We start from the raw sequence: 72,089 nt of genomic DNA, 5'->3' as shown, positions 1-72,089 counted from the left end.
AGAAATGGTGTCTGCGATTTGGAATCAAGCTCTCCATTCAACCACATACTTGCATGGGATCCCATGGAGATGTCTTTTAATGATTACAGCCACTGGCGAATAATTTTCGTGCCACTCTCATATCTTGCAAAAGTCACCTTTCTCGAACCTATCTGTTACAGCAAAATTCCAATGTGGCTTTAGACAGTGCCTCTGCATCTTGCAGCTGTTCCTCAACCTCTGTATCACCTGCCCTGCAGCTATGTCCATGTGATCTTACCAGTTTAAGTCGGAACTGAAGTCAGAGAGCTCTACATCTACCATCTTCTGCAACCCATGTAGAAACAGGTTGAGCTGAGTTAATGCGACAGCACCATGTTTTGACTACACAGTGAAAAATGCGATTATGTTGTTGTAACTCTGCCAACTGCATACGATGTGTAGGGACAGTGCCAAAACAGAACTTTCTCCTGCAACCGAGGTAGTATAAAAGGCAGTACAGGAACTGGAAGGAGGACAAGGGTTTTGATACTGCACTGTGATGCATTTCTAAATTACATATAGGAACTACAGTCCAAAGGAGATCTGTGTCCCTCAGGGTGCATTCACTTCTGTCATGCAAACATTTTAACATCTTTACTTTGTACCATCCAGCAGAGAAAAACTACGAACTATAAAAACTCCACTAACTCCATCTGACAGAGAACTCGATAAGATTTTACTGTGTCTCTCTCTACCAATATATCAAAAACAAATACCATCTGTGTGCTGACATCGAGAATATTTGGTGATCCTATCAAGTATACAGGTACGGATCCATTGTAGCAAGTGGCCAGTGATCGACGTCGCTTGCACAGATCAGTGTAAAGTCTCATCACCTGTAATGTAGGAGGACCATATCCGACAGACTGTCAGTTGCAAGAGTGGATTCCTGTTTTGTTGTTTGATACATTGTTTTGTCTGCTGTAGTATGTCCAAGTGGTGTATAACTACAGCTTTGTACACCATCATACATTTTGTTGTTTCCACCATGACTTCAAGGTCTGTGTCAGGTTCTAAAATGACAGCAACACGTTTTGATGCATTGGCTCTCACAGAAAACTGGACATAACATGGTGTAAATCATGTTGCTGCTGCTCCCACATTACACACACTGCACGATTGAAATAAAAGACAATAACAACATATGGAAAGTGGAAGCGTTTTGCGACATTGTGGAGCGTTTCCCCCCCCCCCCCCCCCCCCTCCCCCCGTTCTGCAAAGGTAAACTGATGACCTCTACATTTCAATTCATCTTTCAAAGTGATGGGATACCAGACGGCACAGTGTCCCGTTTAGATTGATCCCTCATATTGCAGTCATGTCCACTATCACTGTTTTCGGTGCTAGCCATCGCCCCCGAAGGTGTTGTCACTCCACCAAGACTCTTTCTCCATCTCAAACAAGTAATGTCAGTCAATCATCATGTGATAATCAACAGTGTTCCAGTGGACACATGGGATGAAAAAGACATCGTCAATGTACTGTAATAAGGACCACAGTTTAAAGTGCATCGATTTCAGCAATTTTACCAGTTTTTTCTGTAATTTCAATACCAACCAGTGACACAGCATGTTTCCCAATTTCTGTATCATTGCTAAACGGATGCTTCACTACTTTGCGAGTACTATGTACTAGATTGCGAAGGTAGCTAGATTACTGTGCAGTATGTTCATCCATGGTTAATTCTCGAACATATGCATCAAAGTATACCAGACAGCAATCTGCTTGTTTCTAGTACTTCACTCATAGGGCGTAATTTACGATTACGATTGCCCCTTTCTCCCAATATGTATGGGCGTTACAGAGAATTCTCACATTCTTATGATAAAGTTAGAGATTGAAAGATCTCCTTGCATTGTCTTTGGCCAACGATCCCTGCAACACTGTCGCCAATTTAATTTGCAGCTGACCAGAAACAGACCGCTACTCTCCGCATCTCATGAAGGAACAGAAAGAGTCGAGTCTGTAACTGCTGTTCATCTAACATTGTTCCGCACCAATGTTACTCATGGTAACCATCCACGCGCAAAAGATCTCTCCAGATGCGTGCGTGTTGAAGAGGTTAGCACCCCTTATTGGTGTGTAGTAGATATGAGAGTGTCGTGGTGATATAACAGATGGTTATGAAGAAGAAACGTGTGGTTTACGCATGATGGAGCTCCAGACGGACGTAGTTTGAAGAATTTAATGTAAATCAGCTGAGCTATCAATTCAGAAGTATTGTTCTAGTGTCTGAGGTCAGTACCAAGAAGGTATCGTTAAGAGGCCGCAGGGTTCTGCACTTAAAACATGCCATAACGCTAGAGTTGTGCGGCTTCCAACCATAGTCATGCAGAATGCAATGCTGTTAATATTCCAGTGAAAGAAATAAATTATGTCCCCGCCACATGACATACATTCTCCATGCAAGTTTCTCTACGATAAACTACGGTGACAAACTGTAAAGTGCTAAAACTAGTACCTTGTACACCAAAGACAAAATCAATTCTTTGTAACACAAACAATACATAGGTTTCCAGATGTATATGACACCTGCTGTTTACGAAGTTCATGCCTGATTACGGCTCAGAAATTAGGATATGTTCACAATGGGCCTATAAATGATTGTTGATAGCCGAAAATGCATACGAAGAAACTGTGACATATGATGAGCAAATGAGCACCATGGTCAGTAGCCAGATAGGTAACAGTCTTACCACAGTTTACCATCGCCCCTGGTCAACAGCCCTCAGAAAGTAACAATAATTTTTCACAATAAAGGATGGCAGCCAAAAACAGTTGCAGGATAGAATTTTTTTATTAAAATTCTTAACCAAGGTTTCGGTACATATAAATATACCTTCATCAGAAGTAAACTTCTAAAATTACATTATGCACTGGAGAATAATGAAACAATTATGCCAAAAGGCGTCGTCAGTAATTAAAATGTCATCTCCATTTGTACAACATGTGTAATGGGCACAGGATCAAAGCGAACAGTTTAACAATGTTACTTCGCCTATGAACTGTTGAGACACTCGTGTGAGTATGATGAACGTTAGAACCTCTCTTCACTTAGAAGTTCTGTTACGAAGTGAGATTCCTTTTTAGAGCGTTATTTTATTACAAGCTCAATACCGATACAAAACTTTTAATTATATTTTCACACCCACGCAAAGTCATATTAAATATGAACCGCCAATACAGGATTCGCCAATTTTGATTGCTCCCTATTAAAATTATAAACACTCTTTCACACTTTTACTTATCTTATTCTTTACTAACAATATTTTCAAAAAATTACATTCAGAGGAAGAGCAATTATATGATGTATCTATTTCAGACCTGAGAGAAAACTATTTGAAGAAACTGAATGAATTTTGAATGCCTTGCTTAAAAAAGTTAGCGAATACAGGAAAATCCCATAGAATGTCTATATTTCAACTTTTCCTCAAAAGTTTGGACCCACACAAATGTGCGTGTTAGGCTTAATATGTAATAATTTGTCAGAAATAAGCAACTCAGATTTCAAATATAGAAAAAGTGTATTTCATCAAAAAATCATCATAATGGTACAACGTAAATTGGAAATGAATTTTTAGAATCAAAATACATTTTCAAATTTTGGCACATCATTTTCTTTCAGGAGGGAACTCCTACTTGCTACGAAGCAAATTGTAAATTAAACAAGTGACATATGATTTGGTGTCCCCCTCCCATCTCCTCCCTTACGCACTTTCAGCCTTGTCACTTTTCGCTAGTATTTATGATATACCATGGATACAAATTCTACATTTGGACGCCTGTTGCTTCCAAAGTGGCCGCTTGTGTTGCTTGGGTTTTAAACAGATCCTGCTCCTCTGCTGTATAATTAGATAAGGGATATACAGATTGTACTTCATACTGAGGCAAATTCTGGGCCTTATAACAGGTAGTTATGGGAAATCCAGCCCGTGAATGTGTAAGGGACAGCTTGACGCTGTCAATCACACCAGAAGCGGGAGGTGCTCTATGATGCACGCCAGGTCAGCCAGACATTTCTCTTGGGACTTAGAAATGTTCGTGTTCATGTCTTCAGCTCTTGTTAAAATTTCGGCATTGAGCCACAGTTTGGACTCTAACTTTACTCGAGGGCTTCGTGGAGTTTGTTGATTTCTCGAGCAGACTTCTGAGAACTTGCAGTACTTCCAGTTTTAGATGCTGGTCAAGGGGTAACGTTTCTCACGAATTAGCAATAGTCGAGGATTGTACTTATTTGTGGCTTGATGAACAGTCACCACTTCTATTTATTCGTGGCTGGAGCTTCAGTCTCGACTTTTAATTTTTTTGTGTTAATCACAGTTTGAACTTTTGTTTATCTTGTGGTGTAACGAACAATCCAGGCTTGAATTTACTCTTCGCTTGCCAAACGTTGATTACTTTGAGCATCAGTTCCCAAAACCAATAAATTTTACAGTGTCATCTACATTGTTTCTGGGTTCATAGACATTAACATTTGTTTTAAGCACACTTGGTGCTGGACTTCGCTATTAATACCAGTACAGGCTCGCAACAGGTACCAGAAAACTACAGGGTGTCCCGCTCAAACCTCCCTGATTTCAAAGAACCAGGAAAAAAAACAACAGTAGATATGACAACGAAAAAAGCACCACATTGTAGAGCATCTCAAAGAATTTATGTTCCCGCATCATAAGCGCGAAGTATCGTCGCCGAAGTGCAGCATGGTCGCATGAAGTGAAAATGGCTATCACGAACATGTTCAATGCCAATGTGCGGATTTTGCGAACCCCAAATCAGAACATTATACCTATTAACCCTTCCTGATAGATAAAAGGTTGCCTCATCTGAGAATAAACATCTTTCCTGGAAGCTGGCATCCATATCAATACGCTGTAGCATTTGTTTTTGCTTATGCCATTGTCCCGCAGTTTTCGCAGGGATGGTGAGGTTACAATCGGATTTGCCAAGGTTAGTCTGATCGGGTGGCCGGATGCCCTTCCTGCCACCACCCAGTATCTCCCCGGTGACGGAATCAGTGTATCCCAGCTGTCTGCGTCTAGTGTAAATCATGAAATAGTGCAAAAGTGCAGACAACTGAGGCGGGACGTGAGGACCGGCCCGGTACTCATCTATTGGGATGTGGAAAACCGCCTAAATACCACATCCAAGCTGGCCAGCACACCGGTCCTCGTCGTTAATCCTCCGGGTGGATTCTATCCAGAGCCGGCGTGCCTATCTGCGTCCAGGAAACAGCGCGTTAGCGCTCTCGGCTAACCTGGCGGGTATTAATTCGCTGTAGCATATCCGCAGCAAATTGTTGTCGGCGTGGTTTGTCGTTTGGCGTCAGATGTTGCAGAATTTGCACTTTGTAAGCACACATACGAAGACGCTGGTGAACTACATGATGCAGTGTTGATCAAGGTACGTCAAGTTGCCTAGATGCTTGACGAATTGACTTACGTGGGCTTCTGAGAAACGTTTGTCTGATGTCCTCCACTGTCTCTTCTGAAACTCAGTAACGTGCACTGCCAGAATGTTTCATAACACTTCTTCTTTTGTTAGAAACTTCCTATACCATTCCTTAATTGTTTTCATATCAGGTGGATCACATTCAATCACACGACGATAATTTCTTTGCACAGTAATCAGGAATTTTGTTTCTGAAAACCACAATACTGCTTGCGCGCATTGCTGTGGAGTCACAATTTTCACTTCATGCGACCATGCTGCACTCTGGCGACGATACTAGGCACTTCTGACGGGGGAATACAAATTCTTTGAGATGCTCTACAATGTGGTGCATTTTTCATTGTCGTATATACTGTGGTTTTTCTCTCGTGAGTCCTTGAAATCAGGGAGGTTTCAGTGGGACACCCTGTATTTATATGACATTTGATTAAATAAACTTTCAGTGCTATTACAAACAATTCGCCTCAGCTATAGTGATTCATTGTAGTTTGCCACTTCACTATCATTATTTTCTATGTGCTCTTACAGGAAAATTAACTGAACTGATAGCAGCAGATTGATTTGATTGCATTCCTGTACAGCCATATCCCGTGGGACTGTATATCCATATCAACTTGAAATTAGCACATCAGTGTCACCAATCCTCTACCCTGTTACACTTCTCTGGAACGTCGTCATGTATCCCCTGGAACCAGCTCATCTAAATCTTCGTGAGTTGTCGGTGATGGTTGAATGGTCACGCATAGATATGACTTCCCATCTGTATGGAAACAAGCGGAAAGTACTAAAACACGATACAGGTTTCCATGTGCACAAATGAAATTTAATGGATCAGAGAAGAATACTATGTAGCATCAGCAAATCGATTGACAGACGCGACATGAGAAGTCAATTCAATTTTAGTATAGCTTGAACCACACGCAACATTTCACCAAAGTAAATGAAATGCGAATGCATGCACAAGGAGATACATCAACAAATCCTGTGAACCTGCATGTTGAAAGCGCACATCTCAAAACATACAAGGCAGGCGACTACTTTAAACCACTTCACAGTGGGAGCTCAAGCAAAATTTTACAAGTGTGCTACAATGTGGAGGCCTAGACCGTTTTAACTTATAAGGGCAGTAATCGTGACTAAATTGAATGTATTAATTTTGCGTATATAAATCGAACTGTTTAAATGCACTGAAGAGCCAAAGAAACTGGTACACCTACCTAATACCATGTAGGGCCCCCACGAGTACGCAGAAGTCCAGCAACACGACGTCGCATGGACTCGACTACTGTCTGAAGTAGCGCTGGAGGGAACTGACACCATGAATCTGGCAGGGTTGTCCATAAATCCGTAAGAGTATGAGAGAGTGAAGATCTCTTCTGAACAGCACGTTGCAAAGCATCCCAGATATGCTCAATAATGTTCATGTCTGGGGAGTTTTGTGGCCAGCTGACGTGTTTAAACTCAGTGTTCCTGGAGCTACTCTGTAGCTATTCTGGATATATGAGGTGTCGCATCGTCCTGCCTGGAATTACCCAAGTCCGTCGGATTGCACAATGGATATGAATGGATGCAGATGATCATACAGGATGCCTACATACGTGTCATCTGTCAGAGTCGTATCTAAACGTATCAGGGGTCCCGTATCACTCATACTGCACACGTCCCATACCATTACAGAGCCTCCACCAGCTTGAATAGTGCCCTGCTGACATGCATGGTCCATGGATTCATGAGGTTGTCTACATATCCGCACACTTCCATGCGCTCGATACAGTTTGAAACGAGACTCATCCAACCAGGCAACATGTTTCCAGTCATCAACAGTCCAATGTCAGTGTTGACGAGCCCAGGCGAGGCGTAAAGCTTTTTGTGTCATGCAGTCATCATCCGCTTGATACAGTTTGAAATGAGACTCGTCCGACCAGGCAACATATTCACAGGCCACCTCCCAATAATTTAAGAAAATTATTAGTTATATTATGCTTTGTAAAATCACAAAATTATATTGGAATTTTTTATTTTCTTTGTTAAACGATAATTACCTTTTAAAATCATTCAGTAATGAGATAAAACAAATAATTATTACGGCAGTAATCAGGTTAACTGAAAACGAGTGGTATGAATCATGATAGTGTTACGGTGCTGCGGGCACACTTAGAATTTGACACTTGGAATTTGTCTCGGTGGGCGAACCGTCGTGTAAAGTCTGGCGCCGGCGGGCCAGCGCTGCGGCCGCGGCAACATCAAAAGGGCTGGAGCAGAAGCGCCTGGAACCCTCCGCCTTGCGTCGCCTTGACGCTTCGAGACTTTACGGCGCCGCGGCTATATAAAGCCCACCTTTCTGTCGCAGTCATTCAGTGTGGATACTTTCGTTCAGTGCATGCGACAGACGTGTTTAGTATCTAGTGGATTATTTTATATGAATATATTTTATTCGTTTACTTTAGTCTCTTAGTGTATTGTGAATTAAGTTTGCAAGGATAAATTTGTTACCAAAAGGGCGCGCTTGGAAGTTGATGATACTGCAAGTCAACCTCCAACAATTATTGTGTCATCAATTACTTTGTCGTCTTCAGGCGAGAACCGTTCACAGCCGAAACCTCGACAATACGGTAAGGGAAGATCATTTCAGAAGTCTTGGTTGATCAAATACACATGGCTATAATATGAAGCATCTACCGAAAAAGATTTTTGCAAAACCTGCAAAGAGGCAGATGCTAAAAATCTATTACAATTTTCTTCAAAAAAAGAAGATGCATTTACTTCCATAGACTTCTCTAACTGGAAAAAGGCTTTGGAAAATTTCCGTCTTCATGAAAATATGTTTACACATAAAGAAGGTGTTCTGAAACTAAATTCTATCACTAACCGAAGTTTGGCCTCCCAATTGAATGAACAGTTAGATAGTGATATGAAGAAAGGCCGTTTAGCCTTTGAGACAATTTTTACTACCGTACAACTTCTATGCCGAGAATGACTAGTAATTAGAGGGCTCGAAGATGTAAACTCTATTTTTTTCAGTTGTTGGAACTCCGAAAGAATGACATACCTGAGTTTAAAGATTGGTTAGGGCGTTCGGGGTATAAGTGGATGCCCCACGATTTTCAAAACGAGATCATTGATCTACTAGGAAAGTCTGTGTTGAGAAAAGTATTGGCTTCAATCAAGAAGACAGAACATTTTTCTGTTATGGTTGACGAAACAAGTGATTCTTCGATTCACGAACATGTGTTATTTAGTATTCATACTGTCGATAATTCCTTACTCATCAGCGAAGACTTTATTGGCTTGTATGAGACCCCCAACACTAAATCACAAACTCTGTTTAGTATTTTAAAAGACGTTTTTGCTCGTCTTGATTTGTCAATGGATAACTTTAAGAGGACAGCTATGATGGTGCCTCGAATATGAGAGGTAAGTTCAAAGGACTAAAAAAGTTAGTTTGGGATATACAACCAAAAGCACGTTATGTGCACTGCACTGCTCACAGTTTATACTTGCCAGTTGTAGACAGTCTCTGCCATCTTACGCCTATGAGGGATGTTATTGCTTTAGCCAAGTGCTTAATAAACACTGTAAGGGAGTCCAACAGAAGGATGGGACTTTTCAGAAACATGCTCAGTTTGAGCGCCAACGACCAAGCTGGTCTACGACCCCTTTGCCCGACTAGATGGACCATGTGAGGTACTAGCATCTTGAGAATATTGAAAAACTTTGAAGAACTTCTAGAGTTATTTGAAACATTTTCTACAGAGGACGAAACAGAGGCAGGTTACAAATGTTACAATGCAATGTTACAGATCAAGACTTACTTCTTTTTACGTCTTTCTTGCCATGCAATGAACCCAGTAGAGAATGTCAATGAAAAAATTCAGTGCCCTCATCTAGGTGTTGCTGATCTGGAAAAACTATATGAGGACTTGACTTGTATATTGAATGGAAGGCGTGATAGTTTTGAACACTTTTGGCAATTGTGTTTAAAAGAAAAACCTTCACAAGTTGATGATCCTTCGCTTCCTCAGAACCGACGTATACCAAAGAAGTAGGAAAACAACGAAGCAGCTCACCGCACACTTTCAAAACCCCAAAGGAATACTACAAAGCGATTTACATAGAAGTTTGTGCACTCACACAGGTCATTGAACTTGAACTAGAGTGCTTGCTTTTAGTAAACAGAGATGAAACAAATTTGGAAAAACCAAATGAGTTTTTCGAAAATGACCTAGAGATTGAGAGACTGCGCTTACACTTGAATATGTTAGCCGATATCGCTAATAAAAAAGAACTGGTCTTAAAAAAGTAAGAAAGTACATTACACAAGAGCCTGCAGTTGGAGAAATGTTATGTGAAGTGTAGACGTCTGAAGTCATATCTCCAATCAACAATGGGACAGAAGCGATTGAACAACTTGGCTGTTCTTCATGCCCACCGAGATGTTGAACTGGATATCCGACCAGTAATCAACGACTTCAAATTCATTAATCCAGTCAGACGGTCGCCATTTGCACCTTTCTAAAGACGCTCTAGCCCTAATAATGGCATTTAGAGCAATATTAAAAATCTTTATAAAATATTGTTGTTGTTGTGGTCTTCAATCAGAGACTGGTTTGATGCAACTCTCCATGCTACTCTATCCTGTGCAAGCTTCTCCATCTCCCAGTTCAAAATGGCTCTGAGCACTATGGGACTTAACATCTATGGTCATCAGTCCCCTAGAACTTAGAACTACTTAAACCTAACTAACCTAAGTACATCACACAACACCCAGTCATCACGAGGCAGAGAAAATCCCTGACCCCGCCGGGAATCGAACCCGGGAACCCGGGCGCGGGAATCCATCTCCCAGTACTTACTGCAACCTACATACTTCTGAATCTGCTTAGTGTATTCATCTCTTGGTCTCCCTCTTCGATTTTTACCCTCCGCGCTGCCCTCCAATGCTAAATTGGTGATCCCTTGATGCCTCAGAACATGTCCTACCAACCGATACCTTCTTCTAGTCAAGTTGTGCCACAAATTTATCTTCTTCCCAATCCTATTCAGTACCTCCTCATTAGTTATATGATCTACCCGTCCAATCTTCAGCATTATTCTGTAGCACCACATTTCGAAAGCTTCTATTCTCTTTTTGTCCAAACTATTTATCGTCCACGTTTCACTTCTATACATGGCTGCACTCCATACAAATACTTTCAGAAACGACTTCCCGACACTTAAATCTATACTCGATGGTAACAAATTTCTCTTCTTCAGAAACGCTTTCCTTGCCATTGCCAGTCTACATTTTATATCCTCTCTACTTCGACCATCATCAGTTATTTTGCTCCCCAAATAGCAAACCTCCTTTACTACATTAAGTGTCTCATTTCCTAATCTAATTCCCTCAGCATCACCCAACTTAATTCGACTACATCCCATTATCCTCGTTTTGCTTTTGTTGATGTTCATCTTATATCCTCCTTTCAAGACACTGTCCATTCCGTTCAACTGCTCTTCCAAGTCCTTTGCTGTTTTTGATAGAATTACAATGTCATCGGCGAACTTCAAAGTTTTAATTTCTTCTACATGTATTTTAATTCCTAATCCGAATTTTTCTTTTGTTTCCTTTACTGCTTGCTCAATATACAGATTGAATAACATAGGGGGTAGGCTAAAACCCTGTCTCATTCCTTTCCCAAGCACTGCTTCCCTTTCACATTGTCAAAAGCTTTCTCTACGTCTACAAATGTTAGAAACGTAGGTTTGCATTTCCTTAATCTATTTTCTAAGATAAGTCGTAGGGTCAGTATTGCCTCACGTGTTCCAATATTTCTACGGAATCCAAACTGATCTTCCCCGAGTTCGGCTTCTACCAGTTTTTCCATTCGTCTGTAAGGAATTCGTGTTAGTATTTTGCAGCTGTGGCTTATTAAACTGATAGTTCGGTAATTTTCACATCTGTCAACACCTACTTTCTTTGGGATTGGAGTTATTATACTCTTCTTGAAGTCTGAGGGTATTTAGCCTGTCTCATACGTCTTGCTCACTAGATGGCAGAGTTTTGTTAGGCCTGGCTCTCCCAAGGCTGTCAGTAGTTCTAATGGAATGTTGTCTACTCCCGGGGCCTTGTTTCGACTTAGGTCTTTCAGTGCTCTGTCAAACTCTTCACGCAGTATCATATTTACCATTTCATCTTCATCTACATCCGTTTCCATTTCCATAATACTGTCATCAAGAACATCGCCCTTGTATATACTCCTTCCACCTTTCTGCTTTCCCTTCTTTGCTTAGAACTGGGTTTCCATCTGAGCTCATTATATTCATGCAAGTGGTTCTCTTTTCTCCAAAGGTCTCTTTAATTTTCCTGTAGGCTGTATCTATCTTACCCCTAGTTATATACGCCTCTACATCCTTACATTTGTCCTCTAGCCATCCCTGATTAGCCATTTTGCACTTCCTTTCGATCTCATTTTTGAGACGTTTGTATTCCTTTTTGCCTGCTTCATTTACTGTATTTTTGTATTTTCTCCTTTCATCAATGAAATTCAATATGTCTTCTGTTACCCAAGGATTTCTAGTAGCCCTCGTCTTTGTACCTACTTGATCCCCTGCTGCCTTCACTATTTCATCTCTCAAAACTATCCATTCTTCTTCTACTGTATTTATTTACCACATTCTTGTCAATCGTTCCATAAGGCTCTCCCTGAAACTCTCTACAACCTCTGGTTCTGTCAGTTTATCCAGGTCCCATCTCCTTAAATTCCCGCTTTTTTGCAGTTTCTTTAGTTTTAATCTACAGTTCATAACCAATAGATTGTGGTCAGAGTCCACATCTGCCCCTGGAAATGTCTTACAATTTAAAACCTGGTTCCTAAATCTCTGTCTTACCATTATATAATCTATCCGAAACCTGTCAGTATCTCCAGGCTTCTTCCATGTATACAACCTTCTTTTATGATTATTGAACCAAATGTTAGCTATGATTAAGTTATGCTCTGTGCAAAATTCTACCAGGCAGCTTCCTATTTCGTTCCTTACCCCCACTCCATATTCACCTACTACGTTTCCTTCTCTTCCTTTTCCTGCTGTCGAATTCCAGTCACCCATGACTATTAAATTTTCGTCTCCCTTCACTATCTGAATAATTTCTTTTGTCTCATCATACATTTCATCAATTTCTTTGTCATCTGCAGAGCTAGTCGACATATAAACTTCATTATTAAATCTACTCCTGCATTACCCCTATTTGATTTTGTATTTATAACCCTGTATTCACCTGACCAGAAGTCTTGTTCCTCCTGCCACCGAACTTCACTAATTCCCACTATCTCTAACTTTAACCTATCCATTTCCCTTTTTAAATTTTCTAACCCACCTGCCCGATTAAGGCATCTGACATTCCACGCTCCGACCCGTAGAATGCCAGTTTTCTTTCTCCTGATAAGTACGTCCTCCTGAGTAGTCCCCGCCCGGAGATCCGAATGGGGGACTGTTTTACCTCCGGAATATTTTACCCAAGAGGACGCCATCATCATTTAACCATACAGTAAAGGTGCATGCCCTCGGTAAAAATTATGGCTGTAGTTTCCCCTTGCTTTCAGCCGTTCGCAGTACCAGCACAGCAAGGCCGTTTTGGTTAGTGTTACAAGGCCAGATCAGTCAATCATCCAGACTGTTGCCCCTGCAACTACTGAAAAGGCTGCTGCCTCTCTTCAGGAACCAAACGTTTGTCTGGCCTCTCAACAGATACCCCTCCGTTGTGGTTGCACCTACAGGACAGCTGTCTGTATCGTTGAAGCACGCAAGCCTCCCCACCAACGGCAAGGTCGATGGTTCATTGGGGCGGGGGCTTTAGAAAATAGAGAATTAAATACATAATGTAAAATTTTCAGTTTCGAAATATTAGTACTATTTAGTATGACTATGGTACCATAGTACTGTATTAGTTATTTTCAAATACTTAAATATTTTTAGGGTGTAAGACCCAATTAAAACTCGCTATTTACATACTTTTTGACTGAAAGTATTAGGCATACTGTAAAACTTTATTAACTGTATTAAAGCATTAACTTTTAGATGCTGTTTTTATTTAGTGAACCCTGAGCCTTATTCAAAGTAAGCTTATATTAGCTACTTCACTTATTAATCAAAGTACTATTACTGTGCGACAGCAATATTTTATGTTTTATTCTTTTAATGATAGTTTAGGATTTATTTAAATATAATTTAAGTCTTTTCAGAGCTATATATTCACTGCTCTGTAATAGTCTATAAGCATGATTATTACTGTAAATTAAATTAGCTTTTACGAAAATAGACAACGACCTTGCCGCTGTGGATACACCGGTTCCCGTGAGGTCGCCGAAGTTAAGCGCTGTCGGGCGTGGTCGGCACTTGGATAGGTGACCATCCGGGTCGCCATGCGCTGTTGTCATTTTTCGGGGTGCACTCAGCCTCGTGATGCCAATTGAGGAGCTACTCGACCGAATAGTAGCGGCTTCGGTCAAGAATACCATCATAACGACCGGGAGAGCGGTGTGCTGACCCCACGTCCCTCCTATCCGCATCCTCCGCTGAGGATGACACGGCGGTCGGATGGTCCTGGTAGACCACTCGTGGCCTGACGACGGAGTGTTCTTTTACGAAAATACCGTGCGTGTTTATGTTTATGTTTTGTTTCTATTTTCAAAGCCAAAGGCTTGTTGAGTTTCCCGGAGTGTCGAGTTATCGAGAGTCCAGTTTTCGGTGTTCTAATATTGATCATATGACTCTAAAATGCTTAAAAAACTTTAAAACTCCCTATTTTTCATCTAAAATTTAGAAAATTTTATGGGGTAAGACCGCCCTGTTTATAAGTCGGCGTCTCTGAAGATGTTTCCAGTCATCAACAGTCCAATGTCGGTGTTGACGGGCCCAGGCGAGGCGTAAAGCTTTTGTGTCGTGCAGTCATCAAGGGTACACGAGCGGGCCTTCGGCTCCGAAAGACCATATCGATGATGTTTCGTTGAATGGTTCGCACGCTGACACTTGTTGATGGCCCAGCATTGTAATCTGCAGTAATTTGCGATAGGGCTGCACTTCTGTCACGTTCAAAGATTCTCTTCAGTCGTCGTTGGTCCCGTTGTTGCAGGATCTTTTTCCGGCAGCAGGGATGTCGGAGATTTGATGTTTTACCGGATTCCTGATATTCACGATACACTAGTGAAATGGTTGTACGGGACAATCCCCTCTTCATCGCTACTCGGAGATACTGTGTCCCATCGCTCGTGCGCCGACCATAACATCATGTTCAAACTCTTTTAAATCTTGATAACCTGCAATTGAAGTAGCAGTGACCGATCTAACAACTGCGCCAGACACTTGTCGTCTCATATAGGCATCGTCGACCGCAGCGCCGTACTCTGCCTGTTTACATATCTCTGTATTTGAATACACGTGCCTATACCAGATTCTTTGGCGCTTCAGTGTACATGTTTGTTGTTGTTGTTGTTGTGGTCTTCAGTCCTGAGACTGGTTTGATGCAGCTCTCCATGCTAGCCTAACCTATGCAAGCTTCTTCATCTCCCAGTAGTTACTGCAACCCACATCCTTCTGAATCTGCTTAGTGTATTTATCTCTTGGTCTCCCTCTACGATTTTTACCATCCACGCTGCCCTCCAATACTAAATTGGTGATCCCTTGATGCCTCAGAACATGTCCTACTAACCGGTCACTTCTTTTTGTCAAGTTGTGCCACATACTCCTTTTCTCCCCAATTCTATCCAGTACTTCATCATTAGTTATGTGATCTACCCATCTAATCTTCAGCATTCTTCTGTAGCACCACATTTCGAAAGCTTCTTTTCTCTTCTTGTCTAAACTATTTATCGTCCATGTTTCACTTCCATACATGGCTACACTCCATACAAATACTTTCAGAAACGACTTCCTGACACTTAAATCTATACTCGATGTTAACAAATTTCTCTTCTTCAGAAACGCTTTCCTTCCCATTGCCAGTCTACATTTTATATCCACACTACTTCGACCATCATCAGTTATTTTACTCCCTAAATAGCAAAACTCCTTTACTACTATAAGTGTCTCATTTCCTAATCTAATCCCCTCAGCATCACCCAATTTAATTTGACTACATTCCATTATCCTCGTTTTGCTTTTGTTGATGTTCATCTGATATCCTCCTTTCAAGACACTGTCCATTCTGTTCAACTGCTCTTTCAAGTCCTTTGCTGTCTCTGACAGAATTACAATGTCGTCGGCGAACCTCGAAGTTTTTACTTCTTCTCCATGAATTTTAATACCTACTCCGAATTTTTCTTTTGTTTCCTTTACTGCCTGCTCTATATACAGATTGAATAACATAGGGGAGAGGCTACAACCCTGTCTCACTCCCTTCCCAACCACTGCTTCCCTTTCATGCCCCTCGACTCTTATAACTGCCATCTGGTTTCTGTACAAATTGTAAATAGCTTTTCGCTCCCTGTATGTTACCCCTGCCACCTTTACAATTTGAAAGAGAGTATTCCAGTCAACATCGTCAAAAGCTTTCTCTAAGTCTACAAATGATAGAAACGTAGGTTTGCCTTTCCCTAATCTTTCTTCTAAGATAAATCGTAAGGTCAGTATTGCCTCACGTGTTCCAATATTTCTTCGTAATCCAAAATGACCTTCCCCAAGGTCGGCGTCTACTAGTTTTTCCATTGGTCTGTAAAGAATTCGCGTTAGTATTTTGCAGCTGTGACTTATTAAACTGATAGTTCGGTAATTTTCACATCTGTCAACACCTGCTTTCTTTGGGATTGGAATTATTATATTCTTCTTGAAGTCTGAGGGTATTTCACCTGTCTCATACATCTTGCTCACCAGATGGTAGAGTTTTGTCAGGACTGGCTCTCCCTAGGCCATCAGTAGTTCTAATGAAATGTTGTCTACTCCCAGTGTACTTAAAAATTTTAAAATCAATCGTTTAATATTGCTAGGAATGAAAGGAAGTGAAAAAAAATATGGTAGCAGCAGGAGTCGAACTCGAGCCAACAAAATTAGCGGTTAGTGCACTTCACCACTGCATTACCGAGCCGATACAGAATCACTTGTCAAAAATCCCTCATGATTTTCAGAGTGCGCTTTAAATTTACTATTGGTCACAGGTGAAATATTCTAGGAACTTGAATCTACCTGCATCTACTCACATTGTTTGACGCAAATCGATGAGGCTGAAGTTAGATTTATATTCGAAATAGATCTACCTAACTCTTTAAATCTCACTTTCTCATTCAAAGATCGACTGGAAAATACTCTTTTTAGCAGATCATCTACTTTCATACTACATTTATTTGCTTTTTTACCACGTGAATTGCCTTTTAACTTACAAAGATTGTGATAGAAATCAAATTTAATATATCAATTTTGTGTATACAAATTGAATTGTTTAAATAAATTTACATTTTATCATTAATGGTTTAATATTGCGCGAAACAAAAAAAAATGAAAAGAAAAAATACAGATGCAGCAGCAATAGAACCTGTGTTGGCGAATTGCCAGTCAGTGTCTATGGTCACTCGGCCACAGCGACTCTCAAGACTCTGTCGTACTCTACTCTTCCGCAATATGTTACACGCATTTTCAGAGAAAAATGCAGACTTGGTGCTATGAGCAACGTAGCACTCACCGTGCTGGAAGGGGTGACATCTCATTATAGCACACGCAATCAAAAACACACAGCTGCGTCACGTCTCTGAGTTGACCGCACCGCGACTGACCATCATTTCAGCACGTAACACCGGTTTCTAATTATCACACACAGAGCGCTACAAAACGTGTTTTCTATTTTATTTGCATTCCAGTACGCATTCGAAGAGAAATGAGGTAATTTTAGAGTGATTTCCTGCTCACATTCAAAGAGAAATGGGATAATTTTAGTGCCATATTCACAATGTGCTACATCTACATCTAATGGATACTCTGAAAATCACAATTAAGTGCCTTGCAGAGGGTTCATCGAACCACCTTCACAATTCTCTATTATTCCAATCTCGTACAGCGCGCTGAAAGAATGAACACCCATATCCTTTCGTACAAGCTCTGATTTCCCTTATTTTATCGTGGTGATGGTTTCTCTCTATGTAGGTAGGTGTCAAAAAAATATTTTCGCATTCGGAGGAGAAAGTTGGTGATTTTTAACATTTTTATGCAGCGACAGCAGCTGATATTGTTTACATAAGAATATACAGCCTACAGTTTCTAATATAATTTACTAGCGCATTATAATATTAACTTGTTGCAGGTTCTGAAGAAGACGTTATTACTAACGTCGAAACCTAGGTAAACGATAAAGTTAACATGCAACTGTAGGCTGTATACAGGGTGTTACAAAAAGGTACGGCCAAACTTTCAGGAAACATTCCTCACACACAAATAAAGAAAAGATGTTATGTGGACATGTGTCCGGAAACGCTTAATTTCCATGTTAGAGCTCATTTTGGTTTCTTCCACCTACGCTCAATGGAGCACGTTATCATGATTTCATACGGGATACTCTACCTGTGCTGCTAGAACATGTGCCTTTACAAGTACGACACAACATGTGGTTCATGCACGATGGAGCTCCTACACATTTCAGTCGAAGTGTTCGTGCGCTTCTCAACAACAGATTCGGTGACCAATGGATTGGTAGAGGCGGACCAATTCCATGACCTCCACGCTCTCCTGACCTCAACCCTCTTGACTTTCATTTGTGGCGGCATTTAAAAGCTCTTGTCTACGCAACCCCGGTACCAAATGTAGAAACTCTTCGTGCTCGTATTGTGGTCGGCTGTGATACAATACGCCATTCTCCAGGGCTGCATCAGCGCATCAGGGATTCCATGCGACGGAGGGTGGATGCATGTATCCTCGCTAACGGAGGACATTTTGAACATTTCCTGTGACAAAGTGTTTGAAGTCACGTTGGTACGTTCTGTTGCTGTGTGTTTCCATTCCATGATCCATGTGATTTGAAGAGAAGTAATAAAACGAGCTCTAACATGAAAAGTAAGCGTTTCCGGACACATGTCCACATAACATATTTTCTTTCTTTGTGTGTGAGGAATGTTTCCTGAAAGTTTGGCCATACCTTTTTGTAACACCCTGTATTCTTATAGAAAGTTGGTGATTGGAATTTCGTGAGAAGATTCCGTCGCAACGAAAAACGCCTTTTTTTAAAATGATTTCCAGCCCAAATCCTGTATCATTTTGTGACACTCTCTCCCATATTCCACGATAATACAAAACGTACTGCCTTTCTTTGAACTTTTTCGATGTACTCCGTCAGTCCTACCTGGTAAGGATCCCACTCCGCGCAGCAGTATTCTAAAACAGGACGGACAAGCGTAGTGTAGGCAGTCTCCTTAGTAGGTCTGTTACATTTTCCAAGTGTCCTGCCAATAAAACGCAGTCTTTGGTTAGCCTTCCCAACAACATTTTTCATGTGTTCCTTCCAATTTAAGTTGTTCGTAATTGCAATACCTAGCTATTTCTTTGAATTTACGGCTTTTAGATTAGACTGATTTGTCGTGTAACGGAAGTTTAACGAGTTCCTTTTAGCACTCGTGTGGATGACCTCACACTTTTCGTTATTTAGGGTCAACTGCCACTTTTCGCACCATTCAGATATCTTTTCTAAATCGTTTTGCAGTTTGTTTTTATCTTCTGATGACTTTATTAGTCGATAAATGACAGCGTCATCTGGAAACAACCTAAGACGGCTGCTCAGATTGTCTCTCAGATCGTTAATATAGATAAGCAACAGCAAAGGACCTATAACACTACCTTGGGGAACGCCAGATCTCAATTATGTTTTACTCGATGACTTTCCGTTAATTACTACGAACTGTGACCTCTCTGATAGGAAATCACAAATCTAGTCACATAACTGAGACGATATTCCATAAGCACGCAATTTCACTACGAGCCGCTTGTGCGATATAGTGTCAAAAGCCTTCCGGAAATCCATAAATATGGAATCGATCTGAAATCCCTTGTCAATAGCACTGAATACTTCATGTGAATAAAGAGCTAGTTGTGTTTCACAGGAACGATGTTTTCTAAACCCATGTTGATTGTGTGTCAATAGACCGTTTTCTTCGAGGTAATTCATAATGCTCGAACACAATATGTGTTCCAAAACCCTGCTGCATATAGACGTTGATGATACTGGCCTGCAATTTAGTGGATTACGCCCACTAGCTTTCTTGAATATTGGTCTCATCTGTGCAACTTTCCAGCGTTTGGGAACGGATGTTTCGTCGCGCAAGCTATTGTATACGATTGTTAAGTATAGAGCTATTGCATCAGCATGCTCTGAAAGGAACCTAACTGGTATAGAATCTGGATCGAATGACTTGCTTTTATTAAGTTATTTAAATTGCTTCACTAGTCCGAAGATATCTACTTCTAAGTTGCTCAAGTTGGCAGCAGTTCTTGATTCGAATTCTGGAATATTTACTTCGTCTTCTTTGCTGAAGGAATTTCGGAAGGCCGCGTTTACTAACCCTGCTTTGGCAGCACTGTCGTCGATAGTATTTCCATTGCTAACGCGCAGAGAAGGCATTGGCCGTGTCTTGCCGCCACCATACTTTACACACGATAAGAATCTCTTTGGATATTATGCCAGGTTTCGAGACAAAGTTTCGTTTTGTAAACCATCGTGAGCATCTCGCCTTGAAGTCCGCTCTAAATTTCGAGCTTCTGTAAAAGATCGCCAAACTCGTTCTTCAAAATTTCAGGGTTCGCTATTTTCCTACCATAATTCTTATTATTAATACAGTGACTGAAAGAAAAGTATAAATGTGAATAAAGAATAGTCATTGTAGAATGCATAGAAATGTACACGAATTTACCCAAATTATCAAATGCCTGGTTCAGTTAGCATTAAAACACAGAGAATAAAAGTTGCTGCATACGAAATATGGAGATTGTTAACTTATAGCTACGGTGGAACATATAATAAAGATGTTTCTACTGTTTCTTATTCTATAGTTGAGACGGCGTAAGCAGGGCCCTGACAGCTTGCAGCACTGTTGCCAGCATTCAACTGCGAAGCACTAATGGATGCAGGCTAAAACAGTAGCCATCCATAGAGCTGTGGCAACAATGTGGCGTTAACATAGAGACGTTTACAAAATCGCGTTACGTTGTTGGCTAAATTAGGACCGCTATAGTACTGCGCACAGCGCACTGCAACTGCAGGAATCAACTTACCCCGACTCAACTACAGGTTTTAACAGGCGTTATTTTTTTTATTCTTGCAATAAAATAGAGCAAGCATATCAGCGCCCAACGGCTTTGCCGCAGCGGTAACACCGGTTCCCGTCAGATCACAGAATTTCGGTGTTGTCGGGCTTGGCTAACACTTGGATAGGTGATCATCCGCGTATGGCGAGTGCTGTTGGTAAGCTGGGTGCACTCAGCTCTTGTGAGGCAATTGGGGAGCTATTTGATAGAGAAGTGCCGGCTACTGTCACGAAAACTGACAACGGCCGGGAGAGCTGTGTGCTGGCCACATGCCCCTCCTTACCCGTATCCAGTGACGCCTATCGGCTGAGGATGCGGTACCGTAGGGCCTCCCGAGGACTGTTCGGACGGAGTTAAGTAAACCAACAGGAGTGTCTGGGCAGTTCAACTTCTGTAACCAGACTAAATTTTTCGCCAGTTTTATTGAACGGTAAAAGTACGATTCCAGTATAACTGCACGATGATATTAATCATCTAAGAACCACTTCTATATTACACTGTGCCCGAGAAGTCCCTGTACCCAGAGGTCAAAACAATGGATTATACTGGGAGTTCAGAAAGTCTCTCCGCAGTGCCGTATGATTGTTCACCTGCCTGGGTTAATTCCCTTCAAGTGGACTCTCCCAACATTCCACTGTTTCCTTTATCTCAGCCAGCGTCAGTAGTATCGTTGTTGTGTGTCGTTACGTGTTGACCTGAACGTTGAAGTTTAGTTCCTTTGTTTCGTTTTTGTCACTGTTAAAATACTTACCATTGAAGAACGTGTGTTTTTGGTCGAACAAGCGTTCAAAGCTGGCAGTAAATACACAGTTTCAGTTCTTCAAACATTTAATTCAGTTTTCCCGGAGACAACATTACCACATCGCGATACTGTGAGAGATCTGATTAACAAATTTCGAAGTACCGGTTCAGTGTTTGGAAACATGATTAGACGAATTGAATTGTGTATTCAACAACAGGGGGGACACTTTCAACATATAATGTGAAAATTTGTACGTAAAAATGGATATTCAATAAATTAATAACTTGTGTTTCACTGAGTTCCTTTTCGGTAGATTCACTGCAGCATACGGCACGCGCGACTAACAATCATACGGCACTGCGAAGAGACTTTTTGAACACCCCTATATTGGAATATTGGTATATAAACATATGTGTATTCGGCGGATCTGTATGCGCAGTCTGTGCCTTAGACAGAGATCTTGTGTCTCAATATTTTTCTTGTATCTTGCAGAATATCTTAGGAGTTATGGTTCGAAAGGCTCCGTCAACACTTCTGCTCAATTCTTCATTAGTCTTGTACGAAAGATGAGTAATACGGGACTTGATTATTCCCTGTACTGAATTACCTTACGTGGAATTATTTCAGTTGTGCTGAAGAAGTATTCCAAAACGGAGGACAAAAAATTGTTCATCGAGGAACTCATGCTTGTGAATAGCAAAGTGTGCTGGAGCCCTGTTCTGCTGTAGCCACACACAATTCATGATTCCCTTGTCTTCGAGTTGAGGTATAAACGTCGTTATCAGCATGTATCGATAAGAATTTCCATTCACCTCTCCTTCAAAAACGTAGGATCCCAATAGGTATCGTAATGATAGTCCGGCTCATATCATAATACGAGGTGGGTCCCTTTCCAACTTTTGCACATAATGACTATTTTCGATAGACGAGAAACCACATTTCTCCCTTGTGAACTGCTATACATAGTACTTTCAGCATAGAATGACACCTTTGTGTGGGACAACGCATGCGGAAATTGTGCCAAGAAAACACGGCAGGCTGCAACTCGGTGCTCCATATCGTTGCCAAATAATTCATTTACAAACCTCAGCGTAAATCTTGTAATGTGGCGATATACTGTTGACCACAGTACTTGGAAGTTCAGCTGCTCTTCTCCTGATGGATTTCATTCGACTAACTGAGCGACTGTGCCACACGTTTCCTCGCGCGTTTTCTTACATCCACTACGCGGCCTGTATTTGAGAGACCGTGAAAAAAGCTCGTTTCTCACACTGATGCAGGGTTGCTTTACGATATGAGGCCTTACCAAAGTCACCTCTAAACGCATTCATCATCTCTGTCATTATTTGTCCAATCTGTAGTCGTTTGTCCATTCACATCACAATTGCTCCGTAAACTGCCCACCCACATCAGCCGTGACTTGACAAATGGAACAATATAATACTGAAACAAAACAGTGCAAAACTAACAATAATGCTTTTTACCAGCATTAAAGAAGGTATATCATGAAACAACGATTTGTTGCCCTAATTGTGTGAAACCAAGAGCTTACGAGGACTTGTCGGACACCTTGTACGCAGGGCCGTTGTAATGTCCAAGCGTCGCAAGTGTCCACTTAGTGGCCAAGCTGAGAGAGGTGCCAGATGCGCCTGTGTGTAAAATTTGAATACGAGACGTATCATAATTAGTAGAGAAAACTGCCACGGCTCTAAATACTCCAGAATAGAAGCAGAAACGTTGCAGTACAAGTGGGTCGACGGTACATCTACACACACACACACACACACACACACACACACACACACTCTGCTAATGGCTCTTTCTGGACTCCTGTTTACTAGAACATTATTGCTTCTGTTAAGGAATTCTTTGACACGTGTCATGTGTCCGATTTTCGATCATTACGGAACTGTAATGGGTTGAAGACTACACACATTCATGAATGATTACAAAAACAAGTGTGAATATTATTTACCGAAATGCTGTGTAGGTGCTATGCTGAGAGAATAATGGTGGGAGAGATGTCTTATCTGTCGTACAAGAGGTGTCCAAAATGTCCCCCACCCATCTTAATGCACTTAACACGTTCGAGGGTGTGCTGTGTCTTTCATCAAATATCATCTCGGTGGGTTTTAATGTTGACAACAGTGTCGGCGATGCGAGCGACAAGTTCTTCACTTGTATCCGCAGCGTACTAATCCCCCTTCAACCAGCCCCATAAACAGAAGTCTAATGGGGCTAAGTCGGGTGATCTGGCAGGGAAGTCCATGGGTTCGCCACGGCCAATCCACCATTGAGGAAATGTGTTATTCAGATACTGGGATGCTTGTCTGGTAGAGTGAATCGGTGATCCATCATGTTGCAAGTACATCTGCTGTCGTTACTCTAATGTCACATCCACCAAAAGTGAAGGTCGATTTTCTATCAGGAAATGTGCACATGCTGTGGCTGTCATACGATATGACAGGCATATAGACCCTATCACCAGGTCATCGATACTACGCCGGTTGTTCACTGAGGATCTAACTTGAAATCTTGTTTCTCTAAGGTGGACGTGGGTTGTGTTCCAAAAATGAACAGCATAGAGACGGAAGTGATGACACTTTCTACAGGACCTGGCCATCATTTTGCAGGATAGTGCTCAAGCACGTACAGTGCAAGCTGTTACGGATTTGTTTGACTGATGGGGCTGCTAAGTGCTATATCACCTACTGCACTCCCATGACTTAAGCCCTCGTGAGTTCAACTCGATTTCTAAACTGAAGGAAACACTTCACGGCATACGCTTCAGAACTGCTACAAATTCGTCGGGCAATAGACCGCGCCGCTCGAACTGTCAACACAACTGGCACTGTTAAGACTATCCTACGACTTCCACATCGCTGGCAACGGGTTATACACAGTGCTGGTGACTACTCTGAAGGTCAGTAAAACTTTGAAACACGTATCTATTTTGTACGAGCTGTAAATAAATAGTTGCCACTATTAAAGTTCCAACCCTTGTATTTGTAGAGTGATTGTACCGGCGATCACTGAGGAGAATTGTGACGAAAAATAAGAGCACGACAGCTGGGAAAGTCACTGCAGAACTATAAGTCGCACTCCCAGTCAGCACCAAAACAACACGAACGTTTGTGAAGCAAAAGCCAGTAACAGAAGCCATAAAACCAACACTATGGAGCAATGGAAGACGTTTATTTGCTCGGATGAGGCGCTTCATTTTCTTACAACTTCGCATTTTTGTGACGACTACGGGGAACTGTTTCACTGTTACCAAATATACATTATTCAAAAATTATCATAACAACTGTGCCTTAGGAACTGTTATAAAATATTTAGTGTCAACAAATTAAAATCTCGGTTCGCGGAAGTCGTCTGTAATGCAATATTATACATTTCCTTGATTTTATTTCCTCCGATAGTCATTTGTGTGACAATCGCATTTGCAACAGTTTAACTGTCTATACGAACTGCAAATTGTTTAAAAAATTAACGATTTGAAACTTTTTCTGTGGTTTAAGTGAGTAAATAAAATTCACGTGTGTGAACTTTAGACTTTGCACTACGTCGCTCATTCGCAGATACCCGCACCAGACAGGAATACCTGCACAAACCGCTGTTGTAAGCGGTTCCTCGTGCGGAAAAAATGAGTAACTGCCAAACGGGCTGCATATGAATAATTTTTCGGGTTACTCTGATTCCTTTATGTGAAAAGCTGACCTTAATATATTTCGTACGGACATTTCTGCGGGGATTACTCCGTCTGTTCACTCATTCATACGGTCGTTGTGTTCCGTAGATAACTTCAGGAAGGAGAACCATGAGGGATGGAGAACGTGCCAAGATATGCAGTAACAAAAGACAAGGAAATCATACAAACTTAAGCTCTGTGTTCACCATTAGGTTTTGCTGCTATTGCACTGGCCGTGTTTACAGATAAAAATTTCTGGCTACAATGGCCGCCCGTTACGCAAAACAGTTATTTTATATAGGGTGTAGGCATGGCTGTAACGGATAGTGCAGCCACGTCTCGGTCCCTGAGTCAACAGATGGGGACGTTTGCAAGACAACAACCATCTGCACGAACAGTTCGACGACGTTTGCAGCAGCATGGACTATCAGCTCGGAGACCATGGCTGCGGTTACACTTGCCGCTGCATCACAGGCAGGAGCGCCTGCGATGGTGTACTCAACGACGAACCTGGGTGCACGAATGGCAAAACGTTATTTTTTCGGATGAATCCAGGTTCTGTTTACAGCATTATGATGGTCGCTTCCATGTTTGGCGACATCGCGGTGAACACACATTCGAAGCGTGTATTCGTCATCGCCATACTCGCGTATCACCCGGCGTGATGGTATGGGGTGCCATTGGTTACACGTCTCGGTCACCACTTGTTCGCATTGACGGCACTTTGAGCAGTGGAAATTACATTTCAGATGTGTTACGACCCGTAGCTCTACGCTTCATTCGATCCCTGCGAAACCCTACATTTCAGCAGGATAATGCACGACCGCATGTTGCAGGTCCTGTACGGTCCTTTCTGGATACAGAAAATGTTCGACTGCTGCCCTGGTCAGCACATTCTCCAGATCTCTCACCAATTGAAAACGTCTGGTCAATGGTGGCCGAGCAACTGGCTCGTCACAATACGGCAGTCACTACTCTTGATGAACTGTGGTATCGTGTTGAAGCTGCATGGGCAGCTGTACCTATGCACGCCATCCAAGCTCTGATTCAATGCCCAGGCGTATCAAGGCCGTTATTACGGCCAGAGGTGGTTGTTCTGGGTACCGTTTTCTCAGGATCTATGCACCCGAATTGCGTGAAAATGTAATCACATGTCAGTTCTAGTATAATTTGTTTAATGACTACCCGTTTATCATCTGAATTTCTTCTTGGTGTAGCAATTTTAATGGCTAGTAGTGTAATAGGGAAGGAAGGAAGGAAATTGTGGTAACAGTAATCGATTAAAATCTTAACAACAATTTATTCATGCTATACAATAAAGAACAAAAGTAGCTGATCTGACGCCTGTATCTACATAATGTGCCTTTATCTGCTTGTAGCCCTTGAAAACGGACAAGTTAAAACGAAAAACAGAGTTTTTTCAACTTATTCATAATGCCCAAATGATGGTACGATCACTGATTACAACATAACTTTTGAGCCGAGTTTCAAAAAATTGGGATCAGTTAGGAGAATACTGGTGACTTTTTGTAATAATCAACCACTTTTCGAGAAGAGTAGTGAACGGTGGACGGACAGAGGTTTCATTTATTTGTCTGCCTAATTCAGTATTTTGATTATACGTATCTGGAAACTGAGGGAATCAACATTTTTCAGCATTTGTACAATTTCGACGTTTGTCATGGGAAAAAGTAGGAACAAACAACCGAAAATCGGTTATTTCGGAAGCCGGTTATTTTGGGCGGTTTTAAAAATTGGTTACTCTGGCGTGGAATAGAAATGGTTAAATAAAAACCGGTCGTTTCAGTGATAACTGCCGTCCTAATCTCTTGTCAGACACCCCATGGTGCTTTGGGCGGTTCTTCACAGTCGTAGACCAGGCGGGCCCAGTCGGCGACGTAGCGAGTTCTGAGGACATATTTGGAAGCCCCCCCAAGTCACCTGATACGGCTGTGCTAGGGCCCGTGCAGCGAACGCGGGGGGCAGGCGCTGTTGTGGGGCCCCTAAAAATAGACCAGCTGCTCCGGATCTCTGCGCACCCACCTCGCACGAAGCATGGCGGCGGCGCTGAAGTTCTTTGCTCTCCGCCGCCGAAATTTACGCAAGTGTGTTGAATGTTGCCGCCAGCGGTGTGCGGAACTTGTGAGCGCATGCCTAAAGCTGCAGCCACGCTTCGCCGGTGACAGCTGCGAGGGGCATCTCCCCCAAGCCAGCGTGCTCCCGGTTCTGATGTGTTATCGATTGGCCTCAGCAGGCGCCGCTCTCAGAAGCGTCAGCCTCGGCGACGCAAGTGCATTTCGGGCAACTGCGCCGCGCGCACACTCGTCAGCTGTGTGAGGCCGGCATAAACAAATGCCGCTCGTATGCAGGTAACAGGGGCCCATCTCCCGCAGCATTAGACTCATGTGCTTTTACAACATGCGGTGTGTTTGCGCAGTGCTTCATGTGTGATTCGCAGTCAAGCAAACAGTCATGGCGATTGGGACCGAAGCAGCTGCCGGCTACGGTGCAGAGCCTTCGAGACTGAATGTTGATGGGGATGGCGTACGCGATGCTTCCTTGCCCGAGAAAGGTAAATCCCGGCGATCAATAGATGACTGTAGAAATAGTAGCTTCGTTAATCTCTTTATATGTAACTAAAATTTGTTGACAGACGTTAGGGATATTTTTGCTAGTACTCACCATATTTTATTTTTATCTGGAAGTCCAAAGCGTTTAAGAGAGCGCGTCAAGTCAGTACATTGACGTACAGACCTAGCAGTATGTACAATACAGTTATTAGTTTTACGAGCACACTGTCACAGATGGCATTAACAAATAAATGAATAAAATTTAGGTTGTAGTTCTAGTCTGAAACGCTATTCTCGTATAAATCTATAAACCGTGTCTTTCGTTTACTATTTGATGATAAACTGAAGCAGTTGTAACGCCCAAAAATATCAATGAAGTCTGTGGAGTTGCAGCTTTTTTTAAAAAGACTGAGTATTCCTTATGAATAGTAGAAATGTTGTCAGCCTATAAACGACAATCTCGAACAATTTAAAACGAAATGTCTGTTAAGGACATTGTTGGCAGAAGTAAAAAGGTTCTGTGTTTGAAATACTTGCGTACTGTGGGGAGGAAATGGCGTCCAGGCTTCGAGGGCTGTGTGTGTGTGTGTGACGCTAAGATTATTATTGTTTTTGCCGTGTTCATTTCTTTGATGCTAGTAATAATATTGGTGATTCGCAAAAAAAATCTTCCACTGAACACATGCCCTTTTCTTAACCTTATCCGACATACAGCTGTTTGAAAATCACGGGCGTCAATTGAATGTTCTTCTTCACCAGCATTCAAATGCGAATACAACCAAAGCGACATTAGGCTACGTAGTGTTGTCTTTACTGACCATTTCAATGTGCACCTCACTTCGCTCGTATTTTACGTGCATGTGCTGTAGTAAATAAAGGACCGTGCAGACGAGGTCAGATCAGCAACACAGCAGCTCTCTGTAAGAGCTGCAAAGTGCCTTACGGAGTTGATGGTGGGGACTTTTTGAACATATTTTGTGAGGAAATTTTTACAATTAAACAAAACATTAGGTTCAAATTGGTTCAAGTGGCTCTGAGCATTATGCGACTTAACTTCTGAGGTCATCAGTCGCCTAGAACTTAGAACTAATTAAACCTAACTAACCTAAGGACATCACACAAATCCATGCCCGAGGCAGGATTCGAACCTACGACCGTAGCGGTGACGCGGTTCCAGACTGAAGCGCCTAGAACCGCATGGCCACACCGGCCGGCAAAAAACATTAGGTCACATTTCATTTGCCATCGCCTGCAGCCTGCATTTGCCCTGTTCCCCACTGTTGTCATTAATTCCTCAGAACCTATTAAGAACAGGACATACGTTCATATGACTTTTTGGTTCAGAATCCTCGTGACTCGCCCTGTATAGGCCTACATGTTATGCGACAAACTTGATACCAAACGCATTTCTTCCTATAGTCACTCTTGTTTCTCATACATATCACCTAGTAACAGACTATGTTGCACCATTACCATTACAATGTTGCAGTGCAACCAACAAGTGAAATTGAATAACTCCATTTACGCTTTCCCTATGGGTAGCTGGAGTAAACAAAAACTCGACATTGATGCTGCCTTCACAAGGCGAAACGTCTTTTGTGGAACATTGTGTTTATCCCTTACACATAAACAACAAATGCTAACGAATAATCAGTAAAATAATGTGATCGCCAGGTATTATCTGCTTCTGGACGGCAGCTGTAGTGGGCCTTTGGTAACTCAAGACAGTGTTAGAAACAGAAAATTACGTCATGACAAATTCAGTAGACGTGTTACGGTAAGGTATTTTAGTTACCAAAGCCCACAGATTAATCTTCAGGAGCTTTTCTGGATGGTGAGGGACATCGACTGCGGTGTCAGTGAGACATCTGCTCCCTTCATTTTGATGTAGATTTACATATCAGACAGGTCATTTCGCTGTAGTGCAAAACACGCCGACATTACTCTACTGTTTATAAAAGCAACTGCTTACCTGCCAACTGCTTATCTGTTGCTTGTCGTATATTCAGTCTTACGGGCTTCATACGAATAATTTTTCGGGCTACTCTGATTCCTTTATGTGAAAAGCTGATCTTTATATTTCGTACGGACATTTCTGCGGGGATTACTCCGTCTGTTCACTCATACATGTGGCCATTGTGTGCAGGAAGGAGAACCATGAGGGATGAAGAACGTGCCAAGATATACCGTAACAAAAGACAAGGAAATCATATAAACTTTAGCTCTGTGTTCACCATTAGGTTTTGTTGCTATTGCACTGGCCGTGTTTACAGATAAAAATTACTGGCTACAACGGCCGCCCGTTACGCAAAACAGTTATTTTATGTAGACCCAAACATGGTTCATCATCTTTGTGCCATCCTCAATGGGTTTTCTTTATTTAAATCTGTATAATTTGAATATGTCTTATGTGATGATTAATCTACGAAAATTAAACCTAAAATAGTTTTCATTTGTTGTTGTAATTGCCTTAATTTTACGTTATAGGGTTTTGCAGTACCCTCTGCATATTAACGTTTATTGGTAGCTTCTTATCTGCAACTACATTTGTTAATGTGAATTTGATTGGCCTTATTCAAGAAATCTTTCAGGCATCAATTTGAAATAGTCGAGATACATAATGGCTAATGGACAGGGATTGGGAAACTGTATCTCCACAGTACGAGTAAATTTTGCCCGTGAGTGACTGCTTCGCGAGCCTTTGAATTGCGTCCATTGACGCCCCACTTTGCTGTTTTCCCCGTTGTTGACTACTAATTTACAAGCAAGAACTTAACGTTTACCACTTACACAGTGCTACGTCTCTTGCAGATCTGATGGAACGTGAAGCGTAATACATGAATAAAAGAATGGAGACATCGAATTAATGTAGAAATCCAACATTTCTGTAGATGAGTAAGTATGTAGCCTAGGAGTATTCTCGCTGACAGCGAAGTAGTAGTGCTCTTAATGTGATCCACGAATTCCAAGCAAGTTCTGATGCTCAAGAACGGCAAAGACGTCAGAAGACCGCGATAGAAGTGAAGTAGCAAGTTACTCGCTGTTTGTCACGATGTTACGGTTAGAGCTCTCAGAGGTTCTCAAAGAGGCTTGAGTCTTCCAAAGCCTTCGTCAAACATTCTGGGTTTATTAGCGTTCAAACTTCCTGTGACGCGTTATTTTTGGCTCCCTTCATCACGTAGCCCCGAGGAAGTGAATGTCTTCATCTCACCCCAGATGAGGTTAAAATAATAAAGAGTAGGGGAGAAATCTCCTTCCCCTATTATCGAACGCTAATTGGTTTGATTTGTTTTAGTACAAGTACTTAACTACGTATTAAGTGTCAAATATATCAGTATGTTCCCCCACATGCTTGAAACACGTTTCCATAACCCTTCATGTTCTTCTTGACATTTTTTTGAGCATGTCCCTTGTTACAGAGCGAAATGCATGCTCAACAGCATTGCGCAGTTCTTCGTTTGTAGCATAACGACGTGTAGATACATGCGATTTAATGACTCCCAATAACGAGTTGTCAGATGTGATGAGGTCAGGACTTCTGGTGGGAACAGGTGTTGCTGATGGACCATGATCTACCCACCGTCCTGGAAAGTGTTCATTTAGGAGCTCACACCCTGAAAAGAGTATAGCGAGGAGTCACTGCGTCTTCCTGCAACCATAAGCGTTCCATGAGGCCACTTTCCTGAAGCTCAGATATTAACAATGTTTGTAACATGTTAAATAATTTGCGCCATTCACAGTCCCTCCAAAAAGCATGCTCCAAGCAGATGTGATGTCATCGCTGCCCATATCATTACGTGAGGGTTCTCTTGTAATTCGACCGTGCAATTGAGAATTCTCTGTGGCCCAAACGACAATATTTCTAGCACGTGAACCATGATAAATGGCACATTTATCTGACAACATAATCTTGGCACGGTTCACTGTATTTCGAAAGTGAGTTAATAAGCTTGGCACGCAGAAAAACGCACCCATTCCGGTCTGTATCTGATAACTGCCTTTACGAACGTCGGTCGAAAATGTCTAACCTTAAAGTCCTTTTTTCATGTGATCTCGCATTATTGTTCTCGGTATACGGAGTTTTGAAGCGCGTGTAAGTGTCGCCTACACAGGAGATAGTTCAATAGAAGCAGTGACTCCGGCATACATTTTTCTCGTCTCATTCCTTACATTCCTCGGCCTGTCTTCAACACGGCTAAAAGCGAAAACGCGCCTTTATTCCACTCCAGAGATGTTGCGTTTCGCGCTGGAGCCTTATTAAGTCTTTTCTGGAACGCTTCCATAATCTCTTAGTGTGTGCCCTGTATGTTGTCGTTCGTGCATCCACACACCTGTCACTAAGCGTTCCTTAATAGTGTAACTGTGACCAATCACATCTGCCTTTCCACACAAAATTTGTTTCTAAGGTTGTTTTGAGGGTCTAAGAACGACAACGCCGGTCTTCTGTGATTAATTGGTGATTGCTACAGGCGATTTCTTTGGCTCCAGCAAGATAAAGGTGCTCAGCCAAGTCCTATGGTAGAGGCATCGTGCATCACGCATGTGCGCTTAGCAGCACTAGTGATCACCTGGATATTTTCAGAGGGGTCCAAAGTTGCCGTATGCTTAGCACCATTGCATCGTACAAGGTCGGCGTGACAAAACTAGAGAAATTTCCGCACACTTAAGTCCGTTTTACTCGAACAACTTTCTGTCAAAATCAACTGCTCGTTGTGAGTGCGTGTCACGTGCTTGCGTGTAGACCGTGCTATCACTTGGCCGGCAACCATGTCGCGTGTGGGCCAATGATGTAAATGATCAACTGACTCTGCCGAGTATGGAGTTCTAAAATGTTGAATGTGCTGCAGACTGCGCATGTGCAGGGACACAGAGGACTGTTACGTCGTCTACTAACATCAAAGGTAACCAACACTAGCCCTGCTCACTCAAACTGTAAGAAAGGATTTTGTGCTTTTGTGTCTTCTAGTCTTTATTTTATTGTTTGCTTTGTTTTTATGACACATTGAAAAGGTTGCACGAATGTTCTTCTGATGTTCCCCCACAAGAGGGACGAAATATCTGTAAGCAAAAGTTACGTACGTTCTTATAGCGCCTAGACAAGGAAAAAAGTTAGGCTATGTATAAATAAAACATAATTCAATTTTTTAATCAAAATAACTTCAGTACCGAAAAATTCGCATCTGTTTAAGGGAAAAATAATAACACTTCTTTCTATTGTTTAAGTTCTCAGGAGTATGGAGAATTTAGCATGTGACGATTCTCAACAACGCAACAATGAATTTTGCTTTGATAGGTCACATATTTTGTTACCGTAGCTCTTTCCTACATTCTGTTGTTACATTTCGCGCTTTTCACCAGAAGGCTTGCCCCTCATTTCATAGTCAGGTGGCGAGCTGCACAAGAGAAGCAAAAACCAGGGGCGCTGCATTAGACGCATTTGCCAGACAAGACTGGATCGAGGTGCACGTATGTCAGTTGCTGCTACTAATCGTGATACACACTGTACACAAATCTTGCACTTCAGCGCTCCAAGTGTTGACTTGTATCGCTTGGCCTTAAACCAGTCCTGTTGCCACAAGTTGTCACATAAGACAAGAAAGTCTCTCGTGTAAATGGGCTGTAGCCATAAAGCAACAGACACGTCCGCCAAACCGGTCTAAATAGTGCAGAACTAATATTTCCAGATACCTTTTCCTATACACGACTTAGAATCCAAAATTTTCGGGGCTGGTGCTGCCATCTGGAAAGTAGGAGTAGTATCTTCGCACCGCTAGGTGGCAAGTGTTGCATATCTGATGAATCAGTGTGCGGAGTGGCATTCAGCTGGAAGGACGAGTTGCGTGTCCACAGTGATTTCTGTAATACTCCGTGTTTAGTGTGTGGCGATTTTACAATGGAACCATGAACAGAACAGTGCGTGTGTATCAAATTGTGTGCGAATCTTTGGAAAAGTGCTACCGAGACAAGTGTTTGGGGGACAGAGAATGAGCCCTGGCATGCTCAGTTCAGGGCCGTACAGACGTCGAAGATGATGCTCACACTGGAAGGCGCGTTAGCCTCACAACGCGAGACATTGTTGCCAAACTTCAACAATTGGTTCGTGCAAATCGACGTCAAACCATTCAAGATCTTGCAGATGAAGTGAGTATTGGTTATGGGACATGTAAACGAATGTTGACTGATGAATTGGACACGCATTGTGTCGCCGCAACATTTGTGCCAAGGATCTTGACTCCAGTCAGAATGTTCACAGTGTACACGGACCTTCGTCAGACTGCACCTGATGATCCAACCTTCTTGTCAAAATGAGAGGTGGATTTACGGTTATGACCCAGAGACAAAGCAACAATCATCCCAGTGGAAGAGCCCGGCTCTCCAAGACCTAAAAAAGCGAGACAGGTGAAGAGCAAAGTGAAGAGCATGATCATCGTTTTCTTTGATACCAAGGGAATTGTACACAAAGAATTCATCCCACCCAACCAAACAGCAAATTCCGCATACTACTGTGACGTTTTGTGACAGCAACATGAAAATGTGTGGCAATGACGGCCTGAACTTTGGCGTCAAGGGAACTGGCTGCTGCATTAAGACAATGCGCCCTGTCACACGTCCTTGCTCACCAGGGCCTTTTTGACAAAAAAACAACATGGCGGTTGTACCACCACCCACCATACTCGCTGGATTTGGCACCTTGTGACATCATGTTATTCCCAAAACTGAAACTCAGGTTGCAAGGCCGTCAGTTCGACAGTCTAGAGAAGATTCAAGAAGCATTGCTGTCGGTGATAAACACACTCAAAGAACAGGACTTCCAGAAAATGTTTGACCAGTGGCAGAAACGCTGGGACCAGTATGTAGATGCAAATGGGAACTACTTCGAGGGTCATGGTGACAATTAGTCCAAAGGTAAGGTTTTCAACAGATGGCAGCACCAGTCCCGAAAATTTAGGATAGCACCTCGTATTGTATGGTCTAGGCCATGTCCAGCAAGGGCAGGACGGCATGTAACCCACTGCCCCCCTTACCAAGGAAAAAAAAAAAAAAAAAAAATATTAACTGAATTCTCATTCTGCTTCGCAAGACAGACAGAGGTATCAATTCAGTATGAGTATGAAGGAAAACACAATTTCATTTCCAACCTTAGCTATATTATGACCATTGTTGTTCATTGCTCACGATCAGCTAATTTTGGCGATTTGCCTTTCAAGTGTTTATTCATATAATCGTAATTTCAGACAGTCACGCTGTATTGGTGTATACAAAGTTGTTACGTCAGTGACAGGCATACATTGAAAATGACACATTGCCAAAATCGGCTAATAATGTGAAATAAATGGCTGTGATTGTTAGCCAAGGTTGGAAATTGAATTGTCTTTTGATAGATTTGTGGCTACGACTATGCTACCCCTCCCCCCTCCCCATTCATCAACTGGTCACACTGATGAGTCCGAAGTGAGTGATGAGAGTTCTATAATTGGCACAAGAGTAAATCTCGTACTTGGAGGAATAAGGTGCGAGTCCCTTGGTGGTATTTTTTATACATTACCTCACAGAAAGAGTGAAGTACCCAGAAGGAGATTGGGAAACAAAATGATAGTACTCATGTTGGGGGGTATGTGATGTCATTGCAGTACTTACAAAATAGTCAAATTTCCAAAGAACTTGGCATTATGAGTCCACTTACCAGTATGACCTTGCATCTCCCATGGCCATGATTCAATTTGTAAGGGGTAAAGCCATTGTATCCTGTTCTGAGGCAAGCTCGCCCTCAGTTGCTGTAACTGATTCTTGATAATGTGGGTATGGGCACTGGGATGGAGCTGATGCTCGAGTTCGTCCCACATATTCTGTCAGTGACAGACCTGGGGATCTTAATGGTCGTGGGCGTACCTCACCATCACAGAGAGAGTTTTTAGACACACGTGTCAGTTGTGGATAAACATTACTCTGTTGAAAAATGGCACCACGGTGCTGTCACATGTGAAGCAAGACGAGAGGATGCAGGAGGTCAGTGTTGTACTGTTGTGCCTTCAGAGTTGTCTCAGTCACTGTCACCCATGACCTGTATTCATATACAATGGCTCCTCATGCCATGATGCCAGGAATAGCACCACTGTGCCTCTACTAAATACTAGAAGAAAGGGACAACTCCCCATGTTGCCATCATATTTGCTGACGCAGGTCTCCTCAGTAGTGCCGAACTGTGACTCATTCTGGAACACAATATGATGCCATTCATCATAGTCCATGCTTCCTTGCCATAGCATCACTCTGAAAGCTGCTGTTTGCACTGTTACTGCCTATGGAAAGGATGGTAATTTACTAATCCAGCTGCTGTTACTCTCCGACCAGCGTGTGCGGAATGACTCAGAATGGTGCGAGGAGTCCGTTACTTGTTCTCTGATCACAGGCACAATTGTGAAGGGTTTATAATGTGCTTGGTGCACAATACAGTGATCATTTCTTGTGGTGGTCACATGCGGGTGACCAGAACCTGGACCATAAGTATGTCTACCCTTTTTCCCATACATTCCAACATTGGACCACTGTCACCAGACACCAGTTTTAAGCTGAAGTGTATGGAAGGAGGTAGCAACTGAGAATTGTGAGGGATAGGTCTGCACCTTATGTACAATATTATTCAGTCTGTACACTGAGCAAGTAGTAAAGGAAACCAAAGAGGACTTTGGAAAGAGAATTAAACTTCAGGGAGAAGAAATATAAATTTTAATGTTTGGCAGTTACAAAGACAGTAAATAACTTGGAAGATCACTTAAATGAAAATGATAGTGTCTTGAAAAGAGTTGAGAAAAGATTATTAGATGAACATAAATATAAGTAAGGTAAAGGGTATTCGAGTGTAGTCTAATTAACTGAGTTGCTGAGTGAACAAGATTAGGAAATAAGAGATGAAAAGAAGTAGATAAGTTTTGCTATATGGAGAGAAAAATAACATGATGCCAGATGTTAAGAGGATACAATATGTAGATAGATGAAACAAGAAAGCTTTTCTGCGATAGAGAAAAGTGGTAATGTCAAATCTAAGTTTATTACGTTAAGAAGTGACTGAAAGTTTTTATTTAGAATGTAGAGTTATATGAAAGTGAAACATTTATGATGAACAGCACAGAGAAGAAGAACATGGAAGCTTTTAAATGGTAAACAGTAAAGGTAAAAAGAGGAAAGTATCTTCTAAATGATGGTGTTACAGAAGAATGCTGAAAATTAGGTGGATAGATGGCAAGAACTGGGCTTGGAAACCAGTGCGTGGTATCAAAAGCACCCACAAGATAGTTTTTAGGGGGAGGTGTGGGGAGGGGGAAGACCTGGGGCCTGGAGTATGTTCAGTATCTTGGAAGATGAATAGCAACTTGCAGGTAGCCATTAAAAAGATCCGTTTTCATTGCTGTTAAATACCTGTGTAATACTGACTTTTCAATCATTTTGGTGAAAGAATAACACCCATATTTTTTCCTTTCTTTGTGAGCTAGGAGGGGGTGGGGTGTGGTCCCTCCTTACCTTGTGGGTATGGGCACCCTGGATCATAATTAGGTAGTTAATCACAAAATACATGTCAGCCTGACTTACCAGGTGATAGGCTACACACTAACATACACTGATGAGACAGAACACTATGACCACTGCCCACCGCGACACTGGATGCCACCTGGTGGCGTTGTGGGCACATTATATGGTGACAAAAATATGTAAGTGGAGCAGACACGGATGGCTAATCACCCTAGTGAAGATATGGGCTGCAAATGAGGAAATCCATCAACATAAGGTACTTTGACAAAGGGCAGATTATTATTACGCAGAGCCTGTGAACGAGTATCTCAAAATCAGTAGAGCTGGTTGAATGCTGACATGATACTGTTGTGAGCATCTATGGAAAGATGTAGGACAGTGAAACTACCGCTGGATGCTAAGTGGTTGGGTGTCAACGACTCTTCACAGAATGTGGGGTTTGGAGGCTTGTTGCCTCTATAAAGTTGGATAGATCGTGACCTGTTGCATCTCTGCCAAAAGAGTACAATTCTGGTGCACGGACAAGTGTTTCAGAGCAGGCTGTTCACAATGCATTGTTGAATGTGGAGCTCCACAGCAGACCATCCCTACATGTTCACCTGTTGATCCAGCATCATCAATTGCGATTGCAGTGGGCATGTTACCATTAGGATTCGACCATTGCTCAATGGAAACATGTCTGTTTTTTGAGTGAATCATATTTTTGCTACAGTAGGTTGACGATCATCTCCACAAGTGCCATCATCGAGATGAATGTTGGCTAGAAACATGCAGTGCGCTACGGATGCAGGCTAGTGGGAGCAGTATTTTATCATTGTGTTCATCGTTGTCTTCAAGCCAGAACAAACTTGTTGTTCAAGTGTCAGTGACAGATGAACCATTAATCCTACAACTGCTAAAGGGAGACATTCTTCTACCCTTGTATGGGAGCTGTGGTAGTAACTGAGGAGAGACTGACAGCTGCGAACCACCTGCATCCCTTCATGCTTGATGTCTTCCTTGAGGGTGATGTCACGCTGCAGCAGTATAACTGTCTGTGTCTCAGAACCAGAATTTTTTTACAATCTTTTGAGGATTATAGTGAACTCCTGTTGATGACTTGGCAACCATATTCGCCTGACATAACTCCTATGGAACCCAACTGGGTCACTGTCGGGTGCCATCAATTGGTACACAAATCAGTGGCCTGTTATTAATGGCAATTACATGACCTTTGAATAGGTATCTAATGCCACATACCTCCACGAACCTACCAACAAACTGTCGGATGCTTGATATGCAGATTCAGTGATGTCCTTTCATTTGAAGATGGACAAACAAGCTATTAAGCAGATGGTCATATTGTTTTGGCTCCTCAGTTACATAATCAATTCCAGCAAACTCTTAACTGCACCATGTGCTCCCTACATATGTAAGAAAGGCTGTGCTTGTGTGACTGCTGCGTGTTAAAGGGATGTCTAGAAAAATTAATGTGGGAAAAGGCTTAGTTTATAAGGAATGTCAAAGGATCCACACCACTGCAAATTTCCATGTTTCATTTGATACTGTCAAGTTGTAGATACACTATGTCACAGTGTCAGTTGTATGGGCTGTTGGTGTGAAGGCTGTAGTAACCTGACTGTTACTACACCTACTGCGCACAGTGGACATAATTTGGGCCAGTACAGCAAGTATAGCCTGCACTAACATTCGAATGGGCCACCAGGGCAGCTCGGTCACTGACAACCATCACCAAGTCTCCAGTGCGTGCACAGCAATACCCCAGCAACACCTGCCATAGTTAGTATCTTAATAAGGACACGCATGAGCCTCCAACTCTCAGTTGTTAAAGGTGATATAGATGTGTTCACTACTTTCTTTGTATTCTTGTCGATGCCATTCTGTGACCCAATAAATTTGAATCTCTTTTGTGGCCATGTTTTTCCTTGTGTTCGTACTTAGAACACAAGTACTGATGAGTGAGGATCAAAGTTTCCCATGTTTTGGATTCTGTGGTTTCTCTGCTGTGAAGTTCTTTCATGGACACTTTACTCCATTCACTTCTGCACCAGCAGCAGGAACATACAGCCTTCTTGGAATGGTTGTTGGCTGTGCTGAATCAGGCTCAGCTGCTTGTTGTTCACCCACTGCCGTTTGCCATCTATAATGCATCAGTGAAAGTCTGAGGCGCTTACGATATGTGGCTTCACCAACATTTCAGGGTGTTCCGAGTGGTCAACAAAGAAATTTTTAACGCACATTCCTTATCATAGATACCCCCTCATATGTGTCACTACATGTGTGAATCAGTGTCACTTTCTTTTGATGATATGTGTAGCTTATTGCTCACCTATCACCACAAGTGTGTGCATGCAATTGCTACATGTGTTGAATTCCATTGATGTTTCAAATAGCTGCAGCAATCATATCAAGCTTGGGTGGCTGAGTTTCGCAGCCTCAGTCTTAAGTGTTGCTATGTCGTGATTAAGTCTCAGGAGTCTTAGTGGATACCACGGGCAGACACATGACCATTTGTTTCACTCAAATAAGGAGGTGTGTCAACGTGCCCTTCAGTTTGAGGACCCTATGTTGGAAGAGGTTTTGAATATTGCACAGCTGATCCAGGTTTCTTATATCTTGAGCCACCAATCAAAGGCTTGGGGTGGTGTTGCCATTGTTGACAGCACACATCCTTGGTACACGAAGCCCAGCGTGGTGGGGGAAGAGGTAGCTGCAGTACAAACAAGCCAACTGGGCCAACACTAACAAACATATAAATGGCAGCAGAACAGTTGAATACCACTTCCTTCATGCACATCTTGCTTCATACAACATGAGCAGCCCAAGCAGTGGGCCTCTTGCCATAAATGTAAACAAAAAGGAAGTCACATAGCAGTGGTATGTTAACCTCTACCCCCAGGAGTCATTGCAGGACTCAACGGACATTGATACTCAGATTTTTTTCTCATTGTGTTTTTCATTGTCTGCAGGCCAGAACAAACATTTTTGTTGAAATGTAAGTGATGGATAAAACATTAATTCTACAAATTGACACAGTGACCACCATGTCCCTACTCAGCTCATAGATGTGTACCAGGAAAGACTCCCTACAGTTAGCACACATTGAGTTTCAATCAGTAAGCTATAACAAGCAGCAGATTCCTGCAGGCTACAAGTCAATGGTCCATTCTTTTATATACTTGGTGATCAACGATGCGAGTACTGAAAATTTGTTTAGGTTTGATGCTTCCATACTTTTGGTTCTGCTGTTGCAGATGCGGTGCATCTGTTGTCAGACCAAGTGCCTTATCAGGAACTGGATTCCTCGTGTTCTGAGTCTACAGATCCGTTTGCTCCAGGTTTAGGTTGTGCAAACAGTTTAACTCCGGCCACCCCCACTTTTTTTGGGGGGGGGGGGGGGGGGTGCGTGCGGCCAGCAGTAGTAGCTTTATGTGACCAGGTCAAGATGGAACTAGATCATTTAAATTCATTGGGAGTAATTAGACTGATTTCCTCAAGTGCATGGGCTACACCATTAGTGATGGTAAAGATGCCATCTGGTCATCTTTGGCTCTGTGGTGACTTTGAGGTCACTATGAATGCACAGTCACAGACACTTACCCCTGCCTTGCACAGAGGAGATGCTCACAAAGTTGGCTGGGAGTCAATTCTTTTTGAAAATCAACTTGGCTGAAGCCTATCTTCTGATTCCATTGGTTGAACCATCGAAACAATTGCTTGTCAGTATACACCTTTTGGCCTCTACTAGCATCAGTGGCTAATGTTTGGGGTCGCTAGTGTGCCTGCCATTGTTCAACAATTTTTAGAAGAGATGAGGATGGTTGTGCCTCATTGCATTAACTATCTCAATGATATCATCATGACATGTGTTACCATGGAGGATTATATTTGTAACCTCCGTTCTTTGTTTACTATTCTACAGACCGTGGGCCTTGAATATAATCTCACCAAGTGTCACTTCTTTCAGCCTTCCATTGTTTATTTGGGTCATGAAAGTTCCCAGCAAGGTGTATGCTCCATGGAACATGTCACCACCACTTTCAGTTTTACCCTATCTGTCTAATCCACTAGAACTTCAGGTTGTTCTCAGCAAAGTGGCATACAATCACAAATTTATTCCCAGAGCAGCTGCTATCACCAACCATTCACAACTGTTGCATTGGGAAGCTACTCCTTTTATTCTGTATGCAGGTTATGAGTGTGGTTTTGTGCACCTTACGGATTATCTTCCCTCTGTGCTGTTTCTTGTGACATTTCAACACGGCAAGCATCGCTTCCTGGTTGCAGACGCAGCCCAGTATGTGGTGGGATTAGACCTGGCCCACCGTCCTTGAGATGGCTCTGAATAGCCTATTGCCGCTGCATTGAAAACACTCAGCAACATTATTCTCAGGCTGGAAAAGAAGCTCTTGCTATTGTCAATGCCTTTCCTGTATGGTGCAAAATTTCATTTAATTACCAACTATAAGCCCTTGGTTTCCTTGTTGGACCCACTGGTAGCCTTACCAGACAAATCTGCTCACAATCTTCAGCAGTGGACTCTATTATTGTCCCAGTACAATTATGAGATCAATTTTCATCCCACATCGCAACATGTAAATATGGACGCTCTGTCCCGGCTCACCAAGGGCCCCAAGTCCTTGTTCATCCAGGAGAAACAAAGGAAAGGCACACTGTGGATGGCTCTCCTATCACCATTACCCATATTGCCTCTGGTGTGCTGGCAGATCTGGTGCTTTGGCAGGTCATATGCATGATACAACATTGGTGAATTGACTGCCCTCCTGGCAGGGAATCAGACCTTCTTCAGAATTTTTATGCATTGCACCACTGTCTTCCCCTCTTTTATGGTGTTAATCTCCTGTCAATGGAAGGATGTACTCCCTATGTCATTGTTCCAGTGAGTCTGTGGCGAGAGGTCCTCCATTTAATATATTAGGGTCACTGGAGGCTCTCTCTCACCAAACTATGGGTTCACTTCCATGTGTTTTAAGCAGTACACACTTTGTAGCAGCCTTCCACAAGTGTTGAGGTCAGCAAGTGGTGCACCGCACTGTTCTCTTGTCGTGGCTATTACCTACACAGCTCTGGGAAAGAGGCTGGTTCTCTAAACTTATTCAATGGTATTTTCTGAAAAGATTGTCTTCCTTCATGCAAGGATTTCTCGAAGCTCACAGAGCATGTCTGTAGTACACACTTATTGGCCAAATGGATCAATAACAAATCTAGTGACACACTTCTGAATTCCTTTGATGTCTTCCTTTAATATGACTAGGTTGGTACGCCAAACACTTGAACAGTACTCCAGTGCAGGCCACACAAGTGTTCTGCATATTCTCTGCTATATAGGTGTTGTACTCTTTTTCAGATCTCTCCCAACTAACTGTAGTCAGCCCGTAGCCTTCCCTTCAATTGACCCATGTATGCATACCACCTTCATGTTGTTTTGCAACATTATGCCCAGATATTTAATCCACGTGAGTGAGTCAAGCAGTATACCGTTAATACTGTAACTGAATATTACTGGTATGTTTCTCCTTTTCATCACCATTAACTTACATTTATCCAGATTTATAGGCAAATAGGTATTGTACTCTTCTGCAGATCTCACCCAATTAACTGTAGCCAGCCATTAGCCTTCCCTTCAATTGATCTGATGTATGCCTTCCACTTTCATGTTGTTTAGCGACATTATGCCCAGATATTTAATCCAAGTGAGTCAAGCAGCATACCGTTAATACTGTAACTGAATATTACTGGGATGTTTCTCTTTCTCATCAACATTAACTTACATTTATCCAGATTTATAGGCTGAGTCATGAACAATGGTGGTCTGCATAGGTCAGGCATGGACAGGGATAGCAGTATTGCTAGTTCCAAGTGACAGCTGTAGTATGCTCATACATAAGTTTTGCACCTGAAGAAAGCAAATTATGCCTCTCCCTTGCTTACGTAGAATTTTTCAATTACTTCCACAATCGGCTATGACAGTTTGCAGCCAAAGGAATAAAAAATTCACTAAATTACTCACAATGATCACATTTAATCTTAGAATTGGCTATAACATTCACAGTACATTGCTCAGAAGTCAGAACTATATTGAATGTTTGTCATAGATGTGCAGAACAAGCCTAAACTCAACTGTCATCACCTGTGACTCCAACTACAGCAGACTGTCAGTCTTTGCACCAAATAGAAATTATACAGTCACAGCCATGATGCTCTAACCTCTCTTAGGGATTGAAAGTCACATAGTTGACATTGGTAGGAAACTACCATCTACATTTTTTATCTAGGAGATTACTGTTAATTAATTTCAGCTGTGAAATGGAAAATTAGGCAAGAATCACTCTTACATTGCAAGGAAAATATGGCATCACCTTTCTTCAGTTAAGTGAGAGAGCATCTGTGGACAACTGATGCTTGAGAAATCAGTATGAGTTAAAGTTCTTATATGCCAATATTTTCTCACTGGATGAAAAGACAGACTTTTTGGAAATAGGAAGTGAAATTCAAATAACAAAAATGAAACATGTTTAACAGAACAAAAGATAAAAATGAATAATGTTATGACTGAGATTAAGAGGCAAAAAGAATCTCTTAGATTATTCACTGTTTATACTTACAGGCAGTTCTGTTGTCTGTTCTAGAGTCATGTAATTAGAATTATTAAGGTTGATAGTCATTCATTCTTTCACACATTTAGTTCTGTGCATCTCGTCATGAAGGATAGCCTTCAGAGATCTGGAATGAGTCAAGTTATGCTCTAACAAATAGAAGCAGCCACCATAGACTACTTCTGTAAAGTATACTAACATCAACCTATGACTATAGTTGTAGTCACGAATGATGGCGGTCGAGATCAGGCTTGTTCCGTGCATCTATGTCACCCTTTCTTTGACAACCAATGAGCGTTCAGCAATGTTCTCAGTGCTGTGCTTTGAATGTTGTAGTCAATGTGAGCATTGAACGTGTTCGTAGCAAGTTGTTTAGTGACTTATTCTTCCATTTGTTGTGATTTGTCACACCTGACTGTGGTGTTAAGTGACAAATTCTCCACAAGCAAGCAAGAGATGTAATTTGCAGTACACACACTTTCTTCAAGTGCAGAGCATGTGTAAGCACTTACTGCAACCATAACTTGGAAATGGCGACAATTCAATCTCTGTCTGTGTCCTGGCTGTGCAAACCACCATCGTTCATGGGTCAAACTATAGTGCCAATCTAATCAGACTGATAATTTGGAACTTACATCTGAACTGCTTTGCTATTATGGTTTAATCTGATCTGGTGGAAATCACAGACACTTTGAGCAGTAGTCAAGGACAGATCACGCAAGAGTTCTGTATGCAGTCTCTTTTATTGGTGTTCATTTCTACAGGTCTCTTCCAACTAACTGTAGTCTTCAGTTGACTTGACAATAAAAATGAATTAAACAATGTTTTAATTTTGCTAGTATATGAGGTCTGTTAGAAAAGTGTCTGACGTTGCAACAGCCAGGTGGAAACCATTCAGAAGATTCTGACAGCTTTCGGTGACAATGTTATGGGCATTACATTGATTACTTAGTAGTACAACCAGTTTAAAAACAGCTGCACATTGGTGGAGAGTGAGCCATACTCTGGTCGGCCACCAACATGCTGAAGTGACCACGTCATTGCTAAAGTGAATACTCTGGTGATAAGCGACACTCATGTAACTATCAGAGAAATTGTAGAAGAGGTGGGCATCAGCACTTTTTTGGCACATTCCATTATGACCAAAGATTTGGCCATGAAGAGAGTGTTGGCAAAATTTGTCCCAAAGCTGCTGATGGCAGAGCAAAATCAACTTCCTGTTGAAGTCTCGCAGGACATGCTGGACTCCACAAACAGTAACCTCAACTTTGTGAACACCATAATCACTGATGACGAGTCCTGGGTGTACGGGTACAACCCAGAAACCAAATCCCAATCATCACCAAGACCAAAGAAGGCCCAAAAAGTGTGCAGCAGTATCAGAGTGATGCTGACTGTTTCTGGCTCCTACGATCTGGTGCATTACGAGTACCCACTGCAGGGTCAAAGAATCACGAAAGAATACCAGGATCTCCTCAGTCACCTACATGATCCAGTGGAGCACAGGAGGCCGGACTTCTGGTCAACAGGAAATTGGCACTTCCATTACAACAATACTACAGCACATTTCTCGCACTTGATTCAGACTTTTCTCGTGAAAAACCTGATTCCTGTGCTTCAACAGGCTCCTTGCTTTCCTGATATGGCCCCTGCAGCTTCTGGCTGTTCCCCAAACTCAAGAAGCCATTGAAAGGAATGCAATTTTAGATGAGAAAGGGCACAACAGCTGAGCTAAACCCCATTCCGAAAGAAGCTTTTTTGGCATGCTTTCAACAATGGCAGCACTGCTGGGAGAAGCGCATAGAGTCCCAAGAGAACTACTTCAAGGGTGATTAGGTGTCGAACACTCCAGGTAAGCCAATTTTTTCCACAGCAAAATGTCAGATACTTTTCTGACAGACCTCTGATAGTCAAAAATAGCCCTTATGTAGTCACAGTGTTAGAAAAATTTGCTTTTTATCTCAGAAGTGCTGAGATTTTTATTTATTGATAAAGTATTGGCATTTAATTCATGCTACCAATTTCTCCAGTATTAAATTGTCTCACAGGTGCTCTCTTACTTATCCGAAGAAATGTGATGCCATATTTTCCCTAACATAAAGCATTTGCTATGCATTTATATAATAGGAGACAAGTAGCTGCTTTACAGAAAGACTCTACTATGCTTCTTACAGTACTCGACTTGTGCTTTTAACTATTCCTCAACTATGTAGTGGCAAAGTTAAAACTTGTTGTTTAATTTGAACATAGGGCTAAGCAGAATTTACATCTTTGAGTCCCAGTATTCTTATAAAGTATAAGGGAGTGGCTAATGCACTAGGGCTATTATTTACTTTATATTTGAATTTAGCAGGTTTTCAATTTCCAGCCTGATGTCTACTGTCTTCATATTATGTACTTCTTGGTCAGAATGCAAAACTCTGTCTTGAACCATAGACAGAGATGCACAGTATACATGGAAAATATCTGACTTTTAATATTGTGGTCCTGATGCATACAGTTAATCCTAGATTCATTCATATTATTAAGCACAAATACCATTATGGAGTATTGGCATTTGATTTTAAGTATCACTGGTTCCCTGAAAAGGCTCTTGCCAGATGTTCGGCTATCAACTTTCTTGCAACATTCTTACTGAACACTCTTGTGAAATAGATGGTACCTTTTTGACATTAGCTATATTTCTCCAGAGATTAGAAAATATTCTAGACTTGAGAAAGTATTCAGAAAATCCTCTCTGCAGGACAGTATATCTACAAAGGTTTATTTATGTATGTATATATAACAGCATAAAATAGCAGACACCTGGCTAACTGGAGTCAAATAATGAGTTAGGTTTTCTGATCATACTGAACATTACCAAATGAAACAAGAATGATTATGACTTCTGGAGACCATTTTCACACTTGAGAAATTGCAGCACCAGTTTAAATCATCTTGCTAATAAAAGGTTAAACAATAACAAAACTCACCTTTTTACCATTGAAAAATTTATCCTAAAATAATGTTTTAAATCATTTCAGAACTCCATCAGTGTCCCAAGTGCAAAAAGGCATTTGCACATGGACAGATTCTGCAGCTGCATATCAGAGTCCATGAGGGAGGTGGGCAGAAAACTGAGGACTGTACACAGGTAGTGACTGCTGTACATGAGCCAGGCCAGAGCAGTTCCTCTGCAGCAGAATCTCACCCCATGCAGCAGCAGCAACAGCAGCAGCAGCTGGGCCTTCCTCGTGAGTGCAGGCCATATTTTGTTTCACAGGATTAACATGACACTATAGACTAAGGCAGCAGAAATGAGATTGTCATACTATAGTGACATCAGTGATAGACAGGATAGAACTCTTTTGTTATTTGTCCACTTTCACTGAAATGGACATCATTATTACAATTAAAATTTTTAGTGATCAATGAAAGTTTACTTTGCAAATCAGATGAGTTTATAGAGTGCATACAACATGTGATTAAAAGTATCCAGACAGCCCCAACAGCATACATTTTTCATATTAGATGCATTGTGCTGCCACCTCCTGCCAGGTACTCCATATCAGTGTGTTACTTTGTCATACGTCTGTGCACGAGATTTCCACAGTCCTAAACATCCCTAGGTCCATTTTTTCTGATGTGATAGTGAAGTGGAAATGTGAAGGGACACATACAGCACAAAAATGTAATGTCAGCATTGTCTATTGCCTGACAGAGACCGCTGACACTTGAAGAAGATCGTAATGTGTAATAGGCAGACATCTATCCAGATCATCACACAGGAATTCCAAACCATCAAGATCCACTGCAAGTGCTATGACAGCTAGACGGGAGGTGAGAAAACTTCGATTTCATGGTCGAACAGCTGCTCATAAACCACACATCGCACCAGTAAATGCCAAACAATGCCTCGCTTGGCATAAACATTGGATGATTGAACAGTGGAAAAACATTGTGTGGCGTGACAAATCATAGTACACAATGTGGCGATCTGATGGCAGGATGTGGGTATGGCAAATGCCCAGTGAACATCATCTGAATCTGCCAGCGTGTGTAGTGCCAACAGTAAAATTCGGAGGCATGTGCCTGTGAGAGTGGAAGGCTAATGGTGGGCCAACACCATATTGAATTCCAGCATTATTGATGGAGGGAACCTCAAACTTGTAAGTCATTTTCAGCCAGGTGACCAGATACTTTTGATCACATGGTGTATATACTTTACATGAGTAAAGCTTAAACTTGTACAGAAACTAAAATATTTTTACATCTATTAAAATTCTGTTAACTTATACATACAACTGTCACATAACAATTTTCCAATTGCTTTTCAAAGACATCTGATTATGGAATAACTTGCCATTGGGGAAGCATGTGATAAGATAATATGGTTTCCACAGTATAATATCTTTGATAGGTTTTTAAACAACTGGACACATTGACAACAGCTTCATAGTATCTTTACTTCCGTATGAAATTTACTGGTGACAATCAATAACAGTTTGAAAACATCAGTAACATTCATAAATACAACACTAGAAGGGGAGGCGACTACTTAGTGTGGTACAGGTAGGGTAAGATGGTTGGTTGTTGTTGTGGTCTTCAGTCTGCAGACTGGTCTGATCCAGCTCTCCACACTAGTCTATTCTGTGCAGTCCTCTTAATCGCTGAAAAACTACTGCAACGTACATCCATGTGAACTACTTGTACTACAACCCCTTATGTATCAGACACATAGCGATTGTGAGCTTAAGATTAGAATAATTACTACACACAAAGAGGTATTCAAACAATCATTCTTCCCATACTCCATATGTGAATGAGACAGGAAGAAACCGTAATAACTGGTACAATGGGACATACACTCTGCCGTGCACCTCATGTTGGCTTGCAGAGTATAGATGTAGATGCAGAACCTTCTTACTGTATGCAAGCTGCGATATCCCTCTACAGTTTTACCCTCCAACTCCCCCCCCATCTCTCAGCTTGCCCCCCCCCCCTCTTCGCCATGATCCCTTCTCCATTACCAGATTGATTATTTTTGATGCCTCAGGATGTGTCCTATCAACTAATCCCTTCTTTTTATCAATTTGTGCTCCAAATTTCATTTTTCCCTTATTCAGTTCTGTACCTCCTCATAAGCTATTCAATCTATTCTTGTAATCTGCAGCATCTTTCTGTATCAACACATTTCAAGAACTTCTAGTATCTTCTTGTATAAACCGCTTATTGTCCATATTTCTTTTCCATATGAGGCTACACCCCAGACAAATTCCTTCATAAAAATACATGCTAACAGTCACATTTATGTTGGTCAAAAGTCATTTTATTGTTATTGTCTATCTGTATTTTATATCTTGTGCTGACCAAATAGCAAAGCTTGTCAACTACTTTCAGTTTTTGATTTCCGAATTTAATTCTTTTGAGACTGCCTGATTTAATTTGATTACATCTGAAGGAGAGAGGTATTCAGTCATAAAAATCTTTGACCACCTATCCAGTGATGTAAAGAATTTAATGGATAATAAAACTATCTTCACACAAAAACTGCAATTATACATGCTGGAAATCTCCTGCCACTCCACAGAAGAATTTATGAATGTATTATTATTATTATACATCCCTTTCTCAGACGTTATGTCTGGTTAAAAATGGAAAGTAACGCGGACCTTGATCAAGCGTGACTTCCTTTTAACTGTATGGTATATGTTACATTGCATTTAGGAACTTTCGGGTAATTGAACACATATCAATAATTACAGATTTCTTTAGTTGTATGTATACGTTTGGATGTAGCTGTATTGCGTTGATGTACTGGTGGATATTGTGTGGTATGACTCCTGTAGTTGATAGTATAATTGGTATGATGTCAACTTTATCCTGATGCCACATGTCTTTGACTTCCTCAGCCAGTTGGATGTATTTTTCAATTTTTTCTCCTGTTTTCTTCTGTATATTTGTTGTATTGGGTATGGATATTTTGATTAGTTGTGTTAATTTCTTCTTTTTATTGGTGAGTATGATGTCAGGTTTGTTATGTGATGTTGTTTCATCTGTTATAATGGTTCTGTTCCAGTATAATTTGTATTCATCATTCTCCAGTACATTTTGTGGTGCATACTTGTATGTGGGAACGTGTTGTTTTAATAGTTTATGTTGTATGGCAAGTTGTTGATGTATTATTTTTGCTACATTGTCATGTCTTCTGGGGTATTCTGTATTTGCTAGTATTGTACATCCGCTTGTGATGTGATCTATTGTTTCTATTTGTTGTTTGCAAAGTCTGCATTTATCTGTTGTGGTATTGGAATCTTTAATAATATGCTGCTGTAATATCTGGTGTTTATTGTTTGATACTGTATTGCAATCATGAATCCTTCCTTCTCACTGTATATATTGCCTTTTGTTAGCCATATGTTGGATGCATCTTGATCGATGTGTGGCTGTGTTAGACGATACGGGTGCTCGCCATGTAGTGTTTCCTTTTTCCAATTTACTTTCTTCGTATCTGTTGATGTTATGTGATCTAAAGGGTTGTAGAAGTGGTTATGAAATTGCAGTGGTGTAGCCGATGTATTTATATGAGTGATTGCTTTGTGTATTTTGCTAGTTTCTGCTCGTTCTATAAAGAATTTTCTTAAATTGTCTACCTGTCCATAATGTAGGTTTTTTATGTTGATAAATCCCCTTTCTCCTTCCTTTCTGCTTAATGTGAATCTTTCTGTTGCTGAATGTATGTGATGTATTCTATATTTGTGGCATTGTGATCGTGTAAGTGTATTGAGTGCTTCTAGATTTGTGTTACTCCATTTCACTACTCCAAATGAGTAGGTCAATATTGGTATAGCATATGTATTTATAGCTTTTGTCTTGTTTCTTGCTGTCAATTCTGTTTTCAGTATTTTTGTTAGTCTTTGTCTATATTTTTCTTTTAGTTCTTCTTTAATATTTGTATTATCTATTCCTATTTTTTGTCTGTATCCTAGATATTTATAGGCCTCTGTTTTTTCCATCGCTTCTATGCAGTCGCTGTGGTTATCCAATATGCTTGTTTAGTGTGTTTTCCCTTGACTATGCTATTTTTCTTACATTTGTCTGTTCCAAAAGCCATATTTATATCATTGCTGAATACTTCTGTTATCTTTAGTAATTGGTTAAGTTGTTGATTTGTTGCTGCCAGTAGTTTTAGATCATCCATGTATGGCAAATGTGTGATTTTGTGTTGGTATGTTCCAGCAATATTGTATCCATAATTTGTATTATTTAGCATGTTGGATAGTGGGTTCAGAGCAAGGCATTATTACTATTATTATTATTTCTTTCTTTTCTCAGATGTTATGTCTGCCATGTAGTGTTATTATTATTATTATTATTATTACTATTAGTAGTAGTAGTAGTAGTATGTGTGTGTGTGTGTGTGTGTAATTCTGGACACAGCTTCTCCATATGCGTATTCTATGGTAATTATGGGTCCAAGTGAATTACCAGCAGTAATACAGAACAAATGGCTTCCAGACAAATACTTTGGAAAAGACTTCCAAAAACTGAAAATTTATGGCAAATTGTCTTTTGGCTTCTGTCTCAGGTTCTTTGGCCAACATTTGTTTGACAATTTTTCTTACATTTCACCAGCATGAGTGGTTGGCATTGTCAGAGCTTCATACTTCATTTCTCCAGCCCACCACCAGCAATGAGTGAAGCTTTAACGAAGCCTGGCAGCTATGCTAGTGAAACATCAGAAAAATCGTCAAATGTCAACTGAAGAACCTGAGACAGCAGCCAACAGGCAATCTGTTAACAAGTGGCCATGAAAGTCTTAAAAAGTTCGTATTGAAAATTTATATATTTGATGTTAACAAATCTCTCTTTTTTTCTGGAAGAGTTTTTCATTCTATTGCCACTTTATATTTTATATCCTCTCTGCTTCATCCATCAGTTATCTTGCAGCTCAGATAACAAAAATCGTTTACTACTTTTTGTATCGTATTCCCTAATCCAGTTCCCTCACATTGCCAGGTTTAAACAGGCACATTCCATTACCCTTGTTGACATTCATATTATAACCTTATTTCAAGACACTTTATATTCTATTCAGCTGATATTCCAGGTCCTTTGTCATCTCTGAGTGCATTTAAATGTCATCAGTGAATCTTACAGTTGATACTTCTTCTTTTTGGACTTTAATTTACATTTCAAATTTATCTTTGGTTTCCTTTACAACTTTCTCAACGAACAGAGTGAGTAACATAGTGACTAGCCTGCAACTCTGTTTTATTCCCTTCTCAACTACCTCTTTTCTTTTATGCCCTTCAACTGGTGCCTGGTTTCTGTATAAGTTGTAGATAATGTTTTTGATTTCTACTACCTTCCGAATTTTAAAGAGAGTATTCCAGAAACACTGTCATAAAAATTTCCCTAAATGTAAAATGGTATAATTGTAGATTTGCATTCAAACATAAGTTGCATTATTAGTGTTGCCTCATTTGTTCCTTCATTTCTCTGAAACACAATTTTCCATTTATTCTGTAAATAGTTTGTGTTAGAATTTGCAGTCTTGGTGTGTTAAACTGATTGTATGGTAATGGTGATACCTGTCAGCACCTGTTTTCTATGAATTTGGAATAATTACATTTGTTTGTAAACCAAGTAGAATATTTTTGTCGTGGTTCATTCTCCCAAGGTTCTTGGTAATTCTGGAGAAGTGTTGTCTACTCCAGGTACCCCATTTTGAATCAGATTTTTCAGTGCTTCATTGGGGAATTACTGTGAGAGTTGGGGCAACAGTCATTGCAACTATTTTTTTCTTGCAGATATGTGAGCAGATCACAAACAGCTATTTGTAGAGTGGTATCCATGCAGGCATGTAGTGTGGTCACAACAACAGATGGCTCTCTGATTGCAGCAGCAGTAGCACAGAATGCACTGCCTAATCGGTGTTGTGTGAGATGGAAATAACGCATGCAAAGGAATGTCAGTGAATTGTTGGAAGCCCTTGGGAATAGTGCCCTTCCAAACCATACAGTAGTGTGGTAGATAGGAAAGTTTCAGCAAGTACATATGGCAACCAGTGATCAGCACTCTGTCATTGTGCTGACCAACATGGCACACGCTGTCATTGAGCAGCTCCTGGAGGAAGACAGATGATGGACGCTACTAGAGTTAGAGAGGGAAATTGGTATCAAGAAACCCACCATCCACAGGACATTTCTGATAGAGCTTCAGCTGCACAAAATCACATCATGGTGGGTACCGCTTGAGCTGATGGAAGTTTAACAGTGTATGCAGTATGGAATATGGTCTGACAACCTAGCACACTGACAGCAGAATGGTGACCGCTTCCTATCATGAATAATCACCATCAGTGCATTTTGGACTAGGGCATATGAATGGGAACTCAAACATCAGCCACAGAGTGGCAACATGCTCTATCACCAAGGCGACAGAAATTCTGTCTGAATCCTTCCCCCCATGAAATTGATAGTCTTGTCGTGTTTGATGTCAGGGGTGTCATTGTGTGCCACTGTCTTCCACATGACAGAAGAGTGAGTACAGAATACTACAGGGACTTCCTGGTGCGACAGGTACCAAATGGCATTTGGGAGAAAGTCCAGATCTTGTGGACAATGCAATTGTACTTCATGACAATGTAAAACCATACAAAATAAGGTGTATACGGCGGCAGCTGTAGATTAGATTAGATTAGATTAATAATTGTTCCATAGATCATGAATATGACACTTCGTAATGATGTGGAACGTGTCAGGTTAATAAAAGATGTCTGTACAAGATCTTACATTACACAAAATATTGCATGACACTAATGTTTAAGTTTTTTTCCCTTAATTTATATTTAAAATTTCAGCCAATGAATACAAGGAGTTGTCATCTAGAAATTCTTTTAATTTATTTTTAAATGTTAGTTTGCTATCTGTCAGGCTTTTGATGCTGCTTGGTAGGTGACCAAAGACTTTTGTGGCAGCATAATTTACCCCTTTCTGTGCCAAAGTCAGATTTAACCCTGCATAGTGAAGATCATCCTTTCTCCTGGTGTTATAGCTATGCACACTGCTATTACTTTTGAACTGGGTTGGATTATTAACAACAAATTTCATAAGTGAATACATATACTGTGAGGTTACTGTGAGGATCCCTAGATCCTTAAATAGATGTCTGCAGGATGACCGTGGGTGGGCTCCAGCAATTATTCTGATTACACGTTTTTGAGCAATGAATACTTTTCTACTCAACAATGAATTACCCCAGAATATGATGCCATACGAAAGCAGTGAATGAAAGTAGGCATAGTAAGCTAATTTACTGAGATTCTTAACACCAAAATTTGCAATAACCCTAATAGCATATGTAGCTGAACTCAGACGTTTCAGCAGACCATCAATGTGTTGATCCAGTTTAACCTCTCATTAATGGACACACCTAAAAATTTTGAACATTCTACCTTAGCTACAGACTTCTGTTCAAAGTCTATATTTATTACTGGAGTTGTGCCATTTACTGTACGGAACTGTATATACTGTGTTTTATCAAAATTTAAAGAGAGTCCGTTTGCTGAGACCCACTTAATAATTTTGTGAAAAACACCATTTACAATTACATCACTTAGTTCTTGGTTTTTGGATGTTATTACTATACTTGTACCATCAGCAAAAAGAACTAACTTTGCACCTTCATCAATGTGGAATGGTAAGTCATTAATGTATATCAAGAACAGTAAAGGACTTAAGACCAAACCCTGTGGTACCCCGTACTTGATAGCCCCCCAGTTTGAGGAATCAGCTGTTGTTGTAACATTGCATGAACCACTTATTTCAACTTTCTGCATTCTTCCAGTTAAGTATGAATTAAACCATTTGTGCACTGCCCCACTCAAACCATAATGATTTAGCTTATCTAAAAGAATTCCATGATTTACACAATCAAAGGCCTTTGAGAGATCACAAAAAATACCAATGGGTGATGTCCAGTTATTCAGAGCATTTAATATTTGATCAGTGAAAGCGTATATAGCATTTTCTGTTGAAAAGCCTTTCTGAAAACCAAACTGACATTTTGTTAGTACTTTATTTTTACAAATGTGGGAGGCTACTCTTGAATACATTACTTTCTCAAAAATTTTTGCTAGAGCTGTCAGAAGAGAGATTGGGCAGTGGCTGTTGACATCCGACTTATCCCCCTTTTTATGCAATGGGTGGAAAGAACTGGAGCACCTGTCATACTCACCTGGTCTTTTGCTCTGTGACTTTGATCTCAAAAGAAAGGTAAATGAATCACTACATGGCAAGCAGTTTGTGACACAAGAGGACATTGCCAATGCTGTGAGACAACAGATGACCCATTTCAGACACAGTGTGGTAGATGGTGACACAGATGGTATTCAGTGCCTACCACCTTGGCAGTTTGTGGTGAATGTTACAGGGTACTAGATTCAGGGCCTTTAGACCTAGTTTTGTGTGTCACATGTCTGTCTGTTATGCTGTAACCATTTTGCATGATGAAATCAATAATGTTCTTACACTACCTTAATTAATATGTGAGGCACAATGTTTACATGTTCTTCAATGTCCTTTCATGTCATTCCCATCTCACCTTTTTGTTTGTACGTGCCTTATTTCGCAGGCAGGCTGGCATCTGTGTCGAAAAAAAAGGTTGTTGCAATGCCTTTTATCCCAACCCTCATATGTCACCTACCGTTCCTCAGTCCTCAGTGGTGGTCTTGCTGACAAATTTAAAATTAATCGATAGTAATGACTGACTCATTGTAAAGGAAGAAATTGGTTTTGTGAGCTGGGATGTTGTGTGCCATTTGTAGATGCTAACTAAAGCTGCAAGCTTTTTGTTGCCATGTCATCTAGTTGACTAGTCAAGAGTAGTTCTGGAGTAGTATCAGTTCTTAGGTGGATTCTGTTATTTTAATTATCACTGTTTAGAACATGTGGTCAATCACATATGCTAATTATTGTGGAGCAACAAATGAACATGTACAGTCACTGCACACATGTGCTTAGAATTCCCCATTTCACAAAGGTACTCACACTGTGCATTTCTTTCTGGAAGCACTGTTAGTTGGATGCCATTTATACAAAAATATGGGCCTCATCACTTTTGGTTGCCTACAAATCATGGTCAAAATGCTACATGTTGTTTTTGAAAATAAAATCTGGACTACAGATAGTGTAATTGTTTTGGTCATCTAAATGGTCCGGTGTAGTGTTGGATTATGGTCCTTGTTTTGGTACACCCAGGACTGTGAACTGCCTTAGGGGGAAAGTGGTCTGACATGCTCAGCCTTAGCAGCCTTATCTCATCCCATTTTGTACACCATGTTTTTGAAGGCCATGAATATAGATAATTATGCTTCTTTACATACACTCGATTTTTGTGTGCTGCAAGTTCTTCTACACAAGAGGGAATGTAGTTAGGACATGTAGTATAAAGTAGATATGTGTTTTGATGATGGCTTGTCTCCACCGATTAAATTACAAAACTTAACCAGTTACTTCTACTGAATTCTACCAGTAATGGCTTACTGATGGGCATAGTACTGCAGGTACAGTCCAATGCTATGAATAAAAGCAAATTGTATTAATGGGTAAGATTGTTCAACAACAGACTGGACAATGTTCATGACGAGCCACAGTAGAACTAGCTTTCTGTAATCACAAATTATTTTTGTTGGCACAGCTTTTAGCAGTTTGCCTTCTTTAATTCTTCACTTGTTGTCCTTGGTGTCGATGTACTGGCAGAAAAATGGGTTGTGGAAGTACAACTACTGTCTACTGTAAGTGATGTAGCCAACAGATGCACAGTTGCATTTCACAGTCTTTTACTTTCAGTGTTCACAAGCCCCCAATATTACACAGTTATTTGGCCAGTGCACTATTATTTAACTTTTGATAAGCCTCATTAATAGGTTGAATGTGAACATGTATGAACAGTAAAAACTTAACCACAATATGTGATGCATTCCCAGGCTGCTTGTTGTGGATTATTAAATAGGAGAATGATCTGTGCTTTGAAATTTCTGATTCAAGACAATGAGGACAGAGGTGACGTGGACTACATTGCCACTGTGGATGAGACACATTTGCCTCAACTCCAAGAGCAAAGCAACAGTAAATGCAATAGTGACATAAAAATTCCCAGCTAATGTGAAAGCCGAACAAACAATTTCCACATGCAGGATTATGGCAGTCATGTTTTTAGATGGGTTTGATCTTCTGTAGTTGATTTGATACCACAAAGAATGACAGATAACTCCAGATGTGTATGTTCAACCTTCAGGATGCTTTGATGAGCAGTGAATAAACAATATGGCCTACAGGTAATGAATTTTGATACTGCACAAAAATACACATCCTCATTCTGCTGTTCAAACTCAAAGTATTAATTAGATCCTCTGCATGGGAGGGAATGGACTACCCACCATAAAATGTGCACCTTCCACGTGTTCCACCACTTGAAGGGGTTTCTCATAGGTCAGTGGCTTGACACCCATGAAGAAATCACAAAAGTCTTTGAAGATTGATAGTATTCATAGGTGGCTGACATATGCATTGTTTAACACTACATTAGTACTTATTTGTGAGATACACCTGATAAGAATTGTACTATATTTTGCATTTATTCAATATAGTCAGGTAATGTGTTGTAATGTTTTCCCCTGGAATAATTTTGTCCATTTTGCTTCATTTTTGTGCATGAATAGTCTATATGTTGCAGTTTTTGGCTGATATTGGGTATGTGAAAATCTGAGTTTCTGCAAAGAGCTGGTCTCTGTTCTGTATAATTGTCAACATGAATGTTGTGACTTCCAGCAGATATAAGGAAGGCATTCTAAAGAATTATAGCATCTTCTTCTTTTTGCGTTGTAAAGCATTTTCTACTTGCAGAATGGTTTATCCAAAAATATTCTGTATTCAAACACACTAGATGATATTTTCATCTGGTCACCTAGCTTTGTAGGGAATCTGGGTAATGCATCTGGTGAGATGCTAATTTCTTGCATGAGTACGCAGACATGCCACCAGTGCCTTCACTAATAATTACCCCAGCAACTTGATTCGTTAACAGGTTTCTCATCCCATCCTAGCAACTCAGGAAACTACTGTCTCCACTAGGAACAGTATAACACGATACTTATACTGTTCTGGCCTGGGAAGTACTGATCAGCTTCCCCATTAGAGTTATGTTTCCTTGAATTATTATTCCAAATGACAACCCAATTACTGTTCCTACACCTCTCAGAGTAGCTTCTTGTCACCCTCTCAACATTTGCAACATCCTGATTAGAACATATGCTTCTCCTCAATCCATTACCTTGCTGTATGCTTCAGTTCCTTGTGACCTTCCCTAACACAAAACTTGTCCTATGCACTGACATATCACTCCCAATCCAGCTCCATCAGCAGCAAAATCTCTCTTATTAAACAGCGATACCACATTGCATGCACCATTTGATGTGCACCAACTCTTCAACTTCATATGTCACCATAAAATATACTATCACAAAGCACACTGTGCAACACAATAGCCATTGCCTTGTTGCTATCTTCATTTCACATGCTCTTTGAATTCTTGTCCTGAACAACGCTACCTGAGACCTTACAGGTAGTAATGTTTTTCTACAGTATCTGCTTCATTCTCACCACCAATAAGGCTCAATCGCTTCTGTCATTGTTTACTCCCATTTACTATTTCTCATCTGCTCTCCGTTTTTCCACTATATCGTATTTCTTTCTGTCTTTTCTTTTCACTTAATATACTTCTAATTTTCTCAGTTGTGTATTACTTTCTGATTTATCTTACCTTTTCTTTCATTTTCTATTTTGTTGCTCAGTTATGAATAATGTGTATTTAATTTTCAGCCTGTATAACCTTCAGTTTTGACTTGTTGACTGGTCATTCCCTTTTCTGGTAGTTAACATCCTGTCAGGACGTCATTAACTTTTTAGAAATTTAAAGTTCATGTATTGTTTCAACTGTAATTGTGTATTTCTGTTGACCTGTATTTCTAAATATCTCGTCCATTTTAGTCACATCTTAAAATTGTGTATAGTAAATCTCTTACATGTTAATTAGCCTTGAGAAAGACACACAATCATTGTAAAGTCCCATGACAAGTATTAATATATTGTAAACAGGTCTCTGTTGTTGTTGTGCGTAACTATCTTCTTGAAAAAATACAAATGTGATCAATTAAATATCGAGATACAATATAAATGGCAGCTATTTATATACCTAAGGAAGCAACAGTTTTTTAATTTTGGCCTGGCCCTCATATATTAAATTGTTTATGTTCAGATGATGAAGCACAAATAGTATTAAACAGCACTGCATAGTGATACTTTTGTGTTATTAATGATGGAAAGGTTAAGTTTTTGTGGTGTTAATGTCCTTGTATAGAGTACCCTGACTTGTTCCACATCCCTGAAGGCTCTCCTTAATGGGATCTATGGAACAAGGAATAAATGAATGAACAATGTCACAAGTTCAGACATTTAGACACTGGGTAGCTTTTACCTGTACTACTTTTTTTAGAGCAAACAAGGTGAATGAAAATCGTTACCCAAAGAAAGAGAGTTTGAAATAAAAATTCTAATATGTATCTTTTTAGTCATGTATGTTTTTATAAGGGTAGAGCAAAGGTAAAACTTGTACTAAAAGTTTTTTTTGTTTCCTTAACTTTCAGAGAAGAAGCCTGTTGGACTTACAAAAATACGACTTGAAGATTGTCTACGATGTGATGCTTGCTCCTGCATATACATAGATAAAAGTGATTACAATAAACATATGAGAAATTTTCATCAGAAAGTTACATCAAAGAAACAGAAGTAAATTTCTTTCATTGTAAGCTGTGTATGACCATATTAATATATTTATTTCATTCTAACCACCTGTGTTATCTATTGTTACAGAATAAAAAAGGAGTGCAAGTCATGTTGTCGACATTGTAACTGTAAAGGAAATCATAAACATCACAGTGTTGAGAAAGAAAGGAGTAACAACAATCTCTTTCATTACAATATTAAGGTATATTAGTTTGGATAACTGTTGTTCTTATTGTGTCAAACAGTTTGCATTTATGCTTATTTTCTTTGGTTTCATACAAACTAAATGCAGTTGAAGAATATAAATATCATATTATTACCAATTGCTGGAATGCAAATAAACACAATAAAGCAGGTATCACAAGAATTTTAATCTATTTTAGGATCGATGGAGCAAAATGGTCTCACAAAGAATAAATATCAAAGAGGTAAAGCAGAAAATCAAACAAGAACCACACTGTGAACCAGAAGCTGTGGACTACAGTCATCTTTTAAGTCAAGTGGAAGTTAAGATCAAAACAGAACCATCTGAAGAGGACTACAATATGAGCAATGGAATTTTAAGCTGATTATATATGTGACCAAAGACAGTTTTGCAGAGCATCAGTTCATTTGTTTATTTATTTATTTATTGCATAGATGTACTTCTGCTACTATTCTAGTCATTATAAAATCAGAGATTTACTTTTTTGTGTTAAATATTTTTAATTTATTGACTCATCTATTTATTGGTTTATCAGTGGATTTTCCTACACAAATGTGATTTGATACCAAATATGCCATGATCTTGCATTTTAAGGAGATTGGTGGTTAAATAGTAATTTATTTCAAAATATTGACTATCAGAACAATGTTCTGAAAGAGTAGAATACATAAAAGTAATATTATGAAAACTATTACGAAGTATGCATGTTTTTGTACAGTGACTGTGTATTTGAACTACATACAGCCAAGTATTTTGTGAACAAAACAGTGCATGTGCCTGGACTAAGAATCACTTCATTTGACATGAAAAAATGGTAAGAAATAATATTTTTGGTAATGAAAAATATTTTGCTAATGAAAAATATGATGCCCTGAACATATTATATATAAGATCAAGAGGGAAGTTTTCCATGAGAAATGTTTGTACTGAAGTTGGAAAATGAAAGTAAAACATATTTAACCATTTTTACAGTAGTGTTTAGTATAATTACCAATGGAACAGGTATCTTTTATCACTACATTAGTGTCTAGTGACATGTACTTTTATAATAGCAGATATGAACATAACAAATTGGAAAACTGCATGTATCTTTTAAGACAGGGAATAACATGATACTGCAAAAATGTTTAGGAGAAAAATTTCTGTAAGTTGGACTTCTCTCTCATGCTTGGCGAAAATGAAAGATAGACTGCTATATTGTGTATAGTTCTTGCTCTAAATTCTTTAAACATCTTAGTGGATAAATCATTGATTTGTACACAGTAGTATTATTCATAATAGAGAATGTATGTTGTTTGTATTTATTTATATTTACTGATAAACTGAGGGTGTGAAACATTATTCTAATCTTAAAAGCTTTAAAATTGAGAAAGATTTACATTGCTCTTACTAACATGCAGATGTACAGAGCAGAGTCATTTCACAAATAAAATTTATACAATTTTTATTCAAATAAGTAGTTTTTTACTAAAAACATTTGTATAATACATCACTGAACGTTATGCCATGTAGGGTTGCCAAAACAAGAACTGTTATGATAGATGTATTGACTTTAAATCTTCACCAAAAAATCTAAAATCTTTACATCAGTATTTACTTTTCTGTACTAGAATTAATTTGACATCTGAGTCAATGACACAATGTTATACAATTTGTCCCAACATATCGGTAAATTATTTAAAAAAAAAATGGAACTGTGAAATTGCTGCAGAGTATCTGAACAACAACAGCAAATACACAACTTAAGCATTGATTCAATTACACAAATGTTAATATGGAAAGCGGCTCTCCTCCATGATCTGTTAGTAAGAAGAATTTGTGAAAACTGTGGAAAATTCCAATAATAGTAGCTTGATTAGGTAAGAACATTCATATCCTGTGTATATGGGCAGATTTCATACTTTACAATGCATTTTATTGACTTAACAATCATAAAAACACCTAGAAGCAAGCCTAAAGTAATTACATATGAACAGTTTAAACTACCTTCCATCGATTTCAGTGAGTTATCTCATAACATATTTCCAACATGGCACTGAAGAAAGTATTTCACTTGAATTTTAAAACATGTTGTTTATGTTGTGGACTAGGGGTGTCTGCATGGATTCTATGATAGTGCATGCATACCCTCCCACCCCCATATACACACAATGAAGCAAACATGACAAATTCGAACAGATGCAGACTCCCCAAGATTGGCGATCTTTTATAGAAACTCGAAATTTAGTGTGGACTTCAATGTGAGATGCTTACAACAGTTTCCACAGTCAAACTTTGTCTCGAAACCTGGCAGAAAATCCAAAGAGATTCTAGTCGTATGTGAAGTATGTTAGTGGCAAGAAACAATCAATGCCTTCTCTGCATGATAGCAATGGAGATACAATCAAAGACAGTGCTGCCAAAGGAGAGTTACTAAACATAGCCTTCCAAAATGCCTTCACAAAAGAAGACAAAGTATATATTCCAGAATTCGAATCAAGAACAGCTGCCAATATGAGTAAGATAGAAGTAAATGTCCTTGGAGTACTGAAGCAACTTAAATCACTTAATAAAAGCAAGTCTTCTGGAACAGACTGTATACCAATTAGGTTCCTTTCAGAGTATGCTGATGCATTACCTCCATACTTAACAATCATGTACAACTGTTTCATAGCCAAAAATAGAAAGTTGCACAGGTCACACCAATATTCAAGAAAGGTAATAGGAGTAATCTACTTAATTACAGGCCCATATCATTAATGTCGATATCAGTAGGTTTCTGGATCATATATTGTGTTCAAACATAATTAATTACATTGAAGAAAATGGTCTATTGACACACAGTCAACATGGGTTTAGAAGACATCATTCTTGTAAACACAACTAGCTCTTTATACACATGAAGTACTGAGTGCTATTGACAAGGGATTTCAGATTGGTTCTGTATTTCTGGATTTCCGGAAGGCTTTTGACACTGTACCACACAAGTGGCTTGTAGTGAAATTGCGTGCTTATGGAATATCGCCTCAGTTATGTAACTGGATTTGTGACTTCCTGTCAGAGAGGTCATAGTTCATAATAACTGATGGAAAGTCATTGAGTAAAACAGAAATTATTTCTGGCATTCCCGAGGGTAGTGTTATAGGTCATCTGCTGTTCCTTATCTATATAAATGATTTAGGAGACAATCTGAGCAGCTGTCTTAGGTTGTTTGCAGATGACACTGTCATTTATCTACTAATAAAATCATCAGAAGATCAAAACAAATTGCAAAAAAATTTAAAATAAATATATGAATGGTGCAAAAATTGTCAGTTGACCATAAATAATGAAAAGACTAAGGTGTTCCAAATGAGTGCTAAAAGAAATCCATTAAACTTAGGTTACATGGTAAATCAGTCAAATCTAAAGGCTGTAAATTCAAATAAATACCTAGGAATTACAATTATGAACAACTTAAATTGGAAGGAACACATAGAAAATGTTGTGGGGAAGGCTAACCAAGACTGTGTTTTATTCTCAGTACACTTAGAAAATACGACAGATTTACTAAGTAGGCTGCCTACACTATGCTTGTCCATCCTCTTTTTATAATACTGCTGCACGGTGTGAGGTCCTTATCAGATAGGACTGATGGAGTACATTGAATAAGTTCAAAGAAGGGCAGCACGTTTTGTATTATCACGAAATATGGGAGAGAGTGTCACTGAACTGATACAGGATTTGGGCTTGACATAATTAAAAGAAAGGCATTTTTTATTGTGACAGAATCTTCTCATGAAATTCCAATCGCCATCTTTCTCCTCCAAATACAAAAATATTTTGTTGACAGTGACCTACATAGGGAGGAATGATCACTACAATAAAATAAGGGAAATCAGAGCTCGTATGGAAAGATATAGGTGTTCATTCTTTCTGCACACTATACGAGATCAGAATAATGTAGAATTGTGAGGGTGGTTCGATAAACCCTCTGCCAGGCACTTAAATGTGATTTCAAGAATATCCGTGTAGATGTAAGTGTAGAAAGTAACACAGAATAGTGAATAGTAAAATATATTACTAAACTTTGTTTGATAATGCCGGTTACAGCAATTGTAGAATGCAGGTTTAGCCTATGTGTCCTGCATTGACCACACAACTTCTGTTTTGATGTACTATTCAAAGAACAGTTTTAAACTAACAGTACTCAGTCAAATTTCTAGGCAGGTGGTCTCTGTCCATGCATGATAATTATATTCGCCGTTCAGTCTCTACTGAAGACTAACCACTGTCTGTCTATTGACCACTGTTTCTATCTCACTCGATAACTCAAAAGTGTTGACAGATGTTCTGCAGGAACTTCCCTAGCAAGACGTAGACTGACTTACAGCTTTCAACTGACTTCTTCTGCTCGAGCACAGTTACTTAAGCGCACATCACTCTTTTTGGTGCCACTGATACTCCAGGGGTGTAATTCTCATTGGGAGTGTGATTGGTGTGCGCACAGCAATGTTCCTTCTGTCGATGGACATTCATGGTACTTATGTTACCAGCCCTTGCAAACTCTTCTTGTTTAGTATCTCAGTACATCACACTCCTCCCCATGAACTTCCTCGCTGTTGTTGTATCCTGTAGCAGATGAAACAGTAGGGGAAAGGGGGGGGGGCAGATGTAGAGGCAAGGCTTGGTCACTGGAGTAAGTGATGGAGCTAGTGCTTGAACTATGGTTGATGGGACGGCACTGGTTGCAGCCCAGCATCTGCCTAGCAAATGCCTGAAAATACCAACTAACAAACTGACTGTAGAGTGCACACACATAACCAAGGTCTGCTGATCTTCATTCATCATCATTTTGTCTTGTGGTGGATCCCTGATGTCCTGTAGTGTCAATTTGTAGGGAAATGCATAAATTTTTGTCTCATGTAGTTCGCTAGTGCTGAATCACTCCATAAGAAGCACTAGCAGCAGTTGCGTTAAAGATGGCTGCCTTGGACCCAAGCATGCTAACTGTATGTTTTGGTTTGAAGAATTGAAGTTGGCAACAACAGTTCAGCGTAATTTCCATACCAAGTAGGCCTACAATTTATGAGTGGCATAAATGTTTTGTAGAAACAGTGTGCTTGGTAAGACATGGAAAATCATCAGGTCGTCCCAGCACATCTGATGACATCATTGAGTGAGTGAGACAATGTTATGTCCTGACACTGCTCAATTTTTTTTTAATGGGGATTCATCAAGTATGTTGTGTTTGTACCTCCTGTGCCAGCTTTTCTACGTGAACTTACAATTAGAGCAAGAATTTACGCTGCCCCTGAGCCAGCTACAAGTGCAATGCTATAGCAAGTTTGGGAAGAAACTGACTTCCAATGGGATGTGCGCAGGATAACCAATGGAAGCCTCATGAAACATCTTTAGTTTAAGATAAAAAACTTGATGTGTTTACCTACAAAATACCCCTAAATCCAGCTCCATATTTTCTTTCAATAAATTTATATGAATTTTTAAAGTTGTAAAGTCCATTTTTGAACATCCTGTATTTGTAGAGCTTTTTCCTGACTGGTAAGTGTGAAGCCCGTTCAGCTGCTTTTAAAAGTATGTACAAAATGTTCAGCATCTCTGCTAGACTGTAAGTTGAATGGGGCACTTGTGATACGTTGAATGCCAATGGTATCACAGAAATTTTTAAACTCATTTGACACATTGTTGTCCATTGCCTAAGATAGTAAGTTCTGGGAGTCCTTCAGTGCATAAAATTGAAGTTAGCACTTTGGTTGTCTGTGAAGCAGTCATGGACTGCATGGTTACAACAAATGGAAACTTCCTTAAAGCATCCACCACTATTAACCATCTACTGTTCCAGAATGGACCAGCATAATCCACATGCAGTCTTTGCTATGGAACTTTGGCTTTAGGCCAACAAAAATTTGATGCTCTGCACAGAAATGACAACTTTCAATTAACTGTAGTATTTGGAAGTCCACACCGACTCAAGTACAATGGCTTTGGATAAGTTATGTTGTTCTGACTGTGCCCCAATGACTTCTATGCAACAAATTAAGAACCTCAGTTTGTAATGATATGGATATGGGCATTCTGGACTGATCTGCTTCTCTGTGAAGAAGAATCACACATTACTTATTTGAAAGGCCATATTGGTGTGCAAAATACTGATAAACCAACTAATTCTGAATTGCTTTAATTGTCTGTGGGCAACCAGTGCTGATGCACTGAACCTAAACTTGCAAATCTGGATCTGCAGCTGTTTCCTGACCAGTCCTCTTCTACATCATTAGAAACTCTCATATTTCCTCTGTGTCCTGCACCTCTTCATAAAAACATGAGTACTCTGACTTGTCGAATACTGGATATCACTTCCAACAGGTAATCTGGACAGTGTGTCAGTGTTGGAATGTTTCGGAATCGAAAAGTAGATACTCTCATACTGATAATTAGGCAGAATGAGAGATCAGCACTGTGACTTTTGAGCTGTGCATGGTGGGATAGGGCAGGACAGACTGAACAGTGAAATCAGCAGTTTGTGATCCGTGATGAGGTAAAATTTTCACACATACAAGTACTAGTGAAACTTGTTTACACCATATGCGATTTCCAGAGCCTCCTTTTTAAACTGGGAATATGTGCACTGTGCTTTAGTGAGCAATTTAGAAGCAAATGCAATTCGTTTGTCAGCACCTTTAATTGTTTTGGACAAGACTGCTGCTATTCCATGGGATGATTTGTCAGCTGCCAAAATTACTTGTTTGGACGGGTCGAAACATGTCAGGCAACTGTTACTCAACAAAGTGTCTTTCAGTCACCTGAAAGCAGTAGCACACTCTCTTGACCAGACAGACTGAATATTCTTCCTACAAAGATGATGCAGTGGAGCTGTAATTTGAGAAGAGTTTGGGATAAACCAAATGTAATATTCTGATTTGCCTAACTGCCTGCAGTTCTTTGATATTGGGAGGCTCTGGTAAGTCAAAAATGGCTTTGAGATGTGCTTGTGATGGATGAATTCCTTGAGCATATATTACAGGACTTAATTATGCAATCTGTCTGAAATAATGAACACTTTTACATCAGAATTCTGCAGAAGAAAGCGCTTCAGATAACTTTCTCTTCTCTTCTGGCATACAACTATAAACTGCAATGTTGTTGAAGTACTTTGAACATGATGGCACATTTGCTGTTAGCTGTTGTGAATAACACTAAAATATGGCAGGCTCTGATGCACTGCCAAAAACATGTTTATCACAAAAAATTGTTGTGAACGTTCATCTAATGGTATCTGAAGATACACATCATCTAAGTCAATTTCAAAAAGTACTGACCAGCACCTAATCTCTCCATATTTGCATCTGGTCATGGCAACTGATAAGAATCCACAACCATGAGGATTTACTATTGACTATAAAAATAACTTTTCATTCAGTTTGGTCAAAGTTACCAAGGAAGAAGCCCATTGGCTTTCAGCAGTTGGTTGAACAACACTTTATTCTTGCCACTTTTTTAATTCTTTTGCTGCTTTGTGTCTTTATGTCTTATGGAACAGGCCAGATGTAAAAGAATTTTGCCTTACCCAATGTGTCCTGAAGTAGCTCACTAACCTTATTATATAATTGAGAAACATTGTCGTTAGGCACAGAAGTGTTCAGTGACAACACATTGTCTTGTATCTATAAGCCAAACAAATAGAAGGCATCCATGCCAAAAATGTTTGCACTGTCTTTTGACTGGAAAGCTGCAAAAGACACTGTTTTCACCATGTTTTTGTATATGTTGTTGGTAAGCTACAAACACAAAAACCTGTCACCAGAACATCATCTCCCTTATACATCGACGACACTTTGTGATTAAGACAGTTTTGGATGACCTAGGCATTCATAAGCGTATCTGCACAAAAATTGTTACAGAAGCTCCAGTGTTGAGTTGCCTCTGCACCTCTTGATTTGAAATGTTTAGTGACTTAATTTAATAACCTACCTGTGAATGGGAGATGACTTCTGTGAGTCTGACACAAATTTACACACTGACTTACATTGTATTTTGCCACTGTTTACGCCAGCAGGTTTTGACAAAACTTCATTCACACTCATGGCTGAATCTTTATTAGCACGGAAATGTGATCTTTGCTGCTTAAATTTTTGCAAGAATACAGACTGAATATGTCTGTGCTTCTCACAGTCGTAATACTGTTCATTACGGCAAGGGTGTGCCTGTTGTTTACAAGACGTAAAAAATTTTGGACAAAACTCAGCATTAGTTCCTCATCTGACGTGAAATGGGTCTTTACCGCCATGTGGAACATGTCTATCCTGAGTCCCAGTCAGGCTGCTTTGAGCTGTATGTGGCAGGTGTACTTCGCGCACTGGCTATTTACACTGCCTACTTTGAAGTACAGAACTATATGTTGCTCAAACCATGACACAGCACTATCTAAAGTATCTTGAGTGTCTAATAGCATGATTACTTAAGTGCGCACCTCTCTTCCTGGTGGCGCTGCGGGTGATTCTTGGGGGCAGCACGATTGGTTTGTGCACAGCAATGTTCCTGCTGTGGGCAGATGTCCACAGTACTTCTGGTACCAACTGTTGCAAACTCTTCTTGTGTGGTGTCTCATTACACCACAGTTTACTTATGCACAGTTATCTGATATGCAGGATGATTTTTTCCACTGTGCACAAACTCTAGGAACTGATTGATGAAAGGATATAGAACAAAAAAAAGGTCTAATGAACATATGTCCAGAAATGCATGGTTTCCATGCTAGAGACCCATTTATTTAATCATACCTTGTTACAGGGATTGTGGTCTAAAAGGCACTGTACCATGCAACCACAGTTACAGTATGCATGGTTTCCTCCTAGAGGGTGGTATTGTTCCTCACACATCATGCCCCAGTTCCCTCTTCTGCCGTAGTAGTTGGTAATGTTGTGTCTGACTCACTTTTCTTGCTGACTCACCTTTTAGTGGATGTGATACAGCGTTGTGCACAATGGTTCTATATTTGCATGAAAAGCTTGTCGACATTGTGTTTGCTTACAGAAAGACAAACAGTAATGGGTGGTGGGCAGCAAGTTTGTATCAAGAGACCCATTCTCACCGATAACAATAATGACATACAATGTTTGCAACAGTATTTTGCCATTTGTCTGAGATGGGGTTGCTTCAGGAAGCAGGAAACCATGAAGGATGTATCCGAAATGTTCGGACACCGGAGTTGGAGGAAAATGTGATTAACTTTGTGGAAAGCTACCACTGTCAGTACCAGGCAGCTGGCCCACTAGCTCAGGGTAAGCCAGACAACAGAGTGGAACATTCTCCATGACAATTGTTACTATCCTCATCACTTACAGCATGTGCAGGGCTTACTAATGACAGACTTTCGACACCGGGAGCAGTTTTGTCACTGGTTTCTTCACCAGGCAACCATGATTCCGGGATTTGTGTCATCCATCCTATTCACAGGTGAGACCACCTTTACGCAGAATGGTGTTCTTGAATTTTTGTCACAATCATCTGTGCAATAGTATGCAGACCCCCATGCTGTGGCGACAGTGATTCATTAGCACTGGTGCAGCTGGAATGTATGACCGGGATAATTGGTGACCAAATTTTGGGACCAGAATTCCACCCACATTGCCTAATAGGCCAGAACTATTGGAATTTCCTGCAGGTGACTTTGCCTCTCTTGCTGGAAGAAGTGCCATCGATGATTTGAAGGGTTATGTGGCTGGTACATGATGGTGCTCCAGCCCACCATCCCACTTTGCTGTTAATGTCCAGATCCATCTGAAGCATGTCTTCCCTGGTCAGTGGATGGGATGAGGGGGTCCAATTGCATGGCCTGCTCATTCACCGGATTCCAATACTTGTGATTTCTCATTATGGGACCATCTCAAAAGTATTGTGTATGCGGACCCCATTCCAGATGTGGAGACACTGGAGCAGCATATTCATGCTCCCTTTGATACTGTTTAGATGCAGCCTGGCCAATATGAATGTGTGAGACAGGACATGTTATGTGGCGCACACACACACATGCATTGAGGCATGTGGAAACCATTTTCAGTACATACTGTAACTGTGGCTGCATGATACAGTGTGTATTAGACCACAGTCTCTGTAACAATGTACAATTGAATAAATGGTCTCTAGCATGGAAAACATGCATTTCTGGACATAAGTTCACTAGACATTTTATGTTCCGTATCCTCTCATTGATCAATCTCTAGAGTTTGTACATGATGGAAAAAATCATCCAGTATAACAGAGTGTATTACTTTGACAATACTCTTTACACTGCAACCCCATCATGGACAATTTTGGTTTGAGGATCAGTTATGTAACTGAAGCATGTCAAAGAGTGTAAATAAATACTAAATTGAGCTATTTTAAGATAAGTTTTTGATAATTAGTTCACTCCTGTTGCTGACACTGTGGCCAACATTATTAGCCTTTAACTGTATTGGTAAAAGTTGTTGTTTTTTCCTTTGTATTTAGACCTCTTCCCATTGTCCAGAACACTTGCATAATATTCCTCGTGTTCTGCCTTTCAGGATTTTTGACTTTTATGTGTTATATAAAAGTTGCTCATTGACAAAACAAAATGAGACTGCTGGATTTTTTCCAGTCTTCAGGTTCACATGGAAACATTTGCATCAATCATATCTTAAACAATCATGGTGACAGTTCAATGCCTACAACAGATTTTCAGCAAAGAATTTAACTTGTAATCTTACAAAGAGCCCCATTAATAAGGTTCAAACAAATAAAAGTATATGCTGTTAAGAGAAATATATATTATGCTCATGCCACTAGATACTGTACAAAATTCCTTTTATGCTGCCACATCACCTTTGTCATTACCATTTGCCATGACTGCCACAAGCTAAAATGGACTCAGTATGTGCACAACCTAATTAAGAGGCTCAGCTGAGCACCTGCTGCACTTACAAAATAGCTCTCATTTCGCTGCTCTGAAGACAGGGATGATGAATTGTTTCTGTAATTTCACTACCTGCCTTCTTACAGATTTATGTTCTGGGGAAATGCAGGTGCAGTAACAAGTGGATTCAGTGGTTTCATCCAGCAGAAGTAAACAGCAAAAGTACTGTATAAAGTAAATAACTTCACACCATATAGAGGATCCTTTTAGAACTTGTAAATTGTAATTTCTTTATCAGTACATTTACTCCTCTATGACATTTGTTGTCCATAATAAAAACCATTTCAGGTAAAGTGTCATCACAGCAAAAAATAGATGCATAATTCCTGTGTAATCTTTCTCTTCTGCCTAGAGTTCAGAGTGGTGTCCTGTTGTCTGAAGCAAAAGTCTTGAATAAGCTCTGATTTGACACAATTTAATGTATTGACAATCTCTGTAAATTTTAAAGAAAATTCAAAACATATTTTATTAGCCACCCCTAAAAATTATATTATTATCTAGATTCAAAAATTAATGATCGCTGTTAACTTCGTGTCAGGTAGCAATGCCCACTGTAAATAGATATCTGTGTGTAAGGCATGTAGGTAACAGTTGTTCTATGACAAATAACAATGTGATCACATTTACTCCTTATTTGTCTGGCGAACATTTCTTACAGTGATATTGGACACGTCATGTTTACATAAAGCTTACATATACAAAGAGAATACAGTGATATATACCAATTAATGTGTGATTACATTTACAATCTGACTGGTACATATATCTGCTAGTTACTACAGAATTTCCAGAAAAATTGTCATTAAAAGAATATTATAAAAGACAACAATGATAATATGGTTCTTTTTTTTTTTTTTTTTGTAATACCTTGGTCTTCACTCAGCACTGCCAGGAAAGAGAGAAAAATAAAAGTACAGCAGCATCGACATTTTGACACAAATTATTATTTTATGCATCTCCAAATACTAGAAGTGATTCTATACACAGTTTTAAAATTGTTATGGTTCACTTTTGCAATGTGTACTGGCATACTGTTTAATTTTTTACTTCAAGATATTGTTTAACACTGTACGGGCAGGTATTGATCAGATGGCTTTTTAATTCTCTTTTCAAAAGATAAATACTTTTTATAATATTTATACACTGTGGTAAACTTGTACAGAGAGAGAGAGAGAGAGAGAGAGAGAGAGAGAGAGAGAGAGAGTGTGTGTGTGTGTGTGTGTGTGTGTGTGTGTGTGTGTGTGTGCGCGCGCGCAGCATTTATAAGTTCTTTGTTAAT

The 72,089-nt window shown here is 40.2% G+C and overlaps 1 protein-coding gene across 1 annotated transcript; it reads left to right on the top strand.

Annotated features, from left to right (window-relative positions):
• The first annotated feature begins 27,206 nt into the window (after positions 1-27,206).
• On the top strand, positions 27,207-60,377 carry LOC126461445 (zinc finger and BTB domain-containing protein 17-like). The gene is made up of 5 exons (XM_050095997.1): positions 27,207-27,723; positions 46,890-47,099; positions 59,555-59,696; positions 59,781-59,895; positions 60,077-60,377. Exons 1-5 carry the CDS (start codon positions 27,624-27,626, stop codon positions 60,260-60,262), a joined length of 753 nt encoding a protein of 250 aa, XP_049951954.1. The 5' UTR covers positions 27,207-27,623; the 3' UTR covers positions 60,263-60,377.
• Positions 60,378-72,089: the final 11,712 nt, after the last annotated feature.

This window comes from Schistocerca serialis, chromosome 1 (genome assembly GCF_023864345.2).
Source record: "Schistocerca serialis cubense isolate TAMUIC-IGC-003099 chromosome 1, iqSchSeri2.2, whole genome shotgun sequence".
Taxonomy (NCBI): Eukaryota; Metazoa; Arthropoda; class Insecta; order Orthoptera; family Acrididae; genus Schistocerca; species Schistocerca serialis.
This window is presented reverse-complemented; position numbering and strand designations above follow the sequence as displayed.

Bases quoted from the DNA above. Each gene is read 5' to 3' on its own strand.
- LOC126461445 (XM_050095997.1), top strand. From the start codon at position 27,624: ATGGCGATTGGGACCGAAGCAGCTGCCGGCTACGGTGCAGAGCCTTCG. The intron at 27,724-46,889 runs GTAAATCCCGGC...AAATCATTTCAG, and splicing joins TGCTTCCTTGCCCGAGAAAG to AACTCCATCAGTGTCCCAAG. The intron at 59,896-60,076 runs GTATATTAGTTT...AATCTATTTTAG, and splicing joins TCTTTCATTACAATATTAAG to GATCGATGGAGCAAAATGGT.